A 72089-nucleotide genomic window follows, 5' to 3' on the forward strand; every position below is an offset into this window, starting at 1 on the left:
TACAATAGTCATTAATTATTATGTCATGTGTATCTAATTTATTTGTCTGATCCACCACTCTATTTCTTAGCCAGTAAAAGATGATTTTGATGACTGCTGCTTTATAATGTAGTTTTAGGTTTGGTACTGCTAAGCCACCATCCTTTATATTTTGGTCTTATTAATTCCCTTGATATTCTTGACCTTTTGTTCTCCCAGATGAACTTTGTTATTTTTTTTCCTAGTTGTATAAAATAATTTTTCAGTCCGATTGGTATGACACTATAAGTAGACCAATTCAGGCAGAATTGTCATTTTTATTATATTAGTTCAGCCCAGGCATGAACAATTGATATTTTCCCAATTTTTAGATCTGGCTTTATTTGTGTGAGAAGTGTTTTGTAATTGTGTTCGTATAGTTCTTGGGTTTCTCTTGGCAGGTAGACACTCAAATATTTTATTTTGACTACAGTTATTTTAAATGTAATTTTTCTTTCTATCTCTTGTTGATGGGCTTTATCAATGATATACTGAAATGCTGATTTGTGTGGGTTTATTTTATATCCTGCAACTTTGCTAAAGCTGTTGTTTCTAGTAGGTTTTTGGATGGTTTTCAAGTATTCTCTAAGTAGATCATCATATCATCTGCAAAGAGTGATAGTTTTATCTCCTCATTGTCTATTATAATTCCTATAATTTCTTTTTCTTTTCTTCTTGCTAAAGTCAGCATTTCTAGTACAATGTTGAATAATAGTGGTGATAATGGGCAACCTTGTTTCACCCCTGATCTTATTGGGGATACATCGAGTTTCTCTTCATTACAAAAAAAAATGCTTGCTGCTGGTTTTAGATAGATATTGCTTCTTATTTTAAGGAAAGCTCCTCTTATCTCCATGCTCTCTAATGATTTTTTAAAAAATAATTATAACTTTTTATTGAAAGAACCCATGCCTAGGTAATATTTTACAACATTATCCCTTGCACTTACTTCTGTTTTGACTTTTCCTCTCCCTCCCTCTCTCCACCCCCTCCCCCAGATGGCAAGCAGTCCTATACATGTTAAATACATCACAGTATTTCCTAGCTACAATATATGTGTGCAGAACCGAACAGTTCCCTTGTTATACAGGAAGGGTTGGATACAGAAGGTAAAAATAACTCGGGAAGAAAAACAAAAATGCAAACAGTTTACATCATTTCCCAGTCTTCTTTCTTTGGGTGTAGTTGCTTCTGTCCAATATTGATCAATTGAAACTGAGTTAGATCTTCTCTTTATCGAAGAGATCCACTTCCATCAGAATACATCCTCAAACAGTATCGTTGTTGAGGGATATAATGATCTCCTGCTTCTCCTCATTTCACTTAGCATCAGTTCATGTAAGTCTCTCCAAGCCTCTCTGTATTCATCCCGCTGATCATTTCTTACAGAACAATAATATTCCATAACATTCATATACCACAATTTACCCAATCATTCTCCAATGGATGGGCATCCATTCATTTTCCAGTTTCTAGCCACTACAAAGAGGACCACCACAAACATTTTGGCACATACAGGTCCCTTTCCCTTCTTTAGTATCTCTTTGGAGTATGAGCCCAGTAGTAGCACTGGAGGATTAAAGAGTATGCACAATTCAATAACTTTTTGGGCATAATTCCAGATTGCTCTCCAGAATAGTTGGATTCATTCTCAACTCCACCAACAATGCATCAGTGTCCCAGTTTTCCTGCATCCCCTACAACATTCATCATTATTTTTTCCTGTCATCTTAGCCAATCTGACAGGTGTGTAGTGGTATCTCAGAGTTGTCTTAATTTGCATTTCTCTGATCAATAATGATTTGGAACACTCTTTCATATGAGTGGAAATAGTTTCAATTTCTTCATCTGAGAATTGTCTGTTCATATCCTCTGACCATTTATCAACTGGAGAATGGCTTGATTTCTTATAAATTAGAGTCAGTTCTCTATATAGTTTGGAAATGAGGCCTTTATCAGAACCTTTAACTGTGAAAATGTTTTCCCAGTTTGTTGCTTTCCTTCTAATCTTGTCAGCATTAGTTTTGTTTGTACAAAGGCTTTTTAATTTGATATTATTAAAGTTTTCTTTTTGTGGTCAGTAATGGTCTCTAGTTCCTCTTTGGTCACAAATTCCTTCTTCCTCCACAAGTCTGAGAAATAAACTACCCTATGTTCCTCTAATTTCTTTATAATCTCGTTCTTTATGCCTAGATCATGGACCCATTTTGATCTTTTCTTGGTATACAGTATTAAGTGTGGGTCCATGCCTAATTTCTGCCATACTAATTTCCAGTTATCCCAGCAGTTTTTGTCATCAAAAATAGGTGAATTTCGTTGAATGTCCATCTTTTTCCCTGGAAAAAGATGCTCATTTTGGCTGGGTAATTTATTTTTGGTTGCATACTAAGGTCCTTAGCCTTTCAGAAGATCATATTCCAGGCCCTTTGATCCTTTAATGTGGATGCAGCTAGGTCTTGAGTAATCCTTATTGTGGCTCCTCTATATTTGAATTGATACTTTCTAGCTGCTTGCAGAATTTTTTCCTTTGTCTGATAGTTCTGACTTTTGGCTACTATATTTCTTGCTGTTTTGATTTTAGGGTCCCTTTCAGTAGGTGATTGATGAATTCTTTCCATTTCTATTTTACTCTCTGTTTCTATAACTTCTGGGCAGTTCTCTTTGATAATTTCCTGGAAAATAGTGTCTAGGCTCCTTTTTTCATTGTATTTTTCAGGGAGCCCAATAGTTGTCAGATTGTCTCTTCTAGATCTATTTTCCAGATCTGTTGTTTTCCCAAAAAGGTATTTCACATTTTTCCCATTATTTTATTATTATTATTATTTTGGTTTTGCTTGACTGATTCTTGGTGTCTTCTTGAGTCATTCAATTCCATTTGTTCGATTCTGATTTTCAATGAAGTATTTCCTTCACTCACTTTTTAATATCTTTTTCTAATTGTTCAATTGAATTTTTAAGTGAGTTGTCTTGTTCTTGGAATTTTTTTTTCCTATTTTGCCAATTTTATTTTTTAGAGAGCTATTTTCTGTTTCCAGTTCACTAATTCTATTTTTCAAGGATTTGATTTCTTTATCCACTCTCTTTAAATGAGTGGGATGACTTCTTCAGACTCTCTTGCCAAGCTTCTCTTTCCTTTCCCCATTTTTCTTCTAGCTCTCTTGTGAGAGCCTTTTTAATTTCTTCTATGAGATTCATCTGTGTTGAGGGCCAGATCATATCCTCCTTTGGAGATTTATCTGAAGACAGTCTGTTTTTAGTCTCCTCGGGGTTTAAAGTCTGCTCTCTATCTGTATAGAAACTGTCAATGGTTAGGGTCCATTTAAATTTTTTGCTCATTTTTGTCAGAGAAGAATTAAAGAAGACAAACTAGCAAAAAAAAACAAAAAAACAAAAAAACAACAAAAAAAAAACCCAAATGCAATCTGCTTTATTTGGGGGTTGGGGAGGAAGGCTGGATGGTATTACTGAGCTTCCTCTACAGACTGCAGGGGGCAGCAGCGAGGCACTAGCAGGACAGCGATGGCTGTACTGCGCCTGTACTCTGAGACTCTGAAAGCATGCTGAGATGCTGTGGGAGAGGGGTGGCCAGGTCCTGAGAGACTCTAGCTATTTGGGGGTTATAGTCTTCATCCCCTGTGTTTTTAGCTTCTCTGCTTGTGTACTGGCTTGCTGCCAGAGCAAAGTATCCAATCCTGTAGCACCTGCGCCCCATCTAAAACCTTCCTCGCCCTCGGGCAAAAACAGACCTTTCCTGGTGAATTTCAAGGTTGTCTTCTCTGGGTAATTATTTGTGTTTTTTTTTTTTTTTGTTTTTTTTTTCAGTCAAGCACTGATTCTGAGGCTTGTCATGAATTGAATTCTGAGAGAAAACAGGGAGCTAAGTAGATATGCGCATGTTCTCTCCGCCATCTTGGCTGGAAGTTCTTGCTCTCTAATGTTTTTAATGGGTACTGTATTTCATCAAAAGCTTTTTCTGCATCTATTGAGATTATCATATGATTTCTGTTGGTTTTGTTATTAATATTGTCAATTATAGCAATAGTTTTCCTGAAATTGAACCAGGCCTGAATTCCTAGTAGAAATCCTACTTTGTCACAGTGTATTGTTCTGTTGATAAGTTGCTGTAATCTCTTTGCTAATATTTTATTTAAAATTTTTGCATATGTATTCATTAGAGGGATTGATCTGTGATTATCTTTCTCAGTTTTGGCTCTCCCAAATATCAGTACCATATTTGTGTCCTAGAAAAAATTTGCCAGGAATTGTTCTTTACCTTTTTTTCAAAATAGTATTGGAATTAATTGTTCTTTAAATATTTGATAGACTCTACTTATGAATCCATCTGGACCTGGAGATTTTTTTCTTCAGGAGTTTATTAAGGGATTGCTCAATTTCTTTTTCCAAAATGGCACTATTTATTTATTTTTTTAAATAACTTTTTATTGATAGAACTCATACCAGGGTAATTTTTTACAGCATTATCCCTTGCATTCACTTCTGTTCTGATTTTTCCCCTCCCTCCTTCCACCTCCTCCCCCAGATGGCAAGCAATCCTTTACATGTTGAATAGATTACAGTATATCCTGGATACAATATATATGTGCAGAACTGAACAGTTTTCTTGTTGCACAGGGAGAATTGAATTCAGAAGGTCTAAATAATCCGGGAGGGAAAACAAAAATGCAAGCAGTTTATATTCATCTCCCAATGTTCTTTCTTTGGGTGTAGCTGCTTCTGTCCATCTTTGATCAATTGAAACTGAATTAGCTCTCTTTATCGAAGAGATCCACTTTCATCAGAATACATCCTCAAACAGTATCATTGTTGAGGTATATAATGATCTCCTGGTTCTGCTCATTTCACTTAGCATTAGTTCATGTAAGTCTCGCCAGTCCTCTCTGTATTCATCCTGCTGGTCATTCCTTACAGAACAATAATATTCTATAACGTTCATATACCACAATTTATTCAACCATTCTCCAATTGATGGGCATCCATTCATTTTCCAGCTTCTAGCCACTACAAACAGGGCTGCCACAAACAAAATTGAATTATTTAAATAATTTATTTCCTCTTCTATGAATCTGTGAAAATTTACGCTTTTGTAAATATTCATCCATTTCAGTTAGATGGCCAGATTTGCTGCCATACAGTTGGGCAAAATAACTCCTAATTATTGCTTTAATTTATTTTTCATTGGTGGTAAGTTCACTTTTTTCATTTTTGATTCTGGTGATTTTTTTCTTTCCTTTTTCTAATCAACTTAATCAAAGCTTTAGCTATTTTGCTGATTTTTTCATAGAACCAACTCTTAGTTTTATTAATTTGTTCAATATATTTTCTTAGTTTCATTTTATTAATCTTTCCTTTGAGTTTCAGAATTTTTAATTTGGTATTTAATTGAGGGTTTTAAATTTTTTTTCTAGCTTTTTTAGTTGCATGCCCAATTCATTGATATCTTCTTTTGCTATTTTATTCATGTAATTATTTAGACATATAAAAATTTCCCTAAGAACTGCTTTAATTGTGTCCCATAGGTTTGGGTATGTTGTTTCATTATTGTTATTTTCTTGGATAAAATTATGGATTGTTTCTATGATTTGTTGTTTGACTCATTTTTTGGAATTAGATTATTTTATTTCCAATTTGATCCTTTATTGAATATAATTTTTTATTGCATTGTGGTATGAAAATCAAGCATTTATTATTTCTGCTTTTCTGCATTTGATCATGAGCTTTTTATGCCCTTATACATGGTCATTTTTTGTGTAGGTGCCATGTACTGCTAAGATAAAGATGCATTTCTTTCTGTATCTATTCCATTTTCTCCACAGATCTATTATGTCTAGGTTTTCTAGGATCCTATTAAGCTCTTTAGTTTCTTTCTTGGTTATTTTGTGGTTATATTTGTCTGAATCTGAGAGGGGAAGGTTGAGGTTCCCCACTAATATATTTTTGCTGTCTATTTCTTCCTGCAACTGGATTAATATATTCTCTAGGAATTTGCGTGCTCTGCCACTTAATGCATATATATTTACTATTGTTATGGTACCCTTTATCAAGATGTACTTTCCTTCTTTGTCGCTTTTAATTAGATATATTTCTCTTTTTGCTCTATCTGAAATCAGAATTACCTTTTTTTTTACTTCAATTGAAGCAGAATAAATTCTGCTCCAGTCTTTTACCTTTAGTCTGTATGTATCTCTCTGATTCAAATATGTTTCTTATAAACAACATATTGTATGATTCTGGCTTTTAATCCACTCTGCTGTCTGCTTACACTGTATTGAAGAGTTCATCATATTCATATTTATTAACTCTGTTAAGATAACTAACTCTGTATTTCCACCCATTTATACTTTTTTCTCTCTTTTCACTCTTTGCCTTTCCATCAGACCAGGGGAATCTTCTGATTCCCCACCTTCTTCAATATGTACTTGATTTTATTAGCTCCACCCTGTTTCATATTCCTTTCTTCTTCTACTTCTGCTCTCCCTTCTATTAGCCTTCCCATTTTCCCCCTTTTCCTCTTGTACTTCTTTATAGGGCAAGACAAATTTCTATACTAAAGTAAGAATGCATATTATTCAATCTTTGAGCCAAATAGGATTAGATTAATGTTCAAACAATGATTTACCCCCCCCCCCTTTTCTTTTTGTGTCATAGGTCTATTCTGTTTCTTCATGTGATGCAATTTATTCCATTTCACCTTTGGGTAGGGCTTGGCCTAGAGTACCTATAGTGGTAATAGGAACTTTCAGCCCAGATGTGATAAAGGGATTGAACAAATGATTACAAAGAGGTTGTAGGATACCTTTCTGCCCCTGGGCATAGAAACAGATGCTTTTTGGAAAGCATTGTCTATACCAACTTTCAGGTCACAGTTTTAGGGCAGAGAAGAGCATTTGATTCATAAGGGAACAGGAACCCTGAACAATATTGCTTTTGGTTTCAAGGGATCAGGGGTATTTCCTTGATATTGATCAGAGTGCAGACTTGGAGAGCAGTCCTTTCCTATATCATACCACTTCAGAAGTACCAAAAAAGCTTTCCTTAAGAGTAATTCTGAAAACAGTAGTTCAAAAAAGCTTGAAGTTTGAGACAGTTTTGGACCTTTCCATTTCCAGGTGAACAGAGCCTTATTTTAACATAAAGTTAAACTTTAAAAAATAGGTTGAAAAAATAAAAATTCAGCAAAAAGGGAATTTAATCATAAAAAGCTATTCTGGTAACAGGGATGATAAAGACAAAAGGTCAGAAGAAGACAATTATTTCAAAATAGCCAGTCCTCAAAGAAAAAAATAATAAATTGAACCAATTCCAAAAATGATTTTTAGAGGATCTAAAATTTATTTTAATAATCAAATAAGAGTGACAGAGGAAAAACTGAAAAAAGAAATTTTGCAAGGAAATTATGAAAAGATACTTAACATCTTGGTAAAAGAAACACAAAAATACAAAAGAACATAGTATCTGAATAAAACAAAATTGACTAAATGGTAAAAAGAGATATGAAACTTCACTGATGAAAATTACACCTTCAAAAATAGAATTAATTATGGGACAAAAGATAAATGGCAAAAAGAGGAATAAAACTTTATTGATGAAAATAACTACTTCAAAAACATGAGGGAAAAAAGAGCATAAGTTCATTTAAGAATGATCCGGTAGCAGTTAGAACTGGATAAATGGAAGCTAATGATTCCACGAGAATCAAAAAACAGTAATTGTTAGGGGATGGCAATGCATTGTTGGTAGAGGTATAAACTAAGTCTAGCCATTTTGGAGAGCAATTTGGGACTGTGTCCAAAAGAAGATAAAATTGTGCATACCCTTTGATCCAGCAGTACTACTACTGAATCCGTATCCCCAAAAGATCATAAATGAGAGAGGGAAGGATCCATTTGTGCAAAAAAGTGTGTAGCAGCTTTTTTATGGTAACAAGGCATTGGAAATTGAGGAGATGTCCATAAATTGGGGAATGGCTGAATAAAATATGGTATATTGTATCTTGGAATATTATTGTGCTAAAAGAAATGATGGGCAGGTTTAGTGAAGTGAGCAGAACCAAGAAAACATTGTATATAGTAGCAGCAAGATTGTGCAATGATCAATTATGATAGACTTAGATATTTTCAACAAAATGATCCAAGACAATTTCAGTAGACTTGAGATGGAAAATGCCACCCACATTCAGAAAGACTGACTTCAGACAGAAGCATACTGTTTTCATCTTTTGTTGTTTGCTTTGTCTTTCTTGTGTTTTTTCCTTTTTTTTTTTTTCTGATCTTTATTTCCCATCATGGCTCATATGAAAAATATGTCAAAAATTGACTGTACAAGTATTACCTATATTTGATTACTTGCTGTCTTGGGGAGGTAAGAGAGGGATAAAGAAAAAAAATGAACTCAAAATCTCATAAAAATGACAGTTGAAAGCCATCTTTACTTGTAATTGGAAAAATAATATACCACTAAAATAAAAATATATTTAAAAAAAAGAAAATAGAAATAATTATTGTTGCCCTTTGGCAACCAAAATGACAATGTTATGTTGTATTCAACTGTGATTGATCAAACTAACACAAGCTAGGAAGTTTCTATCCCAAGTTCGTCACAAAAAGATTATGTGAACACTGCTGTGGAGATCTTTCAAAATTTGCACATCTTCATTTTATTTTGAGCTATTGCAATTCTGCTTCACGAAAAGAGCATGGTGCTTTTTTTGATGTGGGAAACCACACTGGATGGTCCTTTGCCAATGTCTCCCATGTCATATAATTGATTCCAAAGTTTCTCAGAGAGACCTTGAAAGCATCCTTGTAACTCCTTTTATGACTGCCATGTGAGTACCTGCCTTGAATGACTAGCTTAAAATAGTCTTTTTGGCAAATGTAGATTTGACATTTGAATAGAATGAACTATCCCATTGGAGTTGTACTCTCTGAAGTAGACTTTGAATGCTTGGTAGAAAGGACCTCAGTGTTCAGTACCTGATCTTGCTAGATGATTTTCAGAATCTCTCTAAGAAAATTTGAATAGAAGTGAATCATTTTCTTGGCATGGCACTGATACTGCCCATCTTTTCTAGGCATACAACAATGAAGTCAGCCCAATAGCTCTCTAGCCTTCAATTTAATTGCTTATTTAATGCTCTTCTCTCTCACATTTTTCCTCAGGCCTTCCTAAATACTGATTTATCTCTGGTAATGAATGCATCAACCTCATCATCTATTTGGAGATACCTGGAAAGTATACTGATAAGGTAAGTGAACTTATTTACAGTATTAAAAATTTTTGCATTGGCCATTGCCAGTGATTTCACATATGGATAGTGTGGTATTGGAAAACCTGTTTTCTTGATGTTGATCATTAGACCAAAATTAGCAGAAGAAGCAGAGAACTGATCCATATTTTATTGCATCTGCAATTTTATTACAATCAACCTTCAGAGGTTGCATTGAGTACACAATCAACTATGAATAAAGAAAATCATGCACCAAATTTACCTCCACTTTAATCTTGGCATGTAAGCCATTTCAAACTAAATCGTTTACCATCAGTGTGTTGTCTGACCTTGATTCCATTTTCATCCTCTTTGAAGATATCTGACAACACTGTTGAAAACATCATGCTAAAAATCATGGGAGTAAACAAACAGCCTTACTTCACTCCACTGGTGACAGAGTAAGCATAGGAACATCTTCCATTATTCAGAACCCAGATAAGCATGAGATCATGAAACAATAAAACAAAGTCAAAAGAAAGAAAAATTAAAAATATGAAAGAAAAACAGCCTATCTGGAAATAGCCTGAGGAGAGACAATTTGTGATCAAAAACCACGATCAAAGGAAAGAGAGAGAACAGATATTACCTTTCCTGAAATTATGGGGGAAATTTCTACTACCCTAGAACCAAAGAGTAAACATAAAAAACCAAACAATCTGTTAATCACTTCCTGAAAGAGATCCCAAAATGAAAATTCCCAGGAAAATTATAACCAGATTCCAGAATGCCCAAGTTAAAAAGAAAATATTTCAAGCTGTTAGAAAGGAATCATTTAAATACTATTAAGCAACAGTTATGATCACACAAAATTTAGTAGCTTTTACTCTAGAGAGAGCTTGGAATATGATATTTTGCAAGGCAAAGGAACTAAGATTACAACCAAGAATAACCTACCTAGAACAATGGTATTTAACTTTTGAGGTGAAAAACTGGATATTTAAGTTAAATATGATAGACATTCACAGAAAATTGAATGATAACAGAAAGTATATATTTTTCCTCAATAGTATACCCACATACTAGGGCATAAAATCCCACAAGTAAATACAGAAACATATATGTATTAAATTCACTCTTTGGGGACTATTATGCAATAAAATTTCATTACAGAAAAGCTGTAAAGCATTGATTACAAATTAACTGAAAAGTAAATATTCTAATCTTATAGAATAAGTTAGTCAAATAATAAATTATAGAAAAAAAATCAACAATTTTCTTAAATATGACAATGAAACAGTATATCAAAATTTATATCCCTAAGCATTTACGTAAATTAAAGAGCAGATCAATTGATTGAGCAAACAACTAAAAATGCAAGAAAAAGACACAAGAAAAATCTGCAATTAAGCATTAGAATAGAAACCCTGAAAGTCAAAGGAGAGGTTAATAAAATTGAAAATAAAAATACCCATTGATATAATAAATAGTAGTAGATTTATGAAAAAAATCAATGGTCATTTAAGTAAAAAAATGTAATGTTCTGGTTTTTCTGGAGGTCTTTTGACTAGCCTTCATTTCAGTTGAGTAATCACCAGGAGAATAGCCAGAGATAAAGTCCAAAAGTCTTTATTGTCTCCTTCACAGTCTGTCTCCTTGCCTGGGGCTATAAAACTATTTCACTATTTGACAAAAATTGATGGGAAACTTGACACAGAACTACATTTCATACCCCATGCCAAAAGAAAATGAAAATTGGTATATAATTTAGGTATAAAGGATGATATTGAGAACAAGAGATAGTTTCTCTCTCACATCTTTGGAGAAGGAAGAAAAATTATGGCCAAAGAAAAAGTAGAGAAAATTATGGTAAGCAACATGGACTACCTTGATTACATTAAATTTTAAAAAGTTCTGCACAAGTAAAACTAAGACAAACAAGATTAAAGGGGAAGCACAATGCTTGGGATTTTTTTACAGCTGATATTTCTGAGAAAGGCCTCATTTCTAAAATATAAAAGAACTGTGTCAAATTTATGAGAATGGAAGTCATTGCCAATTGATAAATGATGAAAGGATATGAACAATTTTCAGATGAAGAAATTAAAGCTATCTATAATCATGTGAAAAAATGCTCTATGTCACTATTGTTTAGAGAAATGCAAATTAACACAACTCTGAGGTATCACCTCATACCTCTTAGATTGACTAAAATGACAGAAAAAGGTAATGACAAGTGTTGGAGGAAATGTGGAAAAACTGGAACAACATGGATGGTTGATAGAGTTGTGAAATGATCCAACCATTCTGGAGAACAATTTGGAACTATGTCCAAAAGGCTATAAAACTGTGCATATTCTTTGATCCAGCAGAGCCACTACCGGGTCTATATCCCATGGAAATTATAAATGAGAGAAAAGGATCCAATTGTGCAAAAATGTTGTTAGCAACTCTTTTTGTGATGACAAAGAATTAGAAAATGAGTAGGTGCCCATCAGTTGAGGATTGATTGGATAAGTTGTGGTATATGAAAGTAATAGAATATTATTGTTCTATAAAAATGAAGAACAAGTTGATTTTAGAAAGGCCTTGAAGGATTTACACAAACTGGTTCTGAGTGAAACAAGCAGAACCATGTATACATTGTACACAGTAACAGCAAGATTGTGTGTTGATTAACTATGAAAGACTTGGTTCTTCTCAACTGCTGGCAATCCCAATAACCTTTGCGTGAAAAATCCTATTTACATCCAGAAAAAAAATTAAGGAGACTGAATGTAAATCAACACATGCTATGTTCATTTTCCCCCCTTTTCTTCTCTGTTGTTTCCTCTCATAGATTTTCTATTTCATTCTGATTTTCCTCTCTCAATATGATTCATAAGGAAATGTGTTTTTAAAAAATGAATGTACATATAAAAACTTTAAAAAAACTTTAAAAAGTTTTTGTACAAATAAAATCAGCATAACCAACATGAGAAAGAAATTGGTATATAACTTTTACAGTAAATTCCTGTAATATAAGCTTCATATCTCACTTAGTGGACTGAACCAAATTTGTAAAAAGAAGATTCACTCCCCAATTGATAAATGGTCAAAGGATATGAATAAGCAGTTTTCAGAATAAGAAATCAAAGCTATCTAAAGATAGCTTTTCACAGGAGAAAAATCCTCAATCACTATTGATTAAAGAATTTTAAGGAATTCAATTAATTTTATCTGAACTTAAAAAAATTAAACAAGCATTTCTTTAACAGAATAGGAAAAAAAAACGATCATTATGCATGCAACTGAAATCTATTATGTACAACTTACTATTATTTTAAAATATATAATAAATTTAACATGTAACATTTCTCTGCTTTTTTACATCTTTCCAGCCTACTCTAGTGATGGCTACCATTAGACACAAAATATGTATGTTGATATAAAACCATTCTATACATACCTCTATTTATCAATTCTTTCTCTGGATGCCCATCATGTCTTCTTTGATATGTCTCTTGTAATTAATTTAGATATGTATAATAGACATGTGAAAAAAGTCATTGTTGGTGGAACTGTAAATTGATCCAACCATTATGGAGATCCAAACAATCTGTAATTTTGCATATTTATTCAAAATTCCAGGTTATTTATAAATTCATACACGCATATACATACATGTTTATATGCACACAATATGTACATGTGATGTGTGGTTCATACACGGCATATAAATACATATATACACAGAAATGTATACATATGTCTGTGTATACATATATACATATGTACACACATATACACATACAGTCATACACATATATCTTATACCTATATCCTTTAAATCAGCAATACCACTATTAGGCTTGTTTCCCAAGATGAGTAAGAGAAAAAGGAAAAAAAAAAAACTTGTATGCTCTAAAATAATTCTAACAGCTTTTTTGTGGTTGCAAAGAACTGGAAATTGTGGGGATGTCTATCAAGTGGTGGTTGGCTGAACAAGCTGTGGTATATGATTGTAATGGAATATTACTATGCTACAAGAAATGCAAATTAAAACAACTCTGAGGTACCATTTTAGGCTTCTTTTATTGGCTAACACAAAGGAAAGGAAAATGACAAATGCTGGAGGAAATATGAAAAAAATTAGTGACCCTAATGTGCTGTTGCTGGCGTCATAAACTGATCCAAGTATTCTGACGAACAATTTGGAAGTTTGCCTAAAGGATCATTAAACTCTGCATACCCTTTGACCTGGCAATACCATTAGTAGGTCCATATCCCAGAGAGACCAAAGAAAAAGAAGGACCCATGGTGACAAAGAATTGAAAATTGAAGGGATCTCCAGTAATTAGAGAATGACTGAACAAGTTGGGGCATGTGATTGTGATGGAGTAAGTACTGTTACCTAAAAAGAAATGATGGGAATAACTTAGAAGACATATATAAAGTAGAGAAAGCGAATTGAGCAGAACCAGGAGAACATACACCATAAAAGCAATATTGTAATGATGATCAACTCTGATTAAGACAGTGATCTAAAACAATTCCAGAGTACCCATCAAACTATGTGCCTTCCGAGAGAGAACTGATGACTTTCAAGCATGATTGAGTCTCTTATCATTCCATGGAGCCTTTCATGGCTAGTTAGAACTAAATCTTCTATGTCCATTCCTAGGCAGGGGGACAGGATGCATTCCAAGTGCCCAGGTGAGGGTTTCACTAGGGCTATCATCAGTCTGGGTAGTCTAATGACAGTGGGTGTCTAGGACTAATAAGGAAAGAGAAGGGTATTTGGGTGTTGAACTGGGGTCTTATTCTCTACTCAATGAGGTTCAGTTTTTATTGCTGTTTGTTCATTCTGAGATAGAATCCAAGCCCCCAGTTCAGCTACTTCCATTGAGCAAGAGTTGATGAATGCCTGTTGTACATTTGGTTCATCAAAAAACAGACCAGGCAGATTCTGCCCTCAAAACATTTCCACTTCCCTTGGAAATACAACCCAGCCCTAAGTTATTAAACTGGGGCTATTAGAGAGAGGGAATATGGGGGAGAGAGAGGATTGCTTAGATCATGTCTGCCAGAGGCTACTGAAGGGATCCGGGCCTTGAGGCAGGATGGAGATTTTCAGGTTCAGAGAGGAACCATTCTGATTTGGCATAAGGGAATGCTGTGCTCAAATGCAAAGGGACAAGCACTACAACTGCAAAGTTCGGGAGCTTCTACTCAGCTCTTCTCTCTGGAACATGAAGTGTGAGGATAAGGATGAGGAATTCAACAGCAAATTCCTGGAGGGTCAGAATAGACTTTAGTGGTCACTGGAGTTAAACTGTACCTGCAAGAGACTTCCATAATATCCTAGGGAAGCAGTCATTCAGCCTCTTCTCAAAGGCCTCCAGTGCTTATAACTACCTCCCAAGATAGCCCATTTCACTTTCAGCTAGTTCTAACTTTTAGGGAATTTGTGGATTTTTTTGCTGCTTGATATTAAGCCTAAATTGTCCGTTTTGTAACTTTTACTTGTTCTTGTAGTTTGGAAACAAATTGTAAGGGGCTTTAAAGACTGGACTGAGGAGCTTTATTTACTCTAGAAGTGAGATGGAGCCATTGAAAACTCTTAAGTAGAGTTGGGATATGGGCAGACCTAGGTTTCAGAAAGATGGATTTGGAAATCCTGTGGGAGAGCAGTTAGTGAAGAGAAGACCAGGGGCAGAAATATCCGGCAAGAAGCACTTAGTCATGTGAGAGATAATGAAACTGACCCATGATGGCACACTGGAGTAGAGAGAAGGGGATGTATGTAAGACATGATGTAGAGTATAACTGATCAGATGAAGCATCTTATTGGTTATTAAGTGTGTGTGTGTGTGTGTGTGTGTGTGTGTGTGTGTATGTGAAACTGGGGAAATCAAGGAGGGATTTCAGTATTCCCAAAACTGGTCACTACAAAGATGCTATGTCCCTAACAGAAATGGGGAAGGAGGGACAGATTCATCTAGGAAGATGTAATATAGCAAAGTCCACCTCAAAGTAAGAGAGGGAGATCAGTCAGCATGCATTTACTTATCACCGTGGTAGACACTGGAGTAGGGTGGTTAGATAGGAGGTATGTTGGGAGAGAGCCAGATATCTATTAGGAAATATTGTGGAATGAAGAAGAAGCGGGGTATGTTGATAGAGGTGAAGTTCCAATGGGAACAGTGGAAAGCAGAATGACTAAGATTAGAGCTAAACCAGGTAGAGATGGGTAAGAGGAAGAGAGAGGAAGTATGCTTACCTCAAGGGATTGTGACTTAAATAAAAAAGTAAGGAGAACAGGAAGTAGAACTTTTCTATCCAGAACACGAGAACAGAACCAATTGAGTGAGCCTCTCATATGTCAGTGAAGTTGGGAGAAGAGAAAGTAGCATCAGTGTCTCCTCAGTTACAGCAAAGTCTAGGGAGCCAGTGGGAGAAGTGGGAAGATTTCTGGTTGGATATTTAGGTCAGGAAATCCCTGATTATTAGGTTCTTAAGGCTGGACTGAATTCATACTCAGCTCAAACCCTACACTCAGTACTAAGAGGGTGGTCCAGAACATCTGATGTCTCTAGACCCCTGTGCTTTGGGTTCTCTGATTGTTCTGAGAACCAATCAGTTTGGCTGTTCCATTGTCTGGTTCAGAGGAGCTTAAGATTCCTAGTTCTGAACTGTTGGCAGTGACAAGCTCCAAGTTCTATGGAGTCAAGATGCACTGGGTACCAGAGTGCTTTAATGTGACAATATAAGCCCATGTGCACGGTGATGATAGTTTGGGAATTATCTGTGTTAGGGATAATTAACATTGTCATTGATACTCAATACTTCACTGCGGGAAGGAGGAGGTCTTTGTTGCCTTCCTGAAAGCAGAGCACATGAGCTGCCCACATACCCAGAGAGGCTGGGCATCCCTGTGCCCTTCCCCAGTACTCAGAGCAGAAACACCTGTATGGCAGGGGAGCAGCTCAGAGCCCTGCGTGCTGTCTGACTAGCAGCTGGGCTAACAGCTCTGCAGGGGAAAGGGGTGGGTCAGACGTGTCACTCTCCTGCTGGCTCTTTCATCCATCAGAAGCTCTGACGTGCCTTGCAAAGAACAGGGCCCCTGAACAATGGGAAATGTTCATGGATTATATTGAGAGAATCACTGTTTCTGTCCATCTATTAATCATGAGTTACTCAGGTGGTACCAGGACCCAGGACAGGGACTGAATAATCACCTGGGACTGACTGTCCCAGAAGCCCTGGGCATATGGTGCTAATTTCCCACACTGATACTGTCAAAAACAGGTGGAAAATAGGATCCCTAATGTATGTATGTAAAGGTGATTCTTCCTGCTTATCAGTCTGTCTTTCTTATCACTCCATGTAGAGTGGTTTTTTTGAGTTGCTTCCCCAGTGCCTTCCATTCTCAGAGGGCCTTCCATCTGCTCTGCATTTATCTTGCACATGTCTAGTTGTTTACTGAACCTCTCTCACAACAGAAAAGGAGCCCTTGAGGGCAGGGCCATGATTTTGCTTTCCTGTGATTTAGCATAGAATAAATGCTTAATAAATACTGCACGATGGCTTGGCTTTCCAAAGCTGAACTCCTGTATGCCATGGAAATGATCCAAAGTAATGCTGGCTGAGTGTGCAATGGACCAAAGCTCTGGTTCACAAAAAGTGCTGACATGTGGATCCATATCCTAAAGGAGAGTGCACAAGCCACTTTGGCCCAACATAATCTAATTTTAGGATTCCTTAAGAAAATTGTTAATAATTCTGTCTAGTATTGGTTCATTTGTTATAGAAAATAAAATTAATTAGAAGAAATAAGATAGTTATTGGTTTTTTTATCATTAAAGAAAAGTTTGATTTGAATCCCAGTTGTAAATTAAGCATTTCCTCTTGGTCTCCAGCAGCCAAATCATCCTTTTGTATAGAGTTAGAATCTCAATAGAATGCTGATTTCTTGTCTTAAAGATCTCATTATCATTTAATTTGTGAAACATTGTTTTATATGGAATTAGCTTGGTTTTTGGTCAGATGGTTAACTTTTCAACTTTTTCTTATCCACCCACATCTTTCTGAAATCTGCCAAAAGATTGGCCTAGAAATTTGGGTTCTTTACCATGTACTTGATCTGATGGACTCCTAACAAGCCAGGGTTAGCTATTTAATCTTCCATCTTTCCAGATTATAAGGGTTTGGATCTCACCCTTGCTTCCAAACTATGGATCAGAGCCAGCCAAAATCCCAATCCTTTATTTCAGTGACATTGTAAGTAGCCAAGTTTCTGGACAAGTAGAATAGTGACTAAGCTCCATCAAGCTCTCTCCTTTTATACGTCACTTGATATTTTGGCTTTAGTTGCATAGAGACCCAGCTGTCCAGGCTCCAGGTTTCTACCATTGCACATGCCCTCCCTCGCAATCTACTGGCAGAATTACAGAAATTCCAAGTTGGAACGTATCTCCTACAGGGAACCATCCAGTCCCACTTTATGCCTGACCAAAATTTTTCTCTAACCTACACTTAGAGATTCCCCAGGAAAGGGGATTGACTGTTGCTCAAGGCAGTCCATTCCTCCTGTGAGCACTGAGCCTGTCAGGAGGTTACTGATTGGTTGCTGCTGTTCAATCATTTCAGTCTTGTCCCATTCTGTGTTGCCGGACTTGCAATTGTTGTTGGCAAAGATATTCCAGGGTTTTCCTCTTCATTCTCTAGCTGAAGGTTGAGCAGGCTCTTTGCACCATCTATCAGTGGATGTCTTGGTTCTGCACTATGGCAGTAAAAGAGACAAGCCATGGCCTTATTCCACAGGACAGTCTTTCAGACTCCTCACATTAGCTCTCACGAATCTTCTCCAGGCAAAAAATCCAGTTCCTTCTGCAGATCATTATGTGTCATGGACACCCAGGCCTTTCATTAATGTCTTTGACCTCCTCTGGATGCTCTCCTGGGTAACAATGTCCTTCTTAAAATTCAACACTCTAAGCAGAACACCCTCCCCTTCCTATAACATGATAGGCCATTTAAAGCCTGCTATTCCACATCTGTAACATCATGGATCTACCAATTCACATGGTTCTTCCCTTATTAGCATGTAAGCTCCTTGAGAGTAGAAATTGTTTCTGTGATTTTGGCTTCCTTTTTTCCACAGTGCTCACCATAATACTTGGCACACAGTAAATATTTAACAAATAAGTGCTGCTTGATTAAATGTTTGGAAAATCAAGGGTAAACTTTTGCATTTCTCTCTAATTGTTTACTTTTTCATGTTCCTCCTAATGTTCCAATCTGCCAGGCTCCTTTGGGACCCTAATTCTGTCACACAGTGGGTTAATAACCCTCTCCATATTTGTCTCACCCTCAGTTTTTGGATGCCCACATGCCAGGTAGGAGGCACTATACGGTCGAGCCTGTAGTACATGTCAGGAAGCTCTGAATTCCAGTCTGACTTCAGACACTCCCCAACTGTGTGACCCTGGACAAATACTTAACTTCTTTTTGCCTTAATCCTTTGGAGAAGGAAATGTCAAACAACTCTAGTGTCTTTGCCAAGAAAACCCCATGTACAGTGTTGATGTGCCAGGTTCCACGCAATTATACTGAAGGACTAAACAACAAGAACACTCCATTTGCACCGGAATATGGTTAGTCCATATGATGTCATGAAATTTTCTTGGCGCAGAATGAAGAAGAAATGGGTATGTGAGGATGGGAAAAGGATATGGTTACAACCACATAACAGCCACTGAACACTGGCTAGAGCAATGATTCCAGAATGGTCCTTGGAGCTGTGGGAAAGATGCAGACTGAGATGTATTAAGTCTCATCCCAGTCCAAGTATCAGTTCCAGCTATCTGAAATCACTGCGGCCTAACTACAGCAGAGATGGAGGAAGAGAGGGAGAGCCACGCGAGAGCCTGCTCTCCATCATGTCACATATGCGACCAGATGGTCATTGGACTCTTCTCTGCAACGTTCTTCTTGCCTGCAGTTCGGACAGGCCCTCCCCTGCACTCATATCCCCTGGCACTGATTATTATCGGTACCTGTTGTTCTTTGATACCCTTTGTTAGTTTTTATTGCACCAATTGGACCATCTGCCTCATAGAATTTGTCTTTGGTCAAGCTTTCTGTAAAACTGATAGGATTTCAGCTAAAACTACTACCATCCAATTTGTCCTGGTCACTCCCTCAGTCAACTAACTTTGGTGACTTCTGAACCATCATTCTAGCCATGACAAGAAATTACAATAATAATATTCTTATTTAACTTCAAAATAATGATAAGTGATATCCAGTATTTACAGGCTGCCCCCAAAGTCTTAGTGTAAGATTTTGAGATATCTAGTACATAGTATTGTGAGATTTGAAAAGTATCCCATCTATCTATCTATCTATCTCCATATGGGTGTGTGCATAAGTATATATGAAACATTATTACATATAATTATGTAATATATTCATGTTTTAATAAGTACATAGATAATATGAATATATAATATACATATATATTCATTTCATCTTAACAACATGCCTGAGAGATAGACTAATTCATAAATCATGAAACGCAAAAGGAGAGGAGATTACTCTTTACATACAGAGGACCAGCTCCCATAGTAGAAATACAAAACCCAGAGTGTGCTCTAGAATTCAGTTTTTAAACTAAAGTATAGATAGAACAGTTGCCTCCAGTGCCTGCTCATACTACTGCTCTACTAAAACTTAAGAGTAACAGTTTTAATGGCTGCTGCCAAACTAACCCTCAGAATTTTCAAGCTCTGTGGAATGCTGTGCTCAAACAAGAGAGTCTGAATGGAAGAAATGAGTTGTGGGGGAGGGAATGAGCTAGTTGTGTGTCATTCCTGTCTTTGGGCCCGATACTTGAGTTGTTCCAAAGATGTTTCCAGGAATCCTACAGGAAAGAAACTTTCATCTGAATGATTTTCAACTCTAAGAAGCAATCACTCTGTACACATGTACAATAGTCTGTGGAACATAAGACAGAAAAGAATAATAGAATGATAATGTCTAGTCCTTGGACTGTTTCTATCTTAATCTCATAAAAAAGATGAGAAAAAATGAGATAGTAGGGACCAAACTATTCTACTTTCAGATTATACTCTTCTCTCTTCTCTACCATGAGTCTTAGTGAATCAATCTAACTCCATTTTTCTTGAGTCCCTTATTCCCTGATCGTATTGCTGCTGAACAAAGCTATAGAAATATCACAAAATCACACTGATGGGATCCAATTCAAATTCATGTTAATCTCAATTGGACCCTCAGTTACATAAGGCAATTTTTTCTACATCACTAATTGACTCACTATCCCACTCACCTTAGTAGTTTTTGTAAATGTTTTCAATCCTTCTCAAACCTTGAATAGTTACTTTTAACCCTTCACAATCACAGCTGAGAATCTTTCCTCATTTACCACTTAAAAATTGAACCCATTCCCTTTCTTCTCAACTTACATCTCCCAGATATTTACTGCCACTATTTCTTCCTTCACCCTCATCTCACATAATGAGGTGACCCATTGTGAGATAATAAACCTAATCTGTTCCCTTCCAATTTTAACTGAAAAAAAAATGATCTCATTCCATTTAATCTTGTATTAGTCCCACTTTTTCACTTATCATCAATTTCTCTCTTTCCTGGCTACTTCATTACTTTCTACAAACATATCCATGTCTCCTCTATCCTTAAAATTTCTCATTTGATTTATCCATTTCTGTTAACTATCATCTCATATTACTCTTCTTTTTTTGTAGCTAAACGCCTTGAGAAAATCATCTATAATACATGGCTCCACTTCCTTTTCTCTGACTCTATGTTACTAACTTCATTATTCAACAGAAATTATTCCCTCCAAAGTTACCAATGACCTTTTATTTTCCTCCTTTCACATATATGGATATATTGAAAAGTCTATGTATATACATACATACATATATACAGACCTATATATTTATACATACTTATACATGTATATATATATATTGCTTGCATACATGCACATATATGTATATCGTCACTATTGTTCTATTTTGTTCCATAGAAGATATTTCATGAATATTCTCAGTATATTTTCAGAGAATGAGCTCATATCCCAATGTTTGTATTCAGGTATAAAATAATTTTGTCTACATGTGAAAAAAATTCTAGAACCTTAAATATGAAGGAGTAGTAAGAAGATGACATTTTTCCCCAGGATCATTTCTATCTGAACTACATTGGTAAAGAAAAAAAAGAATGAGATAATGCTATAATGGGGGCTGAGCCAAGCTTACCCCTCCTGAGCATGCACAGTGTGATTGGCTCATGCGATTCCTACATGAGTTTCAGATCATGTCTGCTTATTCAATAACTGTTTCTGATCTTCATATGTTGAAGAAATGGATACTCTTGGCTGATGAAGAAGAAGTGGATTGTTTATTACAAATGCATGAACCAGACAAAAAGAGGCTTTTTCTTTTTCATGCTTGGCTCATGTGAGTAAGAAAAACACATTTTAAGCCTACAGATAGAAAGGGGCCTCAGGTACTCTCTATCTGGGTGAATCTATGGATCATGAATATGGCCCGTTATTTGCCTCCTTGTGCCTATTTTTTTCCTGTTTTTAGAGGAAGGGGGTTCTTGTGAGGTTCAAAAGGTCAAGAGAGTGAGCCACCCAACGACTGAAGAGTCAGAATTCAGATAGCCAAGATTGGGGAAAAAGTCCTAACTGATTTCCTTGATCTATCATAGCAGTCAATGGAAAACAACCAAGAGGGAGGGACAGTAATTCCTCTATTAACTATGCTACATTTAGAGGTGAATTGGATGGAGAAAATTCTTTGTAGAATAAATATCTTTATGCAAAAATAAATATCTTTAGCATAATTGGCTAAATGACATTGGGAATGATAATAGCTGGGTCAATAAATATGAAGGAAATACTAACTATAATTGATCATTGATATTGGGGTGAACACAAAGGAATAGATAATTAAGACAATAGTTTAAAATGATCCCTCCCAAACACACAGGGGAAACCCTAGAACCCTAAGGAGTTTGTATATCAGTCATGCACCAAGGAACTGACTTGTTATTACAAATAGTGGAAGATGAAATAAAGACATCCAAATTTTATTAGCTACATAGAAAATGTAATTGTAATAACATTTGTACATAATAAGAACAATACTTGGATATCTCAATGTAATCTTCAAGCTATTTGGAATGAAAATATTTCAAAATATAGTCAATTTAACCTTAACATGCCCAGTAAATCATTATATTTTCCTTGAATTTCCCTATTACTGTTGAATATAACAACATCCTTCCCATCACCCAAGATCCCAATCATGTTATCCTCAATTCCTCACTTACTTTCCACGCCCATATCCAATTGGTTGTCAAGTCTTATCATTTCTAGCTTCACAAATTTTTCATATACAGCCCTTCTTTCTTTTGACATAGTTGCCACCATGGTGCAGAGCCTAAACATCTCAATCCTGGATTATTTCTGGAGGTCTGCTTAGGGAGACCAACTCTAATCCATCCTCTATTCAACTATCAAATCTATTTTCCTAAAGCACAGGTTCAATTCTATCACCCTTCCTTCACGCAATTAACTTTAGGGGATATCTTTCACTTCTAGGATCAAATATAAAATCCTATATTTGATTTTTAAAGGCCTCTTATAATCCTCTTTGCATCTCCACTGTTTCTCCACCTTATTCTCTTCCATGTATGCTGCCATCCAGCGACACTGACTTCTTCACTGTTCTTCAAATAGGCTACTCTGTCTCCCAACTCTTAGTATTTTCATTTTCTGTCCCCATCCCTGGAATACTCTCCCTCCTCATCTTTACCTCCTGAATTCCCAGCTTCCATCCAGTCTCAGCTAAAGTACCATTTTCTTCAGGATGCACTTTTTGATTCCCCATAATGTTAATGCCTTCCTTCTGAAAGTAACTTTACCATACCCTGTATATATATCTATGCCTATCTATCTATCTTGTTTGCACATAGTTATTTGCTAATTAGTCTCCCTCATTAGATTGTGAGTTTCTTGAAAGAGACTGTCTTTTGCCTTTCTTTGCATCCTCAGCACAAAGTACAAAGTCTGACACATGGTGATCACTTAACAAATATTAATTGATTTATTTTTTATTAATGAATCATTACTTTTAAACTTATTAATATTTTGTTTTTCCCTTGCTACATATAATATGATTCTTAACTTTCATTTTAAAATTATGAGTTAAAATTTTTATCTCTCCTTCCCCTAACCTTCATTGAGAAAGCAAGCAATTTGATATACATGGGCAGTTATGCAAAACCTATTTCTATATTAGTCATGTTGTGAAAGAAAACAAACAAAAACACCAAGAAAAGTAAAGGAAAAATGTGCTTTGATCTGCATTCAGACTCTGGTTTTTTCCCTCTGAAGATGGATAGAATTGTTCATCATGAGTCCTTCAGAATTGTCTTAGATCATTGTATTTTTAAAAATAACTGGCATTATTTCTATTTTTCTTCCCAAGTTATTTTTACCTTCTTTCTGAATCTGATTTTTCTTGTGTAGCAAGACAACTGTATACATATGTGTATGTATGTATGTGTATACATATATATGTATATATATATATATATATGTTATTTAACATATACTTTAATATATTTAACACATATGGGATTATCTGCCATCTAGGGGAGGGGGTGGAGGGAAGGAAGGGAAAAGTTGGAACAGAAGTTTTTGCAAGGGTCAATGTTGAAAAATTACCCAATTATATGTTTTGTCGATAAAAAGCTATAATGAAAAAAAAAAAACTGGCCTTTATAGTTAATCATCATACAATACTACTGTTATCATATAAAATGTTCTCTTGGTTCTGCTAATCTCATTTTGCATCAGTTAAAGTAAGTCTTCCAGATTCTTAAGAGAGCATCTTGCTGATCATGTCTTATAGCACAATGGCATTTCAAATTATTCATTTCAATGATTCTGTTACTGGAGTTGTACAGATGATACTTTTAGTGGGGCTACAGAAGATTGTTTTATATTCTAATTTTTTTATATAAAATGTACTTATTTTAATCACTTGTGTAATCTGTAGAACATTAAATCTAAAATAATAATAATGAAGTAATAATTTGTCCCAGTACTTATTCTATATGAAACCCATAAAATGAAATAAGAAATATGAGATAATAATAATTCTGATTTATATATCTTAATATTTACAAAAAACATTGCAAATATTATCTTGTGATTCTCAAAATATACCAGTGATTCCAGTAAAATAGGTACTATGTTCCTTTTTGGAATATATAGAATCTGAATTACAGAGAAATTGACTCATCCTTGGTTATATAGCTAACATTGGCTAAATGTAGGACTTCCTCATCTCAAGTGTAAGGGTCCTTCTATAACCTTATTTTTGCTTATATGAAAAAGTAGGTAACTTCCAATGACATTCCAACTTTTGTTTTCTCTTTTTAAAAGAATTCACTGAAGACACTAAAGATTAATCAAAATTAATTCATTATTCCATGACAGTATGTGCTGAAATGACTGGTTGTACAGATCAGGAAATGCATGTGAACTCATACTCTCAGGGAAGTCTAAAGTGGAACATAGAGTTAGTTTAGACATTGGCAAGTGATCACTAGGGAAGAGAACTTCCAGATGTGAGAAAAGACTTTGAGGAAAATACTCATCTAAGTGAGTATTAGGGGAATTAGAGAATGTAAAACATAGCAATGCATCTTAAAGGAAATGGACTCTTTGAGAAAGTAATATTAATAGTAGTTAACATTTATATAGCATTTACTATGGGCCAAGCACAGTGCTACATACTTTACATTATCTCATTCGCTCCTCACAAAAAACCTGGGAGGTAGATACTATTATTATCCCCCTTTTATGGATGAGAAAATTGAGTAAGACAGAGAGTCACACATCTAGTAAATGTCTAAGGCCAGATTTGAATTTAGATTTTCTTGGCCCCAGGCCTGGTACTTTATTCACTCTATCACCTGGATGCTGCATCATCATACTTTGTCAGACCTGGAAAGCACCTTAGAGATTAATGATCGAGAAAAAATTGAGTAGGTAAGCTGGTACTCAGTTTTGATGTAGAGTTTTCAAAGTCTAATCAAAAGTTTTGATTTTGTATGATTCATTGCATTGTTTCTATTTTTAATAATCCTTTGCAACCCTTAAGTTTTCTTGGAAGCTTATGGTTGAACCTCAAACAAACAAACCTGTTGTTCCCAAGACACATGGGAAACTTCAATTGAAATTGAAAGGAAATGTAAATATTATTTCTGAAAAGAAATCCAATGTGAGCAAAGTTGAAATTTGAAATTTTACAGTTACAGGTAAATTTAATCAGTATGGATAACCCAGCCAGATAAATGATGTGAATCAATGCACTTTGGGTTTGAAGAATAAGAACTGGAGGGCTTGTCTCATCCTGTTACTGAAACAATAACCAAATCTGCCCATTGCCCAAGCCTTTCTCCTCTAAGCTTATTGTGCACTACGGTAAATGTTTCCATAAAAGTTGCAAGTAGAATACAGCACAGCTGATATTGGCCATCAATCATGGAATCTGATTATTCTGGACTCCAGGCATCCCAAGGAGAAACAGTAGCAATCATGCCTATTTGAATAGGGCTTTGCTCAGTAGAGTTCATGCTTCTCCTTGCATCCTAATTAAGAAACATTGAAGTCATGATATGGCTTCATAAAGTTGGTGAAATATTGCAACATGACCCTTTATGATACTTTGAGAATAGGGTTTGTGGTAATGTGTTTGGTGGGGGGGAGGGAATATGGAAAGCACTAGTACTGCAGCATCTGTCTGTTTATTAAAAACTTTTTATGAGGAGTTAATTTCTCCCATCAAGCCAGACATTGAAGAGAGGTCTTGATTAAATTTCCTCTGATGAAAGTGTCCTATTTTATTTCAGGGATGAGGCTGTGGCTTTGTAATAAGTCCCATATTTTATGACCTAATTACTTCTGCTGGAATAAAATTCTGCTGAGTGAGACAGTTCCTGTGTGTGCATATACATAATTGTGTATATGTACGTATCACTCACATATATATTCACACATACATGCATATTCTTTCAGATCAATCCTTGTTTTTCTTCTCTTCACAATCTACCAAATTGAAAACCATCAAGAATGTATAAATTATTACTTTGTAGTACATTTATTTAAAATGAAACTGCCACAAGGAGTGAGAGCACAAGCTTTACATTTTACACAATTTCTTTACTCACCAACAAACTCCTCAGAAAATCTTAATTTGGGGTAGAATAATGACTAGAAGAAGAAAAATGAGTATCAATTAAAAATAGAGAAGGTTTTATTGAAGCATATATTGAAAAGTAAACAACATTCCTTTTAAGGTCTTATTCTTCTTCATTATTAGCCGTCATGTCTCCTCCAGGCAGGAAGCCCTGTGTAGTTACTGCCCACAAGTGGTGGGCTATGGGACACCCATCTGTTAGGGGTTTTTCCAAGATTCCAATTGTATTATTGTATTGTAAGATATATGTTTGCTAATTAGCATGAACAACACACACACACACACACACTGCCCCTTCAAGTATAGCTTGCTAGATCAGGACTTTTTTTTAACTCATATTACATGACAGAGTGTGTAGAACCTATAGTCAGTACCAAGGACAATGCTGACAGGAGGTTATGAAAAATTGTACAACTTTCTCAAAATAGTTGAGGCTGATCAAACTGTACATACCCTTTGATCCAGCAGTGTTATTATTGGGTTTAAATCCCAAAGAGATCTTAAAGAAGGGAAAGGGACCCACATGTGCAAAAATGTCTGTGGCAGTCCTTTTTGTAGTGGCCAGGAAATGGAAACTGAGTGGATGCCCATCCATTGGAGAATGGCTGAATAAGTGATGGTATATGTATGTTATGGAATATTATTTTTCTCTAAGAAATGACTAGGCTGATTTCAGAAAGGCCTGGAGAGACTTACATAAACTGATGCTGAGTGAAATGAGCAGAACCGAGATCATTATACACTGCAATAACAAGAATATACAATGATTAATTCTGATGCACGTGGCTCTTTTCAACAATCAGATGCTTCAAACCAGCTCCAATTGTTTAGTAATGAAGAGAGTCAGCCACACCCAGAGAAAGAACTATGGGAAATGAGTGTGGCCCACAACATAGCATTTTCAGTCTTTCTATCATTGTTTGCTTGCATTTTGTTTTCCTTCTCAGGTTTTTTTCTTTCTTTCTAGATCCGATTTTTCTTGTGCAGCAAGATATCTATATAAATATGTATACATGTATTGGATTTAACATATACTTTATATATATATATATATATATATATATATATATATATATATATATTTATAAAAACTTTTTATTGACAGAGCCCATGCCAGGGTAATTTTTAAACAACATTGACCCTTGCACTCGCTTCTGTTCTGATTTTTTTCTTCCCTCCCTCCACCCCCTCCCCTAGATGGCAAGCAGACCTATATATGTTAAATATAACATATATTTTAACATATTTAACATGTATGAGACTACCTGCCATCTGGGGGAGGGGGTAGGAGGGAGAAGGGGGAAAGTTGGAACAGAAGTTTTTGCAAGGGTCAATGTTGAAAAATTACCCATGCATATATCTTGTCAATAAAAAGCTATAATAAAAAAAAATAGTTGAGGCTGCAGCATTGTTGTAGATATTCAGAGATAGTGTGTGGTTACTGAAAAACACATAGGGTTTGAGAATTAAGAAGAGCCTATAGTAGTAGTAGTATTCTAGAACTTGAGGAAGTTTCAGTACTTTGGAAGGCTTGCTTCCCAACTCATGTTGCAACTCTTCAACCCTTGAATGACTATTGACATTTGGAAGATATTAACGATTCCGTTGTCAGTATGCCCAAGAGATTTTCCCTATTTTCCTCAGATTCTAAACCCTTATGAAATCAGCAAGAATAACTAAGTAAATACTTTTTATATTTATATATATCTATATCTATGTATGTGTGTATGTGTGTATGGCTATAGATATATATCTATCTAAATATATATGCATATCTCTCTATATAAGATAGATAGATATTGGCTATATATCTATATACATACATGTGTGTGTATGTGTGGATGTGTTTTCCTTCTCATTGGGGTTTGCTAAAACTGTAACTATACTTAGCACTTTTCCTATGACCCTGGAGGAACCAACAAAGGGGAAATTCTAGTATAGATCTAATTTTGCACTGACAAGTGAATTAGTTAGAACTAGTTGCTAACCCTGAAGGTAAAGGACCAACTTTTCAAAGAGTTTATAATAGATTAAATGAAATAGATTAAAGTTGGGATTATAATAGATTAAATGAAATTTTCACACAGTTTTTTTTTTAATATGCCCTAAGTTTAGAGAAAACAGATTTCAAAGGATTCAGAAGAATTTTCATGAAGATAGCTGAAAGATGCAAAAAATGACATTCTGAAGCCACAGTATCCCAAGGAGAAAGAAATAATGGACTTAGGCTGAAGAGACTATTATGAATTCACCAATATACAGAGATTTTTTAAAAGCATGTGGAAGATCAAATTAAGGCCAGATAATTGAGAGTGAATGTAAAAGTATGTCTTAATTCTATAAAACTAGTACATGGAATGTTAAAGCTCAGGATGAGCTGAAATTGGTAAGAGTAGCCAAGACAACTAAAAGGTTTTATTTGTTTTTTTTTATTTTTTTCTGTCTCAGGAGAAAAAGGGAGATAAACGGAGGAAAAGGCTTTTCATTTCTGAGGGTAGCTTGATGATCAGTGAAAAAAAAACAACAACAGGACTTCAGCATTTCCATTGGTAAGTTCTTTCAGAATCTGAGGGAATCATTTATGTGAGTCAGGTGACTCAAGTTCATCAAACTAAGTGCTAGTTCTTCTCTCACCTTTAGAGCAAACTCCCTGTTAGTTATATTTGTTCTGCAATCATCTGTACAAATATAATTCTCCTTGGCAGAGAAAGCAGAAGCACATATTTGAAGGACTACAATGTGAAAGGACAATGGATATGATGAACTTGTCCCCAGGAGACAAAATTAGGAGCAATGGTTTAGTGATAATACAAATGGCCCAAAGCAGATCTAACACAATTGGGAAAACAAGCAAGTAGACAATAATCATCTCCTAACAGTTAAAAATATCCATAACAAGAATAGGTTGCCTTAAAAAGTTGTGTGTATATTCACCGATGGAAAGTCTTCTAGACTGGATGATCATTTGCAGGTATATTGTAGAGATCTTTTTGGCTATGGATTAGACTGAGAAATAAATCTGTTAGGTTTTCTTCTTCTCTGAAAGTCTGTGATTCTGTGATTCTATGCATTCTCTTTGACTGCATGAGTAATATGTACAACAAGGGTGCTCCAGTCTATCTTTGGGCAAGCACTTTTAACGTTTAGATTATCACGTTGATCAGAGTAGCCACGTCTTTCACTGTTGATCATCATTACAACATTACTGTTACTGTGGACAATGACCTCCTGGTTCTTCTTTAGCTCATATAGGTCTTTCCATGTATTTTTTTCCTGAAGCCATCCCCTCATAATTTTTTTACAGTACAATAGTACTATATCACAATCATATGGCACAGGTTGTTCAGTCATTCCCCAATTTTTGAGTATTGTTTCCATTTCCAATTCTTTGCCACCACAAAAGAAAAAAAAACTGCTATAAATATTATTGTATATGCATGTCCTTTTCCTTTGATCTTTTTTTGAGATACAGACCTAATAGTGCTATTATTGCTATGTCAAAGAGTATGCATGATTTCATAGCTCTTTTTGAGCAGTTTTAAATTGATTTCCAGAATGATTGGATTAGTCATCATCAATTCATTAGTATTTCCATTTCCCCCTCATGCCCTCCAGGATTTTTTTTTGATAGGCATAAAGAGTTACCTCAGAGTTTAACTGGCATTTCTCTAATCAAAAGTGATTTAGAGCATTTTTTTATATTGCTATAGATAGCTTTGATTTTTTTCTTCTGAAAACTGCCTATTTATATTCTTTGACCTATCTATATTTCTATCAATTTGGGCTATTATTTTTATAAATTTGAACTATTTCTATATTCAATATCCAACTGAGAAATGAGCTCTTTATCACATAAATTAATTGCAAAGTTTTTTGATATTATTTCACTGTTTACAGTCACTTTAAGCAAAATTATATTTTGATTAAGTCTATTTTTGCTTTTATTTTGTCTGAGATCATGATTGCTAACTTTATCTTTTTTACTTCAATGACGTATATTACATTCTTCTCCAGCCCTTTATTTTAAATCTGCTTGTGTCTTTCTGTTTCAAGTATATTTTTTGTAAACAACATGTTGTTGGATTCTTGTTTCTAATCATATTTTGTTATTTGATTTTGTTTTAATGGTGAGCTCATTCCATTCACATTCACAGTTATGATTACTGGGTATTTTTCTGTCTTTTCATTTCTTTTTTTTTTCCTTTTAAAATTTATTTATTTGACATTTTCCTTCAGTTATATTTAAAACTTTTTTTTACGTTTGATTTTAAAACTTGAGTTCCAGGTTCTCTCCCTTAACCCTATTCCCAATTAAGAAACCAAAAATAAAGTTATGCAAAACATTTCCACAAAAGTCATGTTATGAAAACTCTCACCCTAATGAGAAAAAAAACCTTCAAGAAAAATAAAGATAAGAGAGAAATAGACACACTCACATACACAGAAAAAGACAAAAAGACAGAGACAGAGAGAGAGAAAGAGACACAGAGAAAGACAGAGACAGAGAGAGAAATAGTATGCCTCAATCAGACACAGTCAGTTTCTTCTTTGGGCATGAATAAGATTTTTCATCATAAGTCCTTCAGAGTAGTCATGGATCATTGTACTACTGAGGATACCAAAGTCATTTACAGAACACTATTATTATTTTTTATACAATACATTTCTCTTTGCCATGGAGGATTTTCCAGATTTATCTTAATTTATGAAACAAAACAAGTATTTCCATGATATAGTGTAATAAAAAGGTAATTTCACATGAAACCATAAATTTACCATGAATAGTGTGTGTGTGTGTGTGTGTGTGTGTGTATGTAAACTTATTCTATATACTTTATCAGCTCTTTCTCTGGATGCAGATAATATCTTTCTTCATCTATCTTTTATAGTTAATTTGGGTATTTATAATAGTCAAAATAACTTACTCAAAATTGTTCTTAAAACAACATTGTTGTTTCAATGTTGAGGTTCTCTTAGTACTGCTTATGTCACTTCATTATTTTGTGCAATTCCTTCCATATTTTTTCTAAAATCATTAAGTTCATCATTTTCTACAGAACAGTAATATAATTACTATTAGAGAAATGCAAAATTAAAACAATCATGAGATATCATTCTACAATCACCAGATTAGCTAAAATGAAACAAGGAAAAAGGAAAATGCTGGAAGGGAGGTGGAAAAATTGTTACAATAATCCATTGATGATAGAATTGTGAACTGATCCAACCATTTTGGAGAATAGTCTGATATTATGTTATTCACAATGGGTATTATTAAGTTATTTTTAAGCTACCTACACTTTTTGATAGAGCAATATCACTGCTTGACTTATTTCCAAAGATAATTAAGGAAAAAGGAAAAGTACCCATAGGTTCTAGAATGTTCATAACAGATCTCTTCATGGTGGCAAAGAACTGAAAATTGCAGAGATATCCATCAATTAAAGAATGGTTGAATAAATTCAAAAGTACCTCTACCACTCTAATCCTCAGTTTTCTCACTGCTGTAAAAGTTCAGACTTAGTCTATACAAGCCTCAGCCTTGGATCACACCATTCATTCCTAGACAAGTACTACCTAACAAAGACAGAGGGAAAATACTACCATTTTGACTGGGTTCTCTACAAATTTATTTTTAACCTTATAACTGGGTCTTCACTGTTTCTAGGCAATTTTATTATATCTCCCTTATGAACTCCCGATCTCATTCGCAACAATAGCCCTTTTAAACTATTTTGTCCAATAAAAGTCCATGCAGTAAAAGGAATAGAGTCTTTAACCTTGGGAAAGTTTCCAATGTTAAGAGAATGAGCCATATGCAATCTGGAGTAAGAATTCAGGTGGGGTTTCTTAACCAGCTCAGCTTCATTGCCACAAGGATTAATTTTTCGAATGATTTCAGGACCCAAGTCTAGTGAAAGGAATCATTTCACAGTCAGTCAGCCAATAATCGCTTATTGAGTACCTATTATATGTCAGGAACTATGCCAATAAGAAATGGTGAAATACTGTGGAATAATGTGGTGAAAATGTGGAAATAATTTGGGAAATAAGTTATGAATGGATTTCCCCAGAGACAGATGACATGGAATAGAGTGTACCCCAATTCTTTGGGGGAAAGATTGGTTTTTGTTCTATCTTCGAAAGAAATATTTCTTTGTAAAATCTAATTGCTGTAGAGTGGTTAAATAAATGTGGGCCACTAGTATTAGGCTTCTACTATGTACTGGGGACTCCATTTGATGATTATAGAGAAGATTTTTGCTCCTCATGATACATTGATAGTCTAAGGGTTGATGAAGGAAGGCTTGCGATTGGAGAATACGATCAGGGCACACTTGCCACATGTGTCATTGAAGTTTATTTTTTCTGTCAGGAGTTCTCTTTCAAGGTATTCCTTAGATTTTGAACCTTTTGAGGATGGAGACTGTCTTTTGCAACATTCATTTCCCCAGAATGTGGACACAATGCTTGAAACAGAGTAGATACTTAATAAATGTTTATCAATTGATTGATTACTTGTCCTTGATGGAGTTTTTTGTAATGACTTAAACTACATAAGTGCTAATAGCTAACACCAAAGAGAAAATTCATAAACAGCTAGCTGAGATAAAGGTCGGTACCTGAGAAACTAAAGAGTTATAGGCTCTGAGAGAATGGCCTAATTGATGAGGTAAAAGGGCAAAGACAAACCTCATTTGTCAAAGCCAGGAAGGAGCTAGGCTAAACCAGGGAAGGAGAGCTGCTGAATCTAGGAACCACTACTCCTCTGAAATGGCCCATACTTTGCCCAGCCAAAGGCAAAGAAAGCTGGATGGCCCCTGAAAACTTTCCTCCTGAAAATCATGATGAAAGATTCAATATACTCTCAGCATTTTGGTTTACTCTCTTTCCATCAGGACTGTGGTGAGCTCAGTGGGAAGTGGATTTTTAAGAGAACTGGGGCTTTCAAGGTTGTTTTTGATGTGATACTGGGGTTTGCAGTAGAGCTGGCATTCTCAGTTGGCAACACTACTGCACAGCAAAGGGAGCAGGGTGGATTGTCTATTTTCCTGGTGTCTTTCTGCTGCAGAGGGAAGATCAATAGGAAAACCATTTAATGAGTTAGCTAATGAGTAACAAATAACAAAGCGAGGGCCATCACTTTCCACATGGGTTGCCTTTGTCACAGACAGGCGGGCGGGCAAAAAGAAGGAAAGAGAAAAAACCCTGGGCTGAAAGAAAGAGCTGGCATCTGCTGCCAATCCTGTCTCTCCCTACCAGATTATGAGTGTTTGAGGAAATTAGAAACATTTAGTCTAGGGGAAATGAATGTCCTTTGTTCCTCAAAATTGTATTATTATCACTTATATAACAAAGGAAATATGGTTGTTGTATGGATTGAGCCATATTGTCATGAGATCCTATGACTTGGAGAACTGACCTTATCTTCTTTCTTTCTTTCTTTCATTTTTTTTTTTTAATGCAAGAAAGTTTTATTTTACATTGTTCCATGAATGGGTGCCTAGGGTAGTAGATACCAACTTTACCTTCTTAAGCCTCAGTTTCATCATCCTTAAAATAAGGGAATCATATCAGATGATCATAAGGTCAACTCCAACTTACATAATACTTTTAAGTTTACACAGTATTTATTTGGCATTACATTGTATTACATATGTCAAGTGCATTGAACCTCATTTTGCAAGTGAATGCAAATTTTCTAACCCTGGTGAGAAATGTTTTCATGTTCATACGTTTATATTTTTGAGCCTTTAGAGAGCCATGAAGCTTTTATTGAAAAGTATCTCCCCCTATTCATTCATACTTCTTAAAGAAGTGTGAAAGATTACTAAAATTCTTTTAATAAAAAATAATTTCAAGTGAGTCAGAAAGTATAAGAAGATGGCAGATGCTAAACTAGGAAGTAATGAAATCAATATCAATATCAATATCAACACCAACGCCTAGATCACAGATAATGCTTTATTGATCAATAATGAAGACCAAGGTATTAAAAGATCTCATAAGAGGCAACAAACTCAATGGATATTGTTAAAGAGTAGAGAAACTTAGAACAGAAGAATTTGGGGAAAGTTTATGCAGGGTTTACAAAGTCAATTCATATTGTTAAATTTTTGGTGTAAACATTTTCATTCTGAAATAAAGAAATGCTGATCTTTAGGGTTTATTTTGTTGAAGTCTTAATAATATAATGAAAAAATATTATTAATTGTTTAAACTTAAAAGAATATATATGCATATATGTATATATTTTTAATTCTAGAGAACTGGTTATTAAACATTCATCAGTTCACTATTAAACATACACCATAGAATCCAGAGAAAAGTTTCAGTGATGAGACCAGAACATGGTTCTGGGTCAAAAGGCATATCTAGATAAATCCTTATTGCTGAACTTGCAGGAAGAGATAGTTTGAGATGTTGACTCCATTTTGCCCTCTTCTTTCCCATCTCGCCCCCTCCCCCCCATGAGAGCATGCATCTATTCCCAAACACATCTATGATTCCTTAAAATCAATTTTGCATTTCTGTCCAAGTCTTTAAAAGATAATCTTAAAATAAAGACTGTTGTCAACTATTGTATATTGGTCTGTATTTGACTTGCTTAAAAGCAGCCAAGGAAAGTTTTGCCAGTTACTCACATAGGGAGGTGAGCTTGTTTAGCTAGCTGACTAGTTGTTTTTGTTTGTTTGGTCTTTGTTCTCAAAAAGGACCATGCTATCAGGGAGACGATGCCGTGACATGTGAGTGAGAGAAGGCTGTGCAAGGTCACCTGCCTCACTTTCTCCTCCAGAACCATCTGTATGCAGTAGCCAGACATGTATCAGGACAGCTGAAGATTGACTTGGTTACAGTGAAAGTCCAAGGCTTTAATTGGTCTCAGTTTGAGTCCATCCGCCTTTAGTGTTTATGGCTCAGTAGCAATTAAGGCAAAGAATGACTTTTTTCTCCTAGTTAAAAAAATAGATGCATAATAAATAAAGACAGAAACATACAAAAAAAGAATCAGACAGCAGAGATATTAATTTCTAATTGCTGAAATCACCAGCTGGGGACACACTAAACAAAATCTATTTCATTGATAAATGTTTTTATAACTTCCCCAAAGCAGAGTATTAAACAATTAATTTAGATATGATTGCAGAATGAGCTAAGCAAGAGGTATATCTAGCACATGAAATGCTAGATCTAAAGGGCAAGATTGAAGGACTTGAATAAAGAGAAATTCACAGCCCAGAGGGAAAATATCAGAAGAAAGTCACAACCCAGATGGGTTTGAGGGGCTCATCAAGAAAGAGTAGACAGTGCTTTTCCTAAGTCAAATACTCTTTTCCCACTCTCACATTTCTATTACTTATAATATTTTAGAAATCATTGTGTTATTATCTTCATTTGACTGATTTGGAAATTGAAGGTCAAAATTTGGAGTGGCTTGCTAGTGATGACATAGATGACTCAGGTTTTCTGAACCCCAAACTGTTGCCCACCACCAAGAAGCCCACTCATCTTGTAGCTGGGAAACCAAAACTAAGAACCGAGGGGACAGATAGTCTGACTTTGTCTAAACTATTATTTTATTTCTGTGAGGTGCTTGGATTATTAAGGCCCAACATGGTGGGAAAAATCTGGTTCCCAGACCCACTGAAGGTCTTTATCTTTTGGGAAGAATAAGATGAGTGTTCTAGGTTATTTGATTGCCGCATGTTATATGTATCTCTATGGATTTATGGATCTTCATGTGTCCTCTGCAGTCTATGCATTTTCTGTGGTAACGGAAACATAAAACTGTCCTACTTTTGATTATACCCTGAGACACTTTGTGGGGCCAAATCCTGTTACACATATAGTGTCCTCTTGATTCTAGCTTTATCTAAACCCATGTAAGAGATTTTCCTGGAGTTTGGTGCACAGCCAATGAGAGGAATTGATTATTCTAGGGATGTCTCCAGAGTCACACCCAGTCCATAGGAGCTAAAAATCCCATCAGGGAATAAAAGGTTTCTTTTTCTTTTTCTTTTTTTTTTTTTTTTTTTGGGGGGGGAGGCAAAATAAATCTCCAATTCTTCCAGCCAGATGGTGTGTAGTCTCCATTTTAGAAAAGACTTAAACCTCCCTAAGGATTTTCTAGCTGGTCTGGAGTCAGCAGAGACTCCCACAAAGTCACAATAGGAATCGGAGGGTTGCTCATCCTTCCAGAGAAAAAATGACAGAAATAAAATAATGATGGAAAATGAAGATGAATTTGGCCCAGTCCCCATTTTGGCTTCAGGTAGCACTTGAATGAATTGCTAGTGGAAACATTTTGCAGTTCTCGGTTACAGAGGCCTCTGTGAATGAAGCATTTCCCACGGAGAGCAGTTATTTCTGTAAGCTCTGCTTCCTCGTTCTATTATCAGGATGGCAGAAATGTGCTGTGAGCAGAACCTTTCTGGGGACCATCCTTGGAGCATTGTCGAAGATCTAATCTTTTTGCCCATAGCCCCTTCTTCCCCATCAGTGCCCCAGTGCCAGCTTGGCGTGGGAGAGCCTGGGCACGGGGAAGGAGAGTGCAGTGTCTTTTCACAGAGATAGGGAGTTCTAAGATAAGAAAGGATTTCTGGGGCAACAAGAAGGAGGACAGATAGAGACCTTGTCCAGAATAATCACAATCCCATCCCACTGAGCCATCCCCACCCCCATTGCCATGAAGGTCTCCAGGTAACCCACAGTTGGAAAATCACAGGCAGATAAGGATGGTTTCTTTGTCCCATGCACAGAGTTTCTGGAGCTGAGCTGGCGGTTGTGTGTGAGCTTCCTAGGAATGAGTGAGGACAGAGGGCAGCACACTGCAGGAAGCCCTCAGCCTCAGTGCAGCCGCCGGAGGGGCAGGGGACGACAAGGGGCGCAGGGCTTCCTTTGGGGGGCCCTGCCCATTGTGGGTCACTGTCGCCCCCACGAAGGCTGAGCTTGCTCTCCCTGAGCTCATGATTCCCACTTTGTGAGGCCGTTATCTCTAGAGTCCGGTGCCATAGAGGGCCGGGTCCTGGGGGCAGTGACCTCTCCAGCAGAGGAAGCTGCCGCTGGGCACAGAGCCCCGTTCTTCACACCGCAGCAAGTCTGCGGGAGGCCCAAGGGAGCTTGGCTCAGGGGTTCTCTTGGCAATGGGCACAGCCTCTGGGAGAAAGACCAAGTGCAATGGGGGCTGCTGATCTGGGCTGAATCCATGGTGGGGCTGATCCCAAATGCTCCTTTCTGGGAAGAGGCAGAGACAGAAAAATAAAGCAGAACAGCACAGTTGGGAGGGCCCTGTTAGAGAAGGAGACAGCCTGGGTTAGAATCTTTCTGCTTCTAGCAATTATTACCCCTGGCGCGCCACCTCCCTGAGCTTCATTTTCTGGTCTCTGAAGAAGGGCATTGGGCAAGAAGAGCCTCACTGGTTCTAACATTTTATGTTCCCATTAATATCTAAGCAGCACATTCTTGCCTCCCCCAACTTACTCTTTCTATATAAATAACCATAGGTTTGAGACAGAGAAATTTATGTCAAAATCTGACCCCCAAATGTCAAGGCATGGAACCATCCTAAACTCCCCGCTCCAATGAATTCTGGAACCTTTTGGCTTAATAGGAAACTCAAGGGAGAGAGATCCAGTAGAGAAAGTTCTTGGTGCTCAGAGCACCCCCCAGGAAAGACTCTTATTTGCAGAAAGTCAAGGGAAGACTCTTATTGAGGCTGATGTTCTCCTAATGACATTAACTGTGAAGCATTTCTTCAAACATCTTTGGAAAAGGTTTGGTTTACTGGCAGTTGGGAAATGACTCCCAATGGAGCTGTTTAATGAATTAATCCAAGATCATTGTATTAGTACCAGTGTTTGTTCGGCTGGGTTTGTATTTTCTAGGTAACCTGGCCATGAGTATTTACAGACTCCTTGCTGCTAACTTTTCCCCCACTGTTTTAGAACTCTCAAAATCAATATTGAGGTTCACCTCTCCTGGTCTGCCTTCATATTGAGCTAGGATTGGATAGCAAAGCTTAGATAAGCAGAGATGGGACCAAAATATTTCTATTTGGAAATATTTTTTAGTACTTGACATTCTCACTGAAATGCTTAATTTTTCCCATTTTCCCCACACATTCTCATAATAAACCTTTCTGACATATGATGCCCTTAGCTTACTTTCATAGTCTTTCCCAGATTGCACAGTGGCTACTGGTCTGGAGTCCAGAGGTCCCAAGATCAAATTCTGCCTCAGACACTTATTAGTTGTGTGATGCTGGGAAGCCACAATTTCTCTCAGCTTCGAGTTCTTCATGTACAAAATGGGACGATGATAACAACTATTTCTCAGCATTGCTGTGAGATCAACTGGGAGAATCTTTGCTGTGACTGTATACAATGTTCTCCTGGCTCTGCTCACTTCACTCTGTATCAGTTCATTTACATCTTTCCAAGTTTTTTCTAAATCTGTCTACTCATCATTTCTTATAGAACAATGGGTGGCCTTCCATTCTATTCATACACCATAACTCATTCATTGATGGGCATCCACTCGTTTCCAATTCTTTGCCACCACAAAGAGGGCTGATACAAACATTCCAAAATAAGTTCTACTGGGAAATATTCAACAAGTAGCACTTCAACTCTGTTTCCTTCCACTTTTCTTTTCTTGAAGCAGACTATATCCCACATTGAGACTGCTGTGATCAGAAGAAGTGTTGCGTCGTTTGCTGTATCACCACCTTCTAGTCTACATTTGTCTTTCTTTAATTTATATTCCCTCTTCTTCCTGTTATATTAGCTGTCCCCTCAGGGACTGAACAGAATAAGTCTAAACTCTCCACAATAGGAAAAGTCTTCAAATACTGCAAGATAGTGAGTACTCTCAGCCAGATAAACCTGCCCAATACTCTTAGCTGACCCTTGAGTCTATGATCCGTGGTACCTAATATTATTGTTCTTGTCAGCATATTTCCAGTATATTTGGGGGGGTCTCCTTCACTATGATGTTTATCTCTCACTCTGACTAGGGGCAACAAAAGGCGTGGAAGTGGCCATCAGCTATGACTGAACTGAGACATCACTAGACTGCTGGAATGATCTTAGTAATGCTAACAGCTTGTGTTAGATGTAAGAGAGGCTTAAGCTAGAGCACAAGGTCAGTTAGCATATCAAATAAATAGAGGAAAGGAAGGATTCTGTTTTCAAGGACAAAGAGCATGTAAGAGGCAAGTGACACAATCCAAGAAGTAAACTGTAAAATTGTCTAATAACAGACAGGAGATCAATAACTTGGGGGCTAATAGTGGTTTGTCTTTGGATACATTCATATAGTTTGATTCATTGGAGTCAATTTAATTTTTAATGGTTATTTTTTAATTAAAGCTTTTTATTTTCAAAACATATGCATGGATAGTTTTTCAACATTAACCTTTGCAAAACCTTCCATTCCAATTTCCTCCCCTTTACTCCACCCTCTTCCCCAAATGGCAAATAATCCAATATAAGTAATCCTAGTAACATATGCATATATATTTATACAATTATCTTGTTGACAAAAAAAAATCAAATCAAAAAGAAAAAAATGAGAAAGAAAACAAAATGCAAACAAACAACAACAAATAGAGTGAAAATGCTATGTTGTGGTCCACACTCATTTCCCACAGTCCTCTGGAGCAGATAGCTCTTTTCATCATAAGATCATTGGTACTGGTCTGAATCATCTCATTGTTGAAGAGAGTCACATCCATTAGAACTGATCTTTGTATAATCTTGTTGTCATGTACAATGATCTCCTGGTTCTGCTCACTTCACTCAGCATCAGTTCACATAAGTCTTTTCAGACCTCTCTAAAATCATCCAGTTGGTTGTTTCTTAGAGAACAATAATTTGCCATAACATTCATATACCATAATGTATTCAGCCATTCTCCAACTGATGGGCATCCACTCATTTTCCAGTTTCTTGCCACTATAAAAAAGGCTGCTACCTCCTTGAGCTTCATTTTCTGGTCTCTGCAAGAAGGGCACATCTTTGCACATGTGCATCCCTTTCTCTCCTTTAAGATAAGTCCAGTAGTAATACTGCTGGGTGAAAGGGTGTGCACAGTTTGATAATTGAACACAGTTCCAAATTGTTCTCCAGAATGGTTGCCTCCATTCACAATTCTACCAACAATGTATCAGTTTCCCAGTTTTCCCGCATCCCCTCCAACATTTGTCATTATCTTTTCCTGTCCTCTTAGTATCTGAAGGTGTAGTGTAGTGGTATCTCAGAGTTCTCTTACTTTGCATTTCTCTGATCAATAGTGATTTAGAGCACCTTTCATATGACTAGAAATGATTTTAATTTCTTCATTTGAAACTTGTCTGTTTGAATCCTTTGACCATTCATCAATTGGAGAATGGATTGAATTCTTATATCAGTTCTTTATATATTTTATAAATGAGGCCTTTATCAGAAACTTTGAATGTAAAAATACTTTCCCAGCTTATTGCTTCTCTTCTAATTTTATCTGCATTAGTTTTGTTTGTACAAAAGCTTTTTATAATCAAAATTATATATTTTGTGTTCAGCAATATACTCTCATTCTTCTTTGGCCACAAATTCCTTAGATCTGAGATTCAAACTATCCTATATTCTAATTTGCATATAGTATCACTCTTTATGTTTAAATTATGAACCCATTTCGACCTTATCTTGGTATATGGTATTAGACGTGGGTCAATACCTAGTTTCTGCCATACTAGTTTCCAATTTTACCAGCAGTTTTGATCAAATAGTGATTTCTTACCCCCAAAGTTGGGGTCTTTGGGTTTGTCAAACACTAAATTGCTATAGTCATTGACTATTGTGTCCCGTGAAGCTAAACTATTCCATTGATGGGCTATTTCTTAGCCAATTGGCTACTGCTTTGTAATGTAGTTTTAGGTCTGACACAACCAGGCCACCTTTGTTTGCATTTATCATTTTTTTTTTGCATTTATCATTAATTCCTTTGAAGTTCTTGACTTTTGTTCTTCTAAATTAACTTTGTTATCATTTTTTTCTAGATCTGTTTGGTATGGCACTAAATAAGTAGATTAATTTAGGTAGTATTGTGGTTTTTATTATATTTTCTGGGCCTACTCATGAATGCTTGACAGTTTTCCAGTTGATTAGATCTGACTTTATTTGTGTGGAAAGTGTTTTATAGTTGTGTTCATATACTTCCTGACTTTACCTTGGCAGACAGACTCCCATATATTTTACATTATCTACAGTTATTTTAAATGGAATTTCATTGGAGTCAATTTTACTGATGATGTCATGAAACTATCACCTGTCTTGCCCCTTCTCTTTGGGTCACTCTCTTTCCCTAACAGAGCTCAGAGAAGTTCAGGAATCATCCATACTTCTTTCTCATTGTGACTTATTGTTATGTGTCAGAGCTGGTAACTTGGGGGAACAGAGAGGCTCCTAGAAGCCTGGTCTTCCCCTTCCACTCTTGCTTTTGTACTCACAGACTCCCCATATTCTGTCCACACATATTATTTCATAATGCTCTTATTTTCTTCTCTTTCACTCTATCAATTTCTCTCATTCAGTCTCTCTTCCATATTCTTCCTTCTATATTGTAAACCATGATTCTTTAATCAAGTCAGAATTTTTCTGAGACAACCATTGAGCTCAGCTTTTCCAAGATATAGTTCCCTTTCCCATTTTGTTCTGCATATCATAGGCTGGCCTAAGGCTGTTGATAGTCACTCAGCCACATCTAACTCTATGGACAAGATGTGCAAGGGTTTTCTTGGCAAAAGACTGAAGAGGTTTGCCATTTCTTTCACCTTCTTCTGCCTTCGGGTGAAGAATCTAACATTCTTCACAAGACCTGAGGCACTAGGGGCAAGAACAGGCACTGAAAACCTGAGCCACAAAACTACTCTCACCCTTTGACCCCAAGACAACCTGAGCATCTGATGCCTGACACACACATTTGCCTTGTGTGTGTCTCTACTAAAATGTGCTTTAATGTTCTTTAGCAGGTCCCATCTATTACTCATATTCCCTTCATGGAGAAAAGCCAGATCTAGCTGGTTGCAGGCACTCAAGGGACTATCCATTCCATGTCTGAACCTATACAATGGATAAAAAGTATTTTACTGAACCCAAATTTCATTCTTTGCAATTTTTACCCTATTCCTGTCTTCTGAAGTTATACAGAAGAAACAGAACTGCTTTTATATGTGACACTTTTCAATGTTTGAAGGCAACCATCATGTTTCTCTTCAATATTCCCTTTCCATTGTAAGTTGAGGACATTTTGCAGAATCTGTCACTCCTTCATCCCATGATATGGTGTCTTGCTTGTTCTTTCCCTACCCTGTATACCCTGCTTTGAATATACTCCAATATTATTTTGATTCTTTTACATTTCTCCTACTTTGAAATTACTATCCATCTGCTTCTCTTTTCTGGGCACTGCAGAAAGGGAGAGATCTTGGTGTATCACACTCAAGAATTAGTCTCCCTCCTGAATCTTTAGAATTTCTTTTGCTTTCATAGTGAAGTCCTGGCCATTGGACTTCTCATTTTTTTCTCTTTGGGTTGTCTCACTCATTCCAGTTTATGTTCTCCCTATGGGCCTCAGGGCAATATCAATGCAGCACCAGCTAAACAGCCATAGAGATGACTGAAAAACGGGGGAGGAAGGACCTATGTGTGCAAAAATATTTATAGAAGCCCTTTTTATTGTGATAAAATATTTGAAAGTAAGGAGATGCCCATCAATGTAATGGAATACTATTGTGCAAAAAGAAATGAATGGGAAGATTTTTTTAAAATCCAGGAAAAAGTTGTATAAGCTGATACAAAATAAAATAAGCAGAACCAGGAAAATTATTATATGCAGTAACAGAAACATTGTGTGATGATCAGCTAAGAATGACTCAGATCTCCTCAGAAACACAATTATCCAAGACAAGTACAAAGGAGTCATGAAGGAAAACACTATCTACATTCAGATAAAGTGCTGGTAGATGCTGAAGGCAGATCAAAGAACACTTTTTTACTTTTTGGTGTGTGTGTGTTTTTTCTATTTTGACCTGTTTCTTTTTTCACAATTGTGCCTAATATGGAAATGTTTTACATGATAGCACACATATAATCTATATCAAATTGCCTACCATTTTTGGAAAAGGGGAGGGGACAGAAGGACTTTGGAATGCAAAAATCTTATAAAAATGAATACTAAAAATTTTGTTGGCATGTAATTGAGAAAAAATATTATCTAAATTAAAAAAATAAAGATAGAATGACATGTCTAAGTCACAAATAAAATAAAATGAGAAAGCCAGGACTGGAGTCAGTGAGTTTTAACTTTGAAAGTTCTCTCCACTTGAAATGCTTATAGAAGTAGAAAGGATCTCTGAGGACATCTATTCAGAATCCCCTCCTTTTTGTAGATGAAGAAATTCAGATACACAGATATTAGTCAATGTCTCAAAGACTCAGAGACCTTGACTAAAAATAACATTGGCATCAGAGCATTGATCTTGACCCCTAGGCTAGCATTTCTTTTTGATAGCAGGCCAGGAAATCCCATTTCCCCAAACAAATTACCCTCTCTCCCCCAGCTATTTAGCCTTTGTTCAAAGACTTCCTTAATTGACCAGGAACTCAATATCCCTGGTTTGTAGTCCACCTTCTTTCTTAATAGTTTTAATTGTGAGGCTTTCTTGTAGTGAGGCTGGACACCAAGAAAAGAGCCTCCTGAACTTCGAAGATGGTGGCAAATCTTTTTGCTTTGAGGGAGAATTAGGCCTTTTGTTTATAGCTCAAAACATTTTATGCCAATTTGTGTGGAGAAAAGATGATCATTGCAGCAGAATGATCCTTACCATAACATGACCCCAATGTGAGACTATTACACATTTTTGTTCTTTCCCTCACAACTTATATTCCCCATTTACTATTGATTATTGTGTCCAAAGAAGCCCTGTAGTCTTGCAGGACAAAACTTTCATTTGGCTCTAAAAGTTCCTATTAAAGATATTATTACATAGTTGAGTCTCTTATGTCAACTCAAGTATTAAGGGACTCATCAATATTAGGGACATAGAGAAATTGTGCTGCATTAGCATGAAGCTGCCTAATTGAAGACCTGAGAAGATCCTTCCCATGAATGGATAAAGAGAATTTGCACCAAGCATGGCAACATTATGCAAATGAAAGCAGCTGTAACTCTTGAGCAAAAAATTGTTCTTTTCCCTCCTGAAATGCCAAATCATAGAATTTCACTGCTGTTGGTCACCACAGAGACTACCTGTGTCAATCTTTGCCCTTCTCTGGTACCAGGACCCCCTTCTCTATCCTTTTCTCATTTTCTCAGATCATTACTTTAAAGGAAGAACATCTGCCACACTTTCATGAGTAAAGGCTGCTATTCATCTGGGCAGGAGACTTGAATTGATCAAAGGCAAACTGATGCTTCTTTATATCTCCTTATTTTCAGTAGCACTTTGCCATTAGTTCCTTTTATTGTTTTCTAGGTATTAGATAACATCTCAAATAGACCATAGGGCCTGGAATCAGAAGTCCTGAGTTCAAATACAGACATACATAGTTACTACCTTTGTGACCCTGGGCCAGTAACTTCTCCGTCTTGGTTTCCTCATCTGTACAATGGGAATAATAACAGTACCTATCTCCCTAGTTTGTTGTAAGAATTGCATGAAGAAATATTTGTAAAATTCTTTAAAAACTTTAAATTTTGCTCTAAAAATTTTGCCTGATAAGTGCTATTATTCTTTCCAAATCCAAGATCATTTTGGGGGGCAGAAAAGAAAACACATGCAAAATTAAAAAGCAAGTGGTTCTGTCTTCTTACTGTTTAGTAATATAATTTCCGGCATCCCAAGTAGAAGTCTGATCTCTTGAGTATCATCTTTTCCTATTCAATATTGCTAAAGGAAACAAAAATACTCCAAAGTCAATCAATCAAATAACACCCTTTTTATTCTATCCCCAAATTTTCTCTACAATTTCAGCTCATTTAGAACATTATCATTCCGGACACTATTCTAACATGACCCTGCCATGTCTTTGTGGTCATACTTTGAATGTCTCTTGACGCCATCTTTTGTCTTTTTAAAATTGAGACAAGTTTAAACTTGTCTTTTGAAAGTTAAGCTGGTTTGGTGAATTACTTCTTTTTGTGTCTTGAAAATTCCTTCTTGAATGTTTTCCATCCTTGCTTGGTTCTATCTTATAGAATCATTTTTTACAACAAGTTCTCTCTGATTAAACATTGAGATCCTAAAGCAAAAATTGTTTAATTTTTGCTTTTCCATTCTCAACCTTGACCATAATTTCTGACACCTCGTTGAATCTTAAAAGTGCTTATTAACCTATGTTATGTGTGCTATGGACCATAAGGTCATGAAGACAGAATAACCCACCACCACCACTATCCCCACCATCACAATGATAATCACAAAGATTCAGATCAAGTAGGGATTCCCTCCTTGATGATTACACCACTGATAGAAGGATGAACTTATAATTAGGGACAGTTAATACGTTGCTTCCTACTCTGCTTTTGGCAAGAGAGAGTTTTAGTAGAAACTGCAATAATTGAAGTCCTTTAGCACTACTATACTACAATACTACAAGATGCTATTGTATCATTCTTCTCTGCCAGGCTTGTGGTCTTCCTTGAATACCCCATCCATTTTCTCTTTCTGTCAACCTGGTCCAACTCAATTTGTTTCCTCCATTGATCTTCAACTGAAGACTATTCTCCCTTGCCTCTGATTCTTGCATCCTCACATGGATAGATCTTAATGCAAAAGTATAAACTCTATTTAAAGGCTGAAAGTATAAGTAAGACTTCTCAAAATTTACAAAATGGACTCCTACTTTTGTATCAGTTGATAATTCTTCTAGATACAGGCTCAAGTTGTGGGACCATATTTGGTCTAACTGGTAGTATTTGGTTATGAAGATCATTTGACAGAGGCCATGGTCTAAGCCCATCTCCACACATATTCGCTAGATGTCCCTAGGCCTGGACATCAGGAGTTTTCCTCACTGGAATATAGATTGTTCAGGCAGCTTGGACAGAAAGTTCACACTTTGAGTGTTCAATACTAATCATTCCTTGGCTTTTCTTACTCAGTGGTATATTTATTCCTGGTCATTTAAACTACTTGTGGGTAATGACAACCTACATGATTAGCACGACTTATACTAATTAACCAAAAAAAAAATCTCTTTATCATATCCTAATGACTTAGTCAAATACTGATTCCTTGATCTTTTCTCAACATCTTCTGATTCTACCATTAGCTTACCAATTATTTGCTCACATTCCCAATTTCCTTTTATTTCTTGTGCTTTTTTCTTTCTTTGCTTCCTTAAATTCTTCTATTTAATTCTTATTATTTGGATTAACTCCTTATTGTCTTTTCCTTCAGCTTGAACTGATCTCCTTCAAATTATTCCAAATTTCTTCTTTCAAAGAGCTATAGAATTTCAGTAGTAAAAGGAAATGGAGACATCTAGTTTATGTGACAAAGTTCAAGACTAGGTATTTTCATCTATCCATCTGACTTCTCAAATCTTCCCCAAATAGGAATTATAAACAAGAGATAAAACAATTTCAGTTTTCTCATTTTTAGGACACCAAGAACCTAGACAGGGTTCCTGATAAACTAATATCAGATCTAACCTCTTGCCACTAACATACTTACTGATCCTTCTCTTTTATAACTGACTATGATCTGACAAAACTGCACAAATACAACTTAAGTGTTTCTCAAGAAATTCATTTCTATTCTTCCCCACCCCTCCCAGGGTCAGGAAATACAGTGTAGTAGCTCTGTGCTGCAACAGAGCTTAGCTAAAAAACAGAACAGGAGGAACTGGGACAGGATATATGTACATGGTTGTGTGGTACTCCAGTATGCCTGAGATAAAGAGCCAGTCTTCCAGATAGGGCTGATTCTGTAACCTCAAAAGTCAGTTGGAGGGACTGGGGCCAATAAAATGTGAATTTCCCAATGTAGGAGAAAGATGTGATATTTTTAATGTCTTGTGCTTAGAAAAATCACCAGAAAGAAATCAGAAAGTGAACAATCAGTAATTGTAAGGAGGAAAAAAAAAAAACGATTACCAAAGATCTCGAAAGAAGAAAACTTAATTAAGTACTTTGGATATAAACAAATAAACCAACAGAGAAGATATTAATAACAGAGGGGAATATGGCCTCCAAGTTAGTTAAAGGAGTCCAGATATCTATTAATAAATACTGCAAGACTGGGGGAAATGAATCGACATTTGCTGAGACAGAGGACCCTGTGGATTCACAAAAGAGTATGAAACCATAGCAGGGTGACCCTGAATGGCTTAAAAGGGAGACAACAATTATAAAAGCAAGATTTATGACTTCCAAAGCAGAAATAACGGGCAGAATAAATGGAGGAAAAGTTTGAATCTTTGGTTTCAAGTATCAACAAAGAAATAAAAGAGAAAATGACTAATTGAGAATCCAAATATACAGAGTGAAGGACAATCTGGAAAAAAAAGGAGCAAAAATCAATAATGTTCAAAGAAAATGTGATCTCTGTATAAGCAAAGCATATTGATTTTGAAAACACTATGAATAGTCAGCTTAAAAGATTAATAGTCTCCCAGAATATGTCATTATAATACAAGAGTAATAGAAGAAAATTGCCCAGATCTCCAAATTACCTCTAGGAAGGAACTTCAGCATGCTAGATCTAGAACAAAACATACATTATGGAATACATACTCTAACATATCAGACAATTGGCCTTCCAGTCTCTACTTACAAGACTTTCTACAAGAGGAAATTTACCACATCACTATGTAGTCTAATCTAGTATGAATTTTTAGGGATTATTTTTTTTTTGGTAAGTTAACTAAATCCACCTTATTATAATTTCTACCTTATCCTTCATTCTGACTTCAGGGGATAAATAGAGAAAAATATAGGCCCTTTTCCTCAAGACAACCATTCATATATTGATGAACCACAGTTCACTTATCCTATAAGCTCTGTGTTTCTTAATGGACCCTAGGATTGCTTTTCTTGTTTGGCCACCACATCATGCTGCTGACTCAAATTGAGCTTGCACTCCATTTATATGCCTAGATTTTTTCAAAACAATTGTCATCTATTTATTATTATCCTGGTCCCTACCTTTAAGGTTTTTTTTTTTTTGTAGTTTCCATATTATACTTATTTATCACTATTGAATTTCACATTATTTGATTCATCCCAATGCTCTAGACTGTTATGATCCATGATCCATTTGGCTTTTTGCTGTCATTCTCTATTAGCTTTCCTTCCTCATCTTGAGTATTCTGTGAATTTGATGATCATGCCATTTATGCCTTTAATTCATTGGTTAAAAAACAAAGAAACACGCAAATAAAAACATTAACAGAAGCACCAATCACTGGGGTAATCTACTGGAGATCTCTTGCCATGGTGAATATCAGGATATTCAGTTGGTTCAGAATTTAAGTGATCCATATTGATTTCATGTACAGGGACCAGAAGTGTGGAGATACTTTTTTCATTGGCTAAAATTGGTTAAAATCAAGCTAATCTATAGCTTCCTTTTCTGCTACTTTATTAATCCCATCAAAAAAGGAAATAAGATTAGCTGATGAACTTATGTCGACTCTTTGTAATCACCTTTTTCCTTTCAGTATTTGTCAACAATCTCTAATGATCCATACAGAACTTTTTCAGAATTTATAATCAAGTCCAATGGCCTCTAATTTTTAGTTCCTGTCCTCTTTCCCATTTTTCGAGGAGAGGGAATGGACATATTTGCTGCTCTTTAATCTCATAGTGGCTCTGCCAAAAACGTTAGTAGCAGGGGTTCTGGAATTCCATCTGCCAGTTATTTCAGAGACTGAGAACGACCTGATGACAGCAAGAACCTCCAGGCGCTCTCTTACTCTGCCCTTATTATCTTGGGTATCAGTTCTCTTCAGGTGCGTCTTATGTGTCCTATCATTTCCAGTGCAGAGCTCATCTTATGAGAATCAGGCCACTCCGGGGACACAAAATGGTTCAATGGTCTCACTTCCCCCGCAGTTAGGAGGACCCGAGTTCAAATCCCAGATTCAGACACTTAACACTCACTAGCTGTGACCCTGGGCAAGGGACTTAACCTCAATTGTCTCACTTAAAAAAAGAATCAAGGACTCTGTGGATTCTTTTATTAATGTCATCATCCATCATAATAGTCACCTTAAGCAAAGGGTCCCGCTTTTCTTTGATCCAGTATGTAGAGTTTGGAGAGTCTAGCTTGGGAATCATGTGGTTTTGTGGGTGGTGTTCCTGTTGCCAAAGCTGCTGGAGGAAGTCGGTGTGGGAACCAGTGTGTGCACAGCCAGGAGTAAGAGAGATGAGTTCAAATATAGCCTCAGCAATTTGCTAGTTTGTTATCTATGGCAATTCACTTCATTTCTACCTCAGTTTCCTTATCTGTAAAATGGGGATAATAATAGTAACTCAAAGGATAATTGTTAGGATTAAAAGAGAGAGTTTGTGGAGTACTTAGCATGGTCTCTCTCACATAGTGGTGCTTTATAAGTGTTAGATATAATTGTTATTCTATCACCCTATTCTGTCTCATCTCTCCCTGTGATTCCACGTGCTGCAACATTTTCACTAGAGGTGGAAGTAGCAACAACAGGAGGTGAAACTCAATAATATCACCTTTGGAATATATTAGACACCTTGGCAAACTGTGGGGTCTTGGCAATATTTAAAATCATTGACTGAAATAGACTGGGCAGATCGCTTCTGGATCATTTACCCAAGTTCTTCTATTCTTCGTCCCAACTCCTTGCTCTGGCAGCTAAGGGCTAAAAGTTCTGGATCCAGAGTCAAATCTGATCTCAGACATTCCTAACTGTGTGACTTCTATTTGCCTCAGTTTCTTTGACTGTAAAATGAGGATATTAACAACATCTGCCTTCCAGGGCTGTTGTGAGCATTACAGGCAATGATATTCATAAAGTTCTTGGCGCAGTGCCTGGCCCATAGTAGGTGCTTTATCAATGCTTGTTCTCTTTCTTTCCTTCACCTTATCTCTCCCTTTCCCAATTCTCAAACGAATCTGGAATTATCTGCATGTGTACACTGAGGTGGTTCACTGCACTATGTACCAGTCAAAAGCAAACGCAATTTCTATAGGAGTTTAAGTTTTGCCCAACGCTCCATGTAGAGGATACCATTTAATAGCTGTAATTGGCTCAGTGAGGCGGAGGAATTACTGTGATAGCGGCCCGCTCTCCAAATGAGAGATCCTGGTTGGTCAACAAGCCTTGCAGAGATAGCGAGTGGCAGCAGCCAGTTTGGGAAGAACTGAGCTAAATAATATAGGCTTAGCCCTGCAACCTTTTGAGCTTCAATCTTGTTTTCTGGGACGCTGAAGAAGGCACTTTAATGTCTCACTGCTTAAAAACCGTCAGGTCCATCATTTTGTGTTCTTTATCCGAGAGGTAAGCAGACTGGCTGTTTCTAGTTGAAATCATGCTGAATAAAACAGCTGTTAATGGCATTATAAAAAGTCCTTTCCCCCAAATAATGCTGCCCACCATTCTTGGGCTTAATTGCTTCAAGTGTTCAGGGAAAACAATTTCTCAAGGAAGTTGAAAAGAACATAATCTGCTCTCCTATGCTAATTGAAGTGATGGATGGGACTGTGGAAGAACAATCTGGTTACAATAGACTGGGGAAGATATGTGCTGTGCAGAGCAGAGACTGCTGGGGGTCAGCAGCTTCCCGGACCCCACCCGAGGGAAGGGTTTTGCTGATCCAGTTACAAATGAGTCATTTCAAGAATCTCTCAGACTCCTTTTGTTTTCTATTCTTTATTTAGTTTCATTCAATTTGGCTTGCAAGTAATATAATTAGCAGCCTCTGAATGGTGGCGCGGTGGTGGTAGTGGTGGTGGTGGTAGAAGCTATAAAAGAGGATTATTTTCTAAATTCCTCAAGGAGAAAAATGATCTTTTCAGGGGATTTAGGAAATGCTCTCTCTTTGTGGAGGGCTAGAAAATGACTTTTATTGAAAGCCGTCTGTGTGTTGGGCAGGTTATCTTTTTGAACTCGATGTGGACGAGGCTGCCAAGTCTTGGAACGGTTTGGAGAGTGCTAGAATTTGAAGTGCTTCATTAATGGTTTGGAGTTCCAAGTTCATCATAAAACATCGATTTATGCCTTAGAAAGGCTTACCGTGGGGGATGATGAGTTCAGTGGAAAAGGGCCTGCTGACCGCAGGAGAACTTCACCCTCACCAACCCGTCCCCTTCAAGTGGGGATGCTGGCAGTCCACATTTCCCAGGATTGCACTCCCCTCCCTCCCCCATCCTTCCTCTGAAAAATTAGAAGGAACTAGGGAGATAACTGGGAGAGGAAAGACAACAGGACATGATATCTGCCTTCAAATACAAACAATTCTCTTTTTATACAAGCAGAATATTCTGAAAACCTCTATAAAATATGATTTTTTTTAAGGTAATGCAAAGTTGCCCAGAGATGGAGGAAGGAGAGAGACAGAGAGGCAGGGAAAGACCCTGGAACTCCATTGAAGGAGGAGGCTGGCAAGTGGTTCAATGTCTCAGGGGACTGAGGTAAGAAAAGGAAAAGCCAGGGCTAACCATGTGGGGGCCTGGCTGGACATGGACAGAGACTGGAGAGGATGGGCAACATATAGGCCTGTCACTCCCACATTACATTTATCCCTGTTGAATTTCACATTATTTGATTCATCCCAATGCTTTAGGTTGTCATGATCAATTTAGCTTTTTGCTGTCATCCTGTATTAGCTCTCCCTCCTAGTTTTCTCTCTTGGCCATGCCCAAGCGCTTCTGCTTTCACTCCGAAGGTTGTGTTTTGTTTTGTCTTGCTGGATAGTGGGTGAGAGGAACTGGAGGAACAGAGAGATAAAGCCCAATAAAGTACAGTAAAATTAAGATAGGTGTTTTTTAGAATCTGCATCATGTAAATTTACCTGATAATGTGAGAACTTGTCTGAAGGGATATCATGTGGTAGAGTAATTAGACTGATTTATTCTGACACAAGAATAATGAATGAATGTATGTAAGAAAAAGCATTTATTAAGTGATTAATATATACTAGACATTATGTTAAATGCTAGGGATATATACTAAAAAGGAGCCACCACAGACCCTGAGGAGCTTCCATTTTTTGGTGAAAGACAATAGCCAAAACAGTTAGAAGCAGGAGTGGTCCATACCAAAATAAGGTCAAAATGGGTACATGATTTTGGCATAAAGGGTGGTACTACAAGCAAATTAGAAGAGCAAGGAGATAGTTTATCTATCAGATCTTTGGAGAAAGGAGAAATTTATGGCCAAAGAAGAAATATAGAACATCATGAAATACAAAATGGACAACTTTGATTACATTAATTTAAAAAGGTTTTGCATAAACAAAACCAACATAGCCAAGATTAAAAGGGAAGCGGAAAGCTTCTGCTTTCAGAAGGTAGAAATAACCCGGGAAGAAAAACAAAAATGCAAGCAGTTTATATTCATTTCCCAGTGCTCTTTCTTTGGGTGTAGCTGCTTCTGTTACGACTAGTATTTCTGATAAAGGTCTCATTTCTCAAATATATAAAGAGTCAAATTTATAAGAATACAAATCATCCCCAAATTGATAAATGGTCAAAGGATATAAACAGATAGTTTTCAGATGAAGAAATTAAATCTATGTGAAAAAAATGCCTTAAATCATTATTGATTAGAGAAATGCAAACTAAAACAACTCTTAGATACCACCTCACATCTATCAGTTTGGCTAAGGTGACAGAAAAGGAAAATCATAAATATTAGAAGGATTGTAGGGAAACTGGAACGCTAATGCACTGCTGGTGAAGTTGAAAGGGAATCCAGCCATATTGGAAAGCAATTTGGAACTATACCCAAAGAGCCACAAAACGTGCATATTCTTTTATCCAGCGATGCTATTACTGGGTCTGTACCCCAAAAGAAATAATAAAAAAGAGGATAGGACACATGTGCAAAAATGTTTGTAGAAGCTCTTTTTGTAGTGGCCAAGAAGTGGAAATTGAGTAGATGCCATTGGTTTATGGCTCAATAAGGTATGGCATATGAAAGTTATGGAATATTGTTATTTTATAAAAATGATTAACAGGCTTATTTTAGAAAGGCCTGAAAAGATTTACATGAACTGATGGTGAGTGAAAAAAGCAGAACCAGGAAAACATTATACACAGTAGCAATAGGATTGTACAATGATCAACTATGACAGACTTAGTTTTTAGCAGTTCAGTGATCCAAGGCAATCCCAATAAACTTTGGATCGAAAATGCCATTGATCTTTAGAGAAAGAATTAGGAAGACTCAATATAAATCAACACATGCTATGTTCATTTCTTTGTTTGTTTATTTTCCACTTGTGATTTTTCCTTTTTGTTCTAATTTTTTTCTTCCAATATGTAAGGGAATATGTAAAAAAATAGAAATGTATATGAATAAGTCCCCAAAATGTTTTTTTTTTACATGAACTAGGGAAAATAAAAATTTTTTAAAATTGAAATAAAAAAGAAGCAGGTTGGGAGGGTAGAAGGCTAAAGATGAGCCCAAGGTGAGAACTGGTTTGAGTCAGCTCATGGGGTCTGGTTTGTAGTTACCAAGTCATCATCCAAGTATATGAACCTAGGTTGAAATGGATTCATGATTTAGACATAAAGAGTAAGTAAATTAAGTAAGTAAGTAAGTAAGTAAATTAAATAAGTAAAGAGTAAGTAAAATAAGTAAATTAGGAGAACAAAAGATAGTCTACCTCTCGGATCCGTGGAGAAGGAAGGAACTTATGATCAAAGAAGAACTAGAATACAATATGAAATGCAAAATGAATAATTTTGATTATATTACATTAAAAACTTTTTGTACAAACAAAACCAATGCAGGAAAGATTAGAGAAGCAGAAAACTGAAAAAATCTTTACATCCAAGGGTTCAGATAAAGGCCTCATTTCTAAAATATATAGAGAATTTCCTCAAACTTAGAAGAATACAAAGCATTCTCCAATTGATAAATGGTCAAAAGATATGAACAGACAATTTTAGATGAGGAAATTAAAACTATTTCTTGTCATATGAAAAAATGCTTTAAATCACTATTGATTTGAGAAGTGCAAAGTAAGAGAACTCTGAGGTACCATTATACACCATACTCAGATTGACTATGATGACAGGAAAAGATAATGATGAATGTTGAAGGGGATGTGGGGAAACTGGGACACTAATAAATTGTTGGTGGATTTGTGAACTGATCCAACAACTTTGGAGAGCAGCTTGAAACTATGCCCAAAGGGCTATCACACTGTGTATACCCTTTGCTCTAGCAGTGTTTCTACTGGGCCTATATCCCAAAAAGATATAAAAGGAGGGAAAGGGACTGACATATGCAAAAATGTTTGTGGCAGCTCTCTTTGTAATGGCAAGGAACTGGAAGCTGAATGGATGCCCATCAGTTGAATGAATGGCTGAACAAGTTATAGTATATGAATGTTATGGAATATTATTGTTCTGTAAAAAACAATCAGCAGGAGGATTTCAGAGAGGCCTGGAGAGACTTACAGGAATTGATGCTGAGGGAAGTGAGCAGAGCCAAGACAACATTTACATAGCAACAACAAAATTATATAAAGATCAACTCTGATGGATTTGCCTCTATTCAACAATGAGGTGATCCAGGCCAATTCCAAAAGACTTGTGATGGAGAGAGCCATCTGCATTCAGAGAGAGAACTATGAAAACTGAATGTGAATCACAACATAGTTTTTTTCCCCACCTTTTTGTTGTTGTTTGCTTTCTTTTTGCTTTCTTTTTTTTACCTTTTTGATCTGATTTTTCTTGTGCAGAATGATAAAAGTGGACATATGTATAAAAGAATTGTACATGTTTAAAATATATTGGATTGCTTACTGTCTAGGGGAGGAGATGGGGGAGAAAAATTTGCAATACAAAACTATCTTTGCATATATTTTGAAATTAAAAAGCTACAAAATGTGGATTTTATATTTTAAAGATGAGTAGGTGAACTTCTCCAGGGGACTGAAGCTATGAACTTTAGAGTCCAGGGTGGGAGGTCCATGTCCAGCACAAAATATATTATACAAAAAATGGTAGTAAAAGAACATCTAAAGCGTCCCTGATAGAAGGCGTTGAAATGAGTAATCAGGGAAGGGAACAATAGGGGAATCCATTTTGCTCTGAGAATCTGAGAAATCATTATTAGAAGCAATGGAGTGCCTTCAGAAGGAGTACATTTTTATTCCATGGAACATCTTCCAGGTGGGGCCAGAGAGTTACCTATTGAATGCTTTAGGTCCTCCAAACTTGGAGCTAATTCCCTTCCTCCAGCCAAGGTGAAGGAGATTGGGGAAAGAGTGAGAGGACATATACTATAACCCTTCCTCCCACATATATTTTTACTATGAATTCCACTACATGTAAAAAGGAGGGGGAAAGTCCCACCATATTTTCATTCTCATATCTCTGTTTATACATTCATATGTGTGCATATGTGTTTCTGAATATATAAATAAATTCATGTCCTCATGGTTGCTGTAATTCTTTCCATTGGAACACATAACCTAACCTATCTGTGCCATCTTATCCCGAGCCATTCTCGTCCACTTTCATCCACAGAGTAGCAGTGCTTGTTAACATGCTTGAACCGAACATCCACCCAACAGAAGAGCACTTCAAAACACGAGGCAGATCCTAGTGATGTCCTCTTACGTCCCAGCTTATTTGTTGTCCATCTCTCTTGCTGTAAAGACACACGTACCAGAAGAACTTCCCTTCCACCTCTAATCACTTACTTTGTAATACATTAAAATTTACTTATTTATGTTCACAACACCCCCCCCCCCCAAATAGATTTAAAGCTCCTTAGGGACAGTGACTTTTATTTTTATCTGCCCAGCACACAGCTGCTACTCAACAGATACCTACTGATGGAAAAAATCAATACAATGGCATTCTTTATTTATTTACTTGGCTTTACCCATGTGAATCCACAAGCTAAAACTTTCTGAGTGTTTATTGACATTGAAAGGGCCAACAGAATTCTGGATGGCAATTGGCACAATGCCATCCCCAAATAGGAGCAATGGAAGGGACTTTGCAGCTCTAGGGCACTCTCTGGCTAGTGGCCTTTCATGTGGACCCCTTCTAGGAGAGTATTTAGCAGCAAACATGTATTTTTGTCTCTGGTTTTGTCTCCCTTAATATTCATAACCACAGAATCATTGAATGAAGTCTCAGAGGTTGCTTCTGTCAAAGACTTCTATGATCTGAACATTTGAGTGAGAGATGAGAGACACCTTTTGTCAGGGAGCCTTTTAGATCCCATTTGGCTCTAACAAGTCAATTAAAAAAATGATCAAGAAGCAATAAACACAGCAGGATTGTGTGCCCCCTTTAAGTCAATTGCTTGTCAGTGATGATATTGTTTGCTGCATTTCTGAAAGCTTGCCTTTTCCCTTTTCAGGTTTTTATCAAGGGCACGTTTGATAAATCTGGAGATCAGTTTCATAAAGAAAATTCATCTGAGTTTACATATATATGTATATATATATATTTAATAGATGTTTATTTGTGCATAGACACACGTGTGTGCACATCATAGTAACTATTAGTATTTATGAACCACTTTAAGGTTTGCCAAGATAATAACCTTTAACCTTCACAATAACCATATGAAGTAAGTGCTCTGATTATCCCATTTTTATAGATGAGGAAATTAAGGCTAAGAAGTTAAAGAGATTAGTTCAGGGCTACATAATTAGTAAATATCTGAGCCATGTCTTCTTGACTTCAAAACCAGTGTTTGATCCACTAATGCACCTACGTGCTTAAAATCAGAATTATGGATTAGATAGATAGAAAAATGGATGGAAAGAACAGATCTCTCTCTTTCTAGGTATATATGTATTTAAGTTTATATATGTGTGTGGGTCTCCCAGAAAACAGGCCTAGTGTCCTCTCCATTGATCCATCTAGTTGCCAAATGATTGTGATATCAATTCTAAATTGATCTTCTTGCAATAGTCATCCTTGTTCCTGATTCTTCTTGCTGGTACCAAATGGAATAAATTAACTATTCCTTCCATGGCATTTCCTCAAATACTTAGAGATCATTATCATGTTTTGCTGGAGTCTTCTATAGTCTAAACATGTCTGCTTTCTTCACATATCATGGACTCCAGGCATTTGCCATTGTGGTTGCCCTGCTTTGGATAGTTTGGCTAATCAATTGCTTCTCTACATTCTAGGAGCCAAAACTGGTACAACACTCCAGGTTTGCTATGATAAGGGTAAAAGATAGAGGGACTATCAGTTCTCTCTTCTTAGAAATTCTAACTCTTTTTATATGCTTAGGATAGTGTTTGAAATTTGATTCCCATGCTTATGAATGGTGGCTGACATCATACTTCTGACTCTTACTGAACTTATAATTCACTACAAAGTCCAGTTATTTTCCAGACAAACTCTTGTGCAAACATCTCTACCATATCCTGTACTCATGCTGTCCATTTTAAAAATTGTATAAGACTTTCTATGTACTCCTCTTCCATTTCGTAATGTTATAAGTAGCTCAATGTTAGAACCCTCTGAACTTTTGAATCATTATTTCCAAGTTTTATGCACTACTTATAGCTCCTAACTTTGTGTTCTTTGGAAATATAATAAGGATGAATATTAATGTTCTTATCAAAGCTATAAGTATTGTTGAATGCTAGTTCTTTTACTGATCAGTTTTAGAACATTTGTGCTTCAGTTTCCTCATTTGCAGCATAAACATTTTGAATTAGAGAACTTTCTACTTCTCTTCAAACTCTAGAATTATTTCATCAATACTTTTCACCCTACTTAAAATTCATGACATTTAAAAGTTTTTGGTTTTATTTATTTACTTATTCCATAATATTATTTTATTTTTCCAATTATATGTAAAGATAGTTTTCAACATTCATTTTTGTAAGATTTTGAACTCCAAATTCTTGTCCCTTTCTTCCTTAACCTCCCCTCCTCCCCAAGACAGCAACTAATCTTATATAGGTTGTAAATGTACAATCATGTTAAACATATTTTCACATTAATCATATTGTGAAAGAAGGTTCAGAACAAAAAAGAAAAATTACAAGAAAGAAAAAACAACACAAAAAAAGTGAAAGCAATAGAATTAAATCTGCCTTTAGACTCCACAGTTCCTTTTCCAGATATGGTCAGCATTTTTCATCATGAGTCTATTTGAATTGTCTTGGATCAAAGCATTGCTGAGAAGACCTAAGTCTATTATAGTTGATTATCACATAAATATTGCTATTACTATATACAATGATTTCATGATTCTGCTTACTTCACTCCGCATCAGTTCATATAAATCTTTCCAGTTTTTTTTTTGAAGTTTGCTTGCTTCTTATATTCATTGCTGTAGCACAGTAGAATTCCATTACATTTATCTACCACAGCTTCTTTAGCGATTCCTCTTTTGATGGCCATCCCTTAAATTTCCAGTTTTTTCCATCATAAAAAGAGCTGCTATAAATGTTTTTGTATATGTTGATCCTTTTCCTATTTTATGATCTCTTTGGGATCCAGACCTATTAGTAGTATTTCTGGATCAGTTTTATACTGTTTTGGACATAGTTCCAAATAGCTCTCCAGAGTGGTTGGATCAGTTCACAACTCCACCAACACTTTTACCTGCATCCTCTCCAACATTTATGATTTTCCTTTTCTGTCATGTTAGCCAATCTAATAGGTGTGAGGTGGTACTCAGAGTTGTTTTAATTTGCATTTCTCTAATCAATAGTTGTTTAGAGCAGTTTTTCATATGACTATAGATTTAATTTCTTTACCTGAAAACTGCCTTTTTATATCCTTTGATCACTTACTGATTCTACAATTAACTCCACAATTAAGGAATGACTTGTATTCTTACAAGTTATCTATGTATTTTAGAAATGAAGATTTTGTCAGGAATAGTGGTTATAAAAATTATTTCCCAGTTTTTTCTTCCCTTCTAATCTTGGTGGCCTTGGTTTTGTTTGTGCAAAACCTTTTAAATTTAATGTAATCAAAACTATTCATTTTGCATTTCATGATGTTCTCTATCTCCTGTTTGGTCAGAAATTCTTCCCTTGTCAATAAATCTGATGGATAAAGTATTCCTTGCTCTCCTGATTTGCTTATGATATCATCCTTTATGTCTAAATCACCTATCCATTTCAACTTTATCTTGATAAAACAGTGTGAGATGGTGATCTATACCTGGTTTCTGTCATACTATATTTCAGTTTTCCCAGCAGTTTTTGTCAAATAATAAGTTCTTATCCCATTATTTGGAGTCTTTGGGTTTATCAAACAGTAAATTAGTATAGTCATTGATTACTGTTTCTTTTGTACCTAACTTATTCCACTGATCCACCACTCTATTTCTTAGCCAGTCTCTGGTTTTGATAACTACTACTTTAAAATATAATTTTAGCTTGGGTATAATTGTCATACCACCTTCTTTTGCATTCCCCCCATTACTTACTTTGATATTTTTTATTCTTCTAGATGAATTTTATTATATTTTTTTCTGGCTCTATAAAATACTTTTGAGAGCTTGATTGAAATGGCATTTAATAAGAAAATTATTTAGGGATCATTGTCATTTTTATTATATTAACTCTGCTTACCCATGAGCAATGGACAATTTTCCATTTGTTTAGCTTTGACTATTTGTGTGAAAAGTGTTTAATAATTGTGTTCATATAATTCCTAAGTTTGTTCTGAAAAGTAGACTCCTTAGTATTTTACGTTGTTTACACTTATTTAAAATGAAATTCCTTTTACTATCCTGCAACTTTGTGTAAGTTTTTAATTGTTTTAAGTAGTTTTTTGCTTTATTCTCTAGGATTCTCAAATGACATCATATCATTTGTGAAAAGTAATAATTTTGTTTCCTCATTGCCTATTCTAATTTTTTCTATTTATTCCCCCACTTCCTTATTGCCCAAACTAACATTTCTAGCACAATATTGAACAACAGTAATGATAATGGGCATTCTGTTTCCACCTCTGATCTTAGCAGTAATGCTTCTGGTTTATCCCCATTACATATAATGCTTGCTGATGGTTTTATATAGATATTCTTTATTATTTCAAGGAAAATTCCATTTATTCCTATATTTATGGTATTTTTAAATAGGAATGGGTGCTTTATTTTCTGCATCTGTTGAGATAATCTTATGATTTCTGTTATGTATTATGCTGATAATTTTCCTATTATTAAAATAAGCCTGCATTACTGTTATAAAATTCCATCTGGTCCCAGTGTTCTATTTTGGTGATAAATTGCAAAAATCTCTTTTTTAATATTTTATTTAATTTTTTTGCATCATTATTCTTTAAAGAAATTACTTTGCAATTTTCCTTCTCTGTTTTGGCTCTTTCTAGTTTAGACAGATATCAGCACCATACTTGTGTCAAAAAGGAATTTGGTAGGACTCCATCTATTTTTCCAAATATAGTAATAGAATTGTTTTTTAAAAGTTTGGTAGAATTCACTTGTAAATCCATCTGATTCTAGTTTTTTAGAAAGTTCATGGATTGATTATTCATTTTTATAAAAAGGGGTTAAGTATTTTATTTCCTCTTCTTTTAATCTGGGCAATTCACATTTTTGTAAATATTAATCCATTTCAATTAGATTGTCAGATTTTTTGGCATACAGGTGGGCACAACTGCTCCACATTGTTGTTTTAATTTTTCCTTTATTGGTGATGAATTAACCCTTTTCATTTTTGGTACTGGCAATTTGGGTTTCTCTCTTCGTTTTTCTACTCCAACTAATCAAAGATGAATCTATTTTATTTTTTCCTTCTCATAAAACCAGCTGTTAGCTTTATTTATTAGTACAATGGCTTTCTTACTTTCAATTCTATTAATCTCTCCTTTGATTGTCAGAATTAATATTTCAGTATTTAATTAGGGATTTTTAATTTATCGTTTTTTCTATACTTTTAGTTATAGGCCCAATTGACTGCTTTTTATCTATTTTATTCATGTAAGTATTTAAAGACATGAAATTTCTCCAAAGAGATTTTTTGGTTATAGCCCACAAGTTTCATTATGTTGTCACATTACTGTTGTTACCTTTGATAAAAAAACTGACTTTTTCCCCTATGAGTTGATGTTTAATCTGTTCATTCTTTAGGATTAGATTGCCTAGTTTCCAATTAGTTTATAGTTTATCTTTCCCTGGATCTTAATTATATGTAATTTTTATTGCATCATTATTTGAAATGGATGAATTTAATTTTTCTGCCTTCTAGATTTGATTGTGAGGGTTTTATGTATGATCAATTTTTGTATAGATGCCATATATTACTGAGGAAATGGTATATTCCTTTCTATCTCCCTTCAATTTTTTTTCCAGAAGTCTATCATATCTAACTTTTCTAAGATTCCATTTATTGCCTTTTTTTTTTCTAGCTCACTTTGTAGCTAGATTTATCTAGTTTTGAGAAGGGAAAAGTTGCAATCCCCAACTAGTATAGTTTTATTGTTTATTTCTTCTGGTAATTCACTTCTCTTTTAAAAATTTTAAGAATTTGGTGCAAATATATTTAATATTGGTGTTATTTCATTTTCTATAGTACCCATTTAGCAAAACAAAGTTTCCTTCTTTATTTCTTTTAATTTTATGCATTTTTTGTTTTTGCTTTGTCTGAGATCAGGATTGCTACCCCTGCTTTTTTTTTTTTCTAACTTTAGCATAATATATTCTACTCCATTCTTTTATCTTCAATCTATATGTATCTCTCTGATTTAAATATATTTACTGTAAACAAAATATTGTAGGTTTTTTTTTAATCTCCTCTGCTATCTGTTCCCCTTTTATGGGAGAGTTCATCCCATTCATGTTTAGTTAAGATAACTTTGTATTTCTGTCAATTATATTTCCCCTCTGTTTATACTTTTTCTCCTTTCACCCTGTCCCTCCTCACCAGTATTTTTCTTCCTATCACTACCTCTCTCAATCTGTCCTCTCTTCTATCAGTTCCCCCTCTTTTTTTTCTCCTTTTCCCTCCTATTTCTGCTCTTCTATTAGTTTCTCCTTTCTTTTTGAGACAAATCCATTCATTCCCTCCTTTTCCCCTCTCTGAAATGTCTTTTGGACCTCAAACATGTTATATAATTTGCCCTATTCTGCCTCCCCATTTCCTCTTCTCCCAGTACAATATTTTTTTCAACCTCTTTTTAATAACATCATATCAAAGTCATCTTATACCCATGCCCTCTATGCATACTTTGTTTAGCTGCCCTAATAGAGATAAAGTTGTCAAGAGTTACAAGTATGATCCTTCTATGTAGGGATGTAAGCAATTTAATCTTATTGATTGACATGTTTTTCCCCTTTATTATCTTTTTTATACTTTTCTTGAGTCTTGTATTTAAAGATACAATTTTCTGTTCATCTTTAGTCTCTTCATCAGGAAATCTTGGAAAACCTCTATTTCACTGAATATCTATCTTCCTGCCCCCAAAAGATAATGCTCAGTTTTGCTGGGTAATGGATTATTGATTTCAATCTAAGGTCTTTTGCCTTCTGAAATATATTATTCTAAGCATGAATTTAAAAGTGTGGAAGCTGCCAAGTCCTGTGTAATCCCTGCATGTGGCTCCATGATATGTGAATTTTTTTTTTCTTTTCTTTTTTTTTTCTGACTGCTTGCAGTATTTTCTCCTTGACATGGTAAATCTAGAATTGGCTACAATATTCTTTTCCTTTTGAGGTCTCCTTCAGGAGGTGATTAGTGGATTCTTTTGATGATTATTTTACTATCTGGTTCTAGGATATCAGGGCAGTTTTCCTCGATAACTTCTTGAAAGATGCTATTCAAGCTGTTTTTAAATTTTAATCCTAGCCTTCAGAAAAAAGTCCTATAATTCTTAAATTATTTCTCCTGGATGTATTTTTCAGGTTAGTTATTTTCCAATGGGGTATTTTACATTTTCTTCTTTCTTCCAGAGTCATAGAAAACGAATAGCAAGACAAAAGTCAGATGATTGGCAATGGCCAGGATGTAATGGATGACTTTTTTTTTTTTTATATCTAACCAAACTCCAAGTTCTTCACAGGATCTGCTTCTGCTTCCTTTATGGCTGTTGGAACAAATTGTTCTCATTTGTTCATTTAGTTGGAAGAATTCTTGAAATAGATATCATCCTAATTCACTTGAGACCCATTGATTACCCTAAATCTGGTTTAACCTATCTGTGGAGATGATTTAACAGGATATGACCACAATGTCTGTGCTACATAGAGAAAGTTGAGTGGAGGATTACAATGCCTACAAAAGGCTCTCTCATGAAAGATCAATCTCCCTCAATCTCTAAGTAATACCACAGTACTTTTGTCTCTTTTAGCCACCTGAAAATGTAATAAAAATTAAACCAGATCCATTAAGACGCCTTATGGCTGACTGGAATTTCATGGTATAGTCTGTTATTTGTTGACTCATGAGAGCTTTGACTTCATGTCACTAAGAGAACAAAGAGGCTGTTCTAAATGACTATCAAGTCACTTCCAGATTGCAGAATTCATGCCTTACCAGAAATAAGGGGGCTGTGCCCCGTGATGGCTTTTCTAACTCCTAGATACTTTTGTTCTAGGCTTTTAGATGTTTCTAAAGCTTCAAGAAAACAAATTTTTCTATGTGCATAAGCATGGAGAATGTGTATGGGGGGGGCAGTTAGGAGTTGTGTGCTAATGTAGACAAGTAAAATTCCATTTGGAAATGAAAACATATTTAAATCTTACTTAAGGCTGAAGGGATGCTGTAACTCTAATATTCAGTAATTACATGACCTTTCCCTTCAAACTTTTCTTTTACCCATTTGCCACCAGTCTGGATAAGACTGGCCCAAGGAAGACTGCTCTTACAATGCTTCTCATTATAAGAATGTTCAGATTTTTTGTGGGTTTTTCTTTGGAAGAGATAAATGTTGCTCAGAGATTACTTTCATCTTAAGGAATGTATAAGAAGTCAAGACTAGGAAAGTCCTTTAAAGCCTGTATCTCTCTCTATGTGCCTTCAATGCCTCCTGTGTCCATATAGATGTATGGAAATCATGGATCTGTGCCAAGTATGAAAGGAAGCATGGAGGAGAAGGATTCCTTGGAATTCCTTTCAATAATATAACTATTTCTAGCATTAGCCAAGAAGATGGAGGGATGGCTTACTGTCCTAATCATGCCCCTGCTCTAATTATGCAAAGGCACAGATGTGCTCTCATCCCTGTAGCTACTCTCTCCATCAAGATCTCAACTCCTCCAAGTCTCTGAGGGGAGCAGCAAACAGATGTGAGTCTTCTTGACCTCAGCCAAGCTCATTCACAGGTAACAGACCTCTGGGTGTTCTCAGTTGTCAGTGGGGCTTATGCTCCATTAGTTCGCCTTTGAGGAACTCAGTGCAATCACCTCCACACCTTCATGAAGTATTGGGAAGACAAAAAGTCCTTTGTTTGGCTGTTAAAATTGGAATCCTATCTGGGTGCCTTCCTACCACTCTAGTCTCCTTACACTCAACTTCCCTTCATGTAATCTATAATTCAGTGACAGACACCTAGATTTGGCCATGACAATTCATAGCTCACCTTCATGTCTTTGCACTAGCCATTGTACTTCATGCCTAGAAGGCTCTACCTCTTTCTTCAAGACTTATTTCAGATCCCCTTTCCTGCAGGAAAACTTTCCTGATACCATCATAAGTGTTTAATAAATGATTGTTGATTGGCTCACTGATATTTGCCAGCTTTATTTCAGGGTCAATAAATTAATGGATTAATATTTCTGGGTTAATAACATTTTAATGAAAACTTCACCACAGTCTGATCTACTTTACAAACATTAAAAGAATCTCTAGGGCATAAGGGACTCCCTAGGTCCCAAATCAACCCATCTTTGACCAAGAATCATCTTTTTAAACTGAGATTTTTAAGCCAATTATATTTGAATGCTTTTAGGAAGGGGGATGTCACAGCAAAACAGGCCCTGAGTACATACACAATGAGGTCTGTAAGTTCCAGAACCAGTCCTGCCTCTACCCATTCTTATTCATTGCTGTTATCCATCAACCTGATAGGTTGAGACTGCATTAACCCAGCTTGGTATTTTCTCATTTCCTTAGATTTCCTAGACCACCTAGAGTTATCTCATTCTACCTATAGATAACTTTCAAGGCAAAAAAGGTCTCCCTTCCTCCAAGCCACTTTGAAACTTCCCACTTTTCCCCCCCTTTCTAGTGTAGTTTGGCCAAGTAGGATAAAATTGATTCCTTTTTTACATGGTAGCTTTTCATATTTTTAAAAGACAATTCTCAGGTCCCGCTCCTTTCTACTCCCAGATCTTTGTCCTCCAACTTACAATATTCCTTTCATTTTGAGGTCTCCTTCAGGAGGTGATTAGTGGATTGCTTAAAATAAACTCATGAGGGATGCAAAGTCTTCCCTCAAAGTCTAAGTAAGTCTTTTGCTTAGTAAAAATCTTGATAAAAACACAGTAAGTCTGTGTTGCACCAATAGTAGGAGTCAGTAGGAAGGAACATAAACAAAAGTTGTGACAGCTTTGAGTCCCAAGATAGTTCTGGTGGAATAGGGAAAAGGGCCTTGATCACTAGCCATGGGCTATAGGTGCCAACCCACACAGTTAAGCATGAATTGAAGTGTTAAAGTCCATGTATGATGATGAGGAGATTTGTTTCTATACAAGATATGACTTAAGAACCTGTATATTTTCATAAACACATGAGCCAATACATATCTAGCATATAACTTGACTTGCTTTTAAACACAAGTTGTGTTTCTCCAAGAATGTTGCACTTGTTCTTAGCTATTTTATATAAATTTGAAGGACTTGAGTTTCTGCACAACTGGGTTTCCCCAGGCACAAGCATGGCTTGACTAGACTGCTTGGGTTTTACATGGACCACACGTAGGAAAGGACAGAGCCTGCTTATCTCTAAGGATGGCAAAGGATGTCACACATTCAGGGCAATCCAATCTTTAGCTCTGTTATAACAGATGAATAATGGGAAGAAGGAAGTTGGGGTTTGATGGAGTTGGACTATAAATGGGTATTTGAGCTGCTTAATGGCTTCCCCCACAGTGGATGCATGAGGACCAAGGTTCTGTGCTCCTGGACAAAGGAATAAGCAATCAACTTGGGCCCCGACCTGGTAGCTTCTCGCACAGTTGAAAGCTGGATGGGGAAGGTTTTCTTATTTCTCTTTGAGGTTTGCCAGGGAAAGATCTCAATAAACAATTTAGCTTCTTGAAATGATACTCCTACATCCCTGTCCACTTCGGAAAGACATGAAACCAAGCAGATGAATTTGCCTAAGGCTGGCTCAGGCTGAGACCATTTGGAATAAGGGACAAATAAATGGGCTCCTCTGCTGTGCTCCACAGTCTCTCCTAGCCTTCAAAGTAGAACTCTTTAGTTTTAGCCTTAACCAGCAGGGCATGAAATGTTTGCTCATAGTAAAACACAAGTAATTTCTTCCCAGGTCTTTCAAAGGTTATGGACATTTATTACAATTGTATAATCCAATAGAGAAAGTAGTTAAGCACCAAGCTGGTCCTCGCTGTGAACAAGGAAATGGATGCTGGTGACGTATGGATGGGCTAGAGGGCAACATGTATTACAGAAGCACCAGGGTCTGACAATCATTCAATAAATCAGAGTAGCTTGTTAGCCAAAAGAAAGAGTTGGGGAAGGCAAAATCACCTGCCAATGACTCAATTCTACCGGCCTCCTGGAGCACTTAGTGCTAATTGGAGATCATTCCTCATGTCTGTGGGAGTGAAGGCACCCAAGTGGGGAAGGAATGTGTCTGAGAGATATCCAGTTAATCCCAGTATTTTGATAGTTATCTGGGATTACCCCCCAAGTAATTCCATAGCCCTTTCCATGCTGATGAAAAAGAGTATCTTGGAACTTAATGGCCAATGTAGAGTTTTCTTGCTTGTCTCTCTGAAAGAGTTCAATAATCAATGTATTAGTCACAATTTGTATCCATAAAATCAAAGTCACAGAAGAAATTGTATTGAGTGATAGACTGGAAAAATAATGGGCACATTGAAACCTTTTCTGGAGGTTAGATTCTCAGCCTCCAATTCCAGCAACCTGGGGATTGGTCCACATGCTAAACTTCCCATTTAGGACAAGGAGCATCATATAAATAGCCACCAAAACATTCACTGAATATTAACCCCAGACCATCCAGTGCAAGAACATTTGAACCGGAACCCAGTATTTCAGACTAGAGCTCATAAATTACATCTTTCATCCTCTGTTTTAGACATGTCTGGGTACTCAGCATAAAAATAAACCTTTTTTTTTTCTCCTTCTTATCCCACCCCTAATTTCTTTATATATATATAAAGATAGCTTTTTACTTACAAAACATATGCCTGGGTAATTTTTCAATATATATAGCTTATGATAGCTTTTTACTTACAAAACATATGCCTGGGTAATTTTTCAACACTGACCCTTGCAAAACCTAATAAACTCTTTCTTTTGGGACACAATATAGCCAGCAGAGATTCCAAAAGCAAGCTTAGAAATGGGAAAACATCATTCTAGGTTCTGGGCTAAGGTGGGAACAGGATTACAGGCATTGCTAGAACCAGCATATCCCAGAACTACTGGGCAATGGTCTTGATGTGGTCAGGTCAATGGTCAGTAGCCAGCAATGGGATTCTAGATCTGCTTTGCTTCTTCTCTCCAGTAATTAATGATATATTAGGATTAATTTAGGATTTAGGATTGTCTGTCCCTCTGCGTGTAGCACTTAAGGATGATAACATAGCTCATTCAGTTTAATAGGAAACAGGACAGTTCTCATGGCCATATTTGACATACAAGGTATTAGAGCCTTGCCTTGAGGGCTTAATCTATTGGGACCTTCAGCCTAGTTCCCATATCTCCTGGGAAGACTCAGCCTCTCTCTGTAAAATCATCAAAAATTAGGAGTGTCTGGGGGAAAAATACAACATTTAGACCACCTAAAGAACCAGATTATAAATCAACATAAACATATTTGTACATTAGGAGGAAGGCTTATTTGTTGTTTATCCAAAAAACACACTTTGGATTAGGCTTCTTGGTTGGAATTATAGCCATAATTTTCTAATGAACACTGGGAGAGGAAGAATGGTGTTTGAGTTGCCATAGGAAAGAACCGGATGACAGTGCAAAGGCAAGATCACAAGAAAGAGACGAAACTGGGGGTGTTGTAAAAATTTTATTGTGAAAATATTTTACTTTACTAATTACACATATTTGCCACCATGTCCCCCCATTCCCTTTCCCAGAGAATTGTCCTATATGGTGACATCAAGGAAATGGAGGCAGTGTCAAAGTCCTTTGATTGTAGCCTGTGTTGTAAGAAACAATATAAAGAATTCCAAGAACCATAAGAAGATGTACTCAGATTGATACTGAAGCACCAAAGCTGAACTAGGAAAATTATATTCTCTGACTATAAGAAGAAAGCACATTTGGGGAAACTTGACCCTTTCAGCCCTGGATCCCTCACTCTGGGGCCTGAGTTGTCTTGACTGAGGATGTCTCATGTGCCCCACTTAGTCAGTGCTCAGCCATACTGCCCTTGAAATCCAGGACATCCTTTCTCATCTCCTACTTTGGGACTGAACCCTCCCCAGTTAGGGAACTCATTATCAAATGAATTCTACCTCGGTTACTGGAAAGGATGGCTCATTAAATTCCCAGCTTTGTGACTTTCCACACCAAACTATGGCTCCTTGTCTGCTGTTATCTTCTACACATGTCTTCCCCTATCAGGAAGAAGCTTCCAAGAGCAGTGGCTACTTTGATTTCTTAATTGTATCCCTTAGTTGTAAATTGCATAGTTCTTGGTATATACTAAATGCTTGGTACATTTTTTCCTTATTTTTTTCCTTTCTTCATCTTTCTCCCTTCCTTCCCTTTTCCACTCCCTTCTTCCTTCCTTTGCTTCTTTTTTCCTTCCTTCCCTATCCTCCTGCCATTCCCTCCCTTTCTTCCTTGAAACAAAGAGCCCAAGGCACACTGTGGTCAGGACACAACACATTCTCCATGCAAGAATCAGTCAGACTGTGAGAGAGAAGCTCTGTCAGGCCACATACATTGCTCAGGAATCTAGTAATTTAATAAAGGCTAGTGTCTCTTAATTTCCTTGTTTTTGATGTTAAGCTCACTTAAAAATAATTAGCACATATCTTTGTTTTCTCTTTCACTTTCGAGGACCAAGAGAACTGATCTTTAAATGTTCTTGAAATTGGGGTCTTTTAGCAAATACCTTCTCTCTGCTCACTTGGTACATTCCAGATGCTCTTTCCATATATATTTTTTTAACCTTCAGTGCCATCTTTCCTTTATCTGGCAGCACATTTAGGATGGCAATATAAGAATCCAAATACAGCATCCTGGGAGGTACAGTTTATCACTGAAATTTTTCCAGATCTTTTCCATTGTTTTCCTCATTTGTGGTCCCCTCTCCAGTTTTATCTTCAACTGGATAAAAGTTGAATCCTTGGGATAATTCTGTATATTTTGGTCTCTTACCAAGATTTCTTTAAACTTGATTTCCCCTTCACTATTTTGTTCTGCTTTATGGCCTTGTTGCTTAGAATGCTCCATCACATTTCTCTAAGATTTTATAAGGGAGTTTAGATTCCAAACAGGTGTTCCTCTTGGCTTCTCTGGCTCTCTGTTTGGCAAAGAGATTGAGGATTTGTTGGTCGAGATGACTTTTATAGTCTGTGGGTATCTTCATTAAATATAATTGACTGTGTTAAAACTTGGGCATTAAAAGATTGTGATTGGGGTTGATTTCCTTGCCTCTATCAATTTGCTCAGCATCAGAATTAGGCCAGCTTGGAGATATTCTGTAGGACAGATCATTTTCTCATTTTTATTCTGTCATATAAGTTTGATCTTTGCTGCAATGAGCTGCTTGTTGGACTGTACACAGACAGCAAGCTGATTTGGGAGGGCCTCCCACATAAGTAATGACTCATTTCCTGCTCGGCAAAATATAATTGACTTATTGTCTTGGGGTGTTTTTCCATTTCCTCTCTGTCCAGGCTCTCCTGATTCTTCTCATCATGGTATTTAGGTGTAAGGCTTCTGTGTATTCTGAAAATATTTAGCCTCTTTAATTTCTGAATTCTAATCAAGTTGTTTACTTTATCCTGCCCTCTCTTATTTTCCTTTTTCCTTCATTTGGAATCTAGGCAGAGACTGGAGGAAAGGTAATCTAAGTGTAGTAGTCCTGTGATTGTCACCTAAAAACCAAGTACTGAGATCCCCAGTATGGCGAATTCTGCAAGGATAAGAAGAAGGTAACTGAAAGATCATTACCACAAAGTCATTTGTGCAAACTCAATCAATTGGAAACCAATCCAGCAGCCTTCAACTCCCAGTGCATCACTTTCCTTATTTCTTCCCCATTACTGCCTCTAGGGCTGCTGAAATACTGGGTGATGATCTGGGAAGTCAAGCTGTCTGCAAAAGAGGGATTCCAAGTGGCTATAGGGTTGAGGGACTCCTCTTCCTCTAGAGTGCCTCTCAACCTACTTGCTAACCCTGCCCTTTCCATATTTACTTGACTGCTACCAAGATCTAGGATTTAAATTGCCCAGTGTCTCAGGAGCAGCTCTGGGGATAGAAGGAGGGAATGAGACCATGGCCCAGGAATTAAGCCAGCCCAGATTTCTGAGCAGAAGGAAAGGGGATGTCTAGTACAGGAGTGGGGAAGGAAAATTAAGGGTTGGGGAGACCAGCAAGCACTAATCAAAACTAAGTTAAGATGGCCCATGAAAACAGGAGTCAACAGCAGAGGGGAAAAAAAACAACAGGCTGGACTAGAAAACCCAATAAAAAGATTTTTGGCAAGATTCCCTCTCCCAGTGGCCTCTAAGAACCTCCAAGAAATCTCTCGATTGACCTTGACATCCAGAGCAAGAAAAAGTACAAGACCAACCAAGAGGGTGAAAATGAAACCTCAGGAATATCTCAGAGTCAAATCCCCACCTCCAGCTTCTCACTCTGTGATGAGATCAGAACTCAATTAACGTAGGGTTCCCAGGGAATATAGTGAGTAAATAAACATTGAGTAGGAGCTTAATATATGGCAGGTGCTGTGCTAAGAATATCTATCCAAGCAGAAAGAGCTCTAAGAACCTATTCTAATTGGGGGAGACAACCCCACAAGGAAATGCAAAAAAGGACGTGGGGAAAGTGCACAGCAAGGGGATTGATGGAGAAGTCCAGGGTACAGCTTGTTGAGAAAGGAAGAGTGGAGATTGCTGGCCAGGACTGAAAAAGGATCCTCAATACCGACTGGGTCTGCTAAAGGCAAGGGAGTGTATTCTTAGCACAGCTAGAGATAGAGAA

The 72089-nt window shown here is 36.3% G+C and overlaps 1 long non-coding RNA gene across 1 annotated transcript; it reads left to right on the plus strand.

Moving 5' to 3' along the window:
* The first annotated feature begins 28668 nt into the window (after window positions 1-28668).
* On the plus strand, window positions 28669-52204 carry LOC127546736 (uncharacterized). Its single transcript, XR_007950043.1, has 3 exons — window positions 28669-28877; window positions 29002-29102; window positions 52083-52204. It is a non-coding gene; the product is annotated as an uncharacterized LOC127546736 (long non-coding RNA).
* The last annotated feature ends 19885 nt before the right edge of the window (window positions 52205-72089 follow it).

Source organism: Antechinus flavipes, chromosome 1 (assembly GCF_016432865.1).
Source record: "Antechinus flavipes isolate AdamAnt ecotype Samford, QLD, Australia chromosome 1, AdamAnt_v2, whole genome shotgun sequence".
Classification (NCBI taxonomy): Eukaryota; Metazoa; Chordata; class Mammalia; order Dasyuromorphia; family Dasyuridae; genus Antechinus; species Antechinus flavipes.